Source organism: Onychomys torridus, chromosome 4 (assembly GCF_903995425.1).
Source record: "Onychomys torridus chromosome 4, mOncTor1.1, whole genome shotgun sequence".
Lineage (NCBI taxonomy): Eukaryota > Metazoa > Chordata > Mammalia > Rodentia > Cricetidae > Onychomys > Onychomys torridus.
Genome location: NC_050446.1, coordinates 60173223 through 60234170, shown reverse-complemented (window position 1 = coordinate 60234170; position 60948 = coordinate 60173223). Strand labels below are relative to the sequence as shown.

General features: G+C 40.6%; 1 protein-coding gene and 1 non-coding gene across 2 annotated transcripts; one reads left to right on the top strand and one right to left on the bottom strand.

Annotated features, from left to right (window-relative positions):
* Positions 1–23595: 23595 nt before the first annotated feature.
* Zc3h15 (zinc finger CCCH-type containing 15) lies at positions 23596–44718 on the bottom strand. Its single transcript, XM_036186304.1, has 10 exons — positions 44476–44718; positions 36026–36127; positions 31290–31401; positions 30462–30614; positions 30005–30096; positions 28160–28342; positions 26932–27078; positions 26689–26790; positions 25745–25868; positions 23596–24410 (listed from the first exon to the last, which is right to left on the bottom strand). Exons 1-10 carry the CDS (start codon positions 44548–44550, stop codon positions 24220–24222), a joined length of 1281 nt encoding a protein of 426 aa, XP_036042197.1. The 5' UTR covers positions 44551–44718; the 3' UTR covers positions 23596–24219.
* Positions 44719–53997: 9279 nt separating this feature from the next.
* Positions 53998–54104, top strand: LOC118583357. The gene has a single exon (XR_004944928.1). It is a non-coding gene; the product is annotated as a U6 spliceosomal RNA (small nuclear RNA).
* Positions 54105–60948: the final 6844 nt, after the last annotated feature.

The window sequence follows — 60948 nt, the reverse complement described above, 5'->3', positions numbered from 1 at the left end:
ATTCGGTACACAGACTGACTGAAATGGATGTGGAGATTTTATTTTGAAGCTTTATTTCTTTTAGTTTTATATATATAATTTTTTATTGAAAATGTTTTTTTGTTTGTTCGTTTGTTTTCTTAGGGGAAAGGGGAAGTATGTCTCATGTAGGACAGGATGCCCTGGCCTCAACTTATTATGTAGCCAAGAGGCTGGACTTGAACTCCTTATCTTCATGTATCTATCCCTCAAACTCTAGAATACAAGATGTACCACCATGCTCTGCTGAGTTTGCTTTTTGGGGTAGTAGAGCATGGTATCATTATGTAGCTCTATAGCCTTGAACTTTCATACCTGTCTGTTGAGTTTTGGGAATGCAGGCCTGCCTGACCTTATCTTTTAAAAATATGCCTATTGTGGGAAACAACTGTTAATTTGCACAGAACTCTTTGCTCTCTTTGGCTATGAGGATGTTTCTACTGGTAAGAACTGCTTGTTTGATTTTCTGAATCAGCCCTACCCTCGTCAATTACAGGAAGTTCCCTATAGCAGTCATTGAAAGGAGGCAGAGAGCCTCAATGGCTCAACTTTATTTCAACCCATGAGTCTCAGGCAGAAATTCCCCACATTAGTCATCCCTCAGGGCTTTCTGGGAACTAGGATTTTAACTGGATAAAGGGTGTTATTATCTTCTTGAGACTGGGTAGTAGCCTATTAACACATTAACATTCTGTTCCTTGACTAAATGGGATTGAATGTTTTCTTCCAAGTAGAGAGGGAATGTGGAGAGAATGAGACATTAGGCTGAGCAATGTGAGAAGCTCACCAGGCCTGTGTCAGTAGGGAAAATTTATGGAGGTCTCTGAGCAGTGACAAAGAAGTTTCCAGGCAAATTTTCTTTTCCAGGAAGAATGGAGAAAAGGAAATGAGAATATTATCAAACTAAATTTAAATTTTCCCCTTCCACAGTCTAGAATTTTCAGTCCTGCAGGATCTATGCTGCTTGGTATCAATATAGAAAAGTGGTTGCTTTTCACAACATTAGCTGTTACTGTGTTTCCTTTATTGAAGTACACTTAATAAGCAGTTCTACAGCTGTATCAATAGGACCTTTCAAACTTTTGTCAAAATTTGACATTTGATTGAGGGGTCACAAAGAAAGTGGCTTGTGTGAGAGAGATGCTCAGTGGTTACAAGCACATGCCATTCTTGCAGAGAACCTAGGTTTGATTCCTAGCACTCATATGATGGTTCACAACTATTCACAACGCTAGTTTCAGAAGATCCAGTGCCCTCTGCTGACCTCTGGGGGCATCTAGCACTCATGTGGTACACATAAATACTTGCAGGCAAAACACTCACACATAAGATGAACAATTTTTTTTTTTTTTTTTTTTTAAGGAGGAAGGAAGGAAGAAAAGAAGAAAGGGAGGAGATAACCAGGTTTGCCCTGCAGCTGGACATGTAGGTCAGCAGTTCAGCACTTATATAACATGTGTGACAACCTGGGTTCAGTCCCCAGTGTTACCACCACAGCAAAGACATGCTAAGTTATGAGAATTCTAACTTTGTAAGTGGTTTTAGTCTTAAAGAGAAAAGTGTTTAAAGAAAGCAGATGTTAAGGTGATAAGTGTCTCTCATCTGGAACTGATTCTACTTGTGTACAGACTTCTGGTTTGGCAGGTGGTAGGCTGAAGTCCTCAACAAAAATACTACAATTGATCTTAGCCAAAAGGCCAGAAGCAGTACAACAAAAACATTAGATGAATTTTCTTGTGTAGTCAGTTCCAAAGAGGTGGCTAAGGTGTGTAAGAACAGTTGCAGCTCTTATACCATTGCCTTACTTCCTATGATAAGTCACTATGACCAGGGATTACAGTTTCAGAGGGTGAGTTCATGGCTATCATGGTGGGAAGCACGGCAGCAGGCAGGCAAGCAGGCAGGCAGGGTGCTGGGGCAGTAGCTGATAGTTCACATCTTGAAATATAACCAAATGGCAGGAGACTGAGATTGACGTGTAAGTATTTTGAAACATCAAAGCCAACCGTGTGACATACCTCACCTAACAAGGCCACACCTCTTAACCTTCCCAAATAGTTCCACCAACCGGGGACTAAGTATTCAAGCATAAGAAGAGCCTATGGGGGACATTCTTATTCAAACCGAAAAGTCTCCAAGTGTTAAGAATGGGAACAAAGTTGGGCTTGGCTGTAGAAATGCAATCCTGGCTATTTAGGAATCAACTGCAGGAAGGTGTCACAGTGAGACTTGTTACTTGGGGCTTGCTTACAGTTCAGAGGTTCAGGCCATTATTATCATGATGAGACATGGCAGCATGCAGGAGGACATGGTGCTGGAGTAGCTGAGAGTCCTACATCTTGCAGGCAGCAGGAAGTGGTCTGTCTCACTGGGTGTGGCTTGAACATAGATGAGACCTCAAAGCCCACTTCCATAATGCCACGCCTACTCCAACAAGGCCACTCCTCTCAATAGTGCCACTCCCTTTGGGAGCCATTCTTGTTCAAACCACCACACTAGGCCAAAAAAAAAAAAAAAAAAAAAAAAGAAGTGTAAGAAGGCCAGCAGGGAAAATTTTGTAACTCATCTATTTAGCATGCAGGAGTCTCTGGCTTCAGTCCAGTCCTGGGAGAAAGCAAAGAGAATAAGGCTGCCGACATGGCTTAACAGTTAACAGCATGTACTGATCTTGCAGAGTACCTGGGTCAGGTGCTCAGTATCCGCATGGAGGTTTACAACCCCTTGTAACCCTGGGGTTAGTGGATTCTCTGCCTTCGGGCCTCCTCAAGCACCAGGATGAAGCTTCCCTACAATAAAGGACTGAAGTTGGATCTGACTTAGTCAGCCAATAAAACAAAACAAAACCTACGAAAACCCTGTAGGAATAACCAATACCTCATCTAAAAGTGGAGGTGAGAATGAATGGGTTGGGAGCTGTACCAGCATTGCAGGTAGAGAAACTGTTCCTAGTCCTGCAGGAACCTGGACGGAAGTTCCCAAGTCTGTGAGGAAGACTCAGTAATGATTTGGGTACAGGTTCTTTTCCACATTTCTTGCTGCTGTCTTTTCTCTAGTAGCACAGGGTAAATGCTGACCCAGAAACTGCACACGTTATTAATTCAGTTGTACCACCCCAAGGAATATATGGTAGAGAACATGAAATCACAATGCCACCTGAGCTATCTCTGCTGTGCTTTTTAACCCTCCCCTCACTTACCAAGTTATTATTAAGAGATTTTTTTTTTTTTTTTTTTAAAGACAGGCCCAGGGTTTCTTTAGAAGTTACTAAAAGCAAACCAAAAGGATGGGGTATGCGAATATTTTTGTCTGAGTCTCAAGTTTTGGTACTTAGGAAGATAACTATAAAAAGTGATAATCTGTGCATATGTTATTTAATTGTGATGTTTATTTTTTTTAAAGATTTATTTATTTATTCTGTGTACAGCATGTATGACTACAGGCCAGAAGAGGGCACCAGATCTCATTACAGATGGTTGTGAACCACCATGTGGTTGCTGGGAATTGAACTCAGGACTTCTGGAAGAGCAGTCAGTGCTCTTAACCTCTGGGCCATCTCTCCAGCCCCGTGATGTTTAATTTTTGTTGCGAACTTATTATATTGTGACAGGGGAGTGCCCCGGCCAGCGGGGTGTCAACGGGGCCACCGATCCTGTGGGAGAGAATGAAAGGACAGGGCGACACAAAGAGACAGCAGCAAGACAGTATTCTGATCAAGCCGCCAATCTTTATTGTTCTCCACATGGCTTATATAGCATAAGGGGGGAAGGGGCAGGAAGGAGGGAAAGGGAAAAGGGGCGTGTAGAACATGGAAGGGGTGCAAGACGTGTGAGGCAGATAATGCACCTGCGAGATATTGGCTAAGGTCACTGGTCAGGGGCAGTATATTCTGTTGCTAGGCTACCTGACCCTGGAATGCTCTTTACGTTCAGTTGTCATGGCACCTGACTGTGGGATGTTCTCTTATCTTGGAGGCCTCTGGTTACTGCTCTGGGAAGGGGCTTATGAGTTGTTCTTTGGTTTAGCTAGTACTTTCTATGGTTCATGTTTGGTTCCTGACATCTTGGTCCCTAACAGGGGAGGATAGTGCAGAGATTTGCCAACTTGTATTCTTACTGAGACTATTTCAGGTTTAACTAGAATTTGTTCTTGATGGAGAATCCCATGGAAAATTACCCAACTCTATTCTAGGAACCCAAGGTCAAGATGCCCCAGCTAACTTATCTTACCTTCTGTTAAACTGCTCGCTTGTCCAGACCTGCCCCTGAAGCTTACAGCTTATCTTGGCTTCTGTTAAACTGCTTGCTAGTGCAAATGTCCCCTGCAGCTGCTGATTAAGGTAACAGCATGTGGTTTTTGCCTTTCAAAGGCTGTTGGTCCAAATGCTCAGGGGTATACTTAGGTCTCTGAAAATCTGTGTAGTCCCAAATGACTGGATTAAAGAATTCAATTGGCTATAAACTGTGTGTGAGTAATTGGTCATCTCTGGCAGGCTGCTCATAACTGTATCAAGTATTGTTCTAACATTTTTGTTCACTATGTATCCTAATAGCCAGTCCTGTTATCTGCAAATGAGAAAACTGAGAACCCAGATCAAGGATGCCTAGCTAGCAGAAGTGAAAGGTGAGGGCTGATGATGAAGTCTGGCTCCAGAGGCCACACCCTTAATTAAGCACAAGACTTTTGCTTGCTCATTATTTGACTGGTAAATACCTTGTTACCTCATTAATGTCTCTGATGTTTCCTTATGGGGCGTTTAAAAAAAAGACCTCCACAAAAACACCATGATATACTCACTGCATCAGCAGGGAGGAGTGGAACAGATGGAACAGTGTAAAAGTAACAAGCATGGAAACTGCCATTTCTTTGACCCAAAACCCTAATGAGAATATGGGATTTGAGGTGAATGAACATGGCACATGGAAGATTCATGACAAGCTCCATGTAACTCTAGACTCCTGAAATGGGTAGTATGCAAATAGTGTGAGGTGCCTTGGAGCAGGGATTAGAGTTAGTCCTGGACCACTAAACTAGTTACAGCAGAAAATAAAGAGTACTTTCAACTAAGACTCAGAATTACTCATATTTGCATGAAGTGTTTGTCATTTTCTTGGCATGTTTCTCCTTTCATCATTGAACTACAAGAGAGATTGTTTCAGGTCTGCCTCCCAGTCATTGAGGTTAAAAAAAAAAAAAAAATTCCAGCATCCCTTTGCATGAAGGACTTTCCCTGACATCAAAAGTTTTACTCATATGTACTAAGATCTAAAGAAGTGGAATCCCAGTTCATTATTCATAGCATTCTAACCTCTCCTCACTTTTATTTATTGTTACTTATTTTTTTTTGTGTGTGAAAGGGTCTCACATAGCCCCTGCTGGCCTCAAACTTAATGTATAGCTGATGATTACTTTGAACTTCTGACTTCTACTAAACTGTTTTCATGGTGTTGGGGTCCATCCCAGAGCCTGGTGCCTGCTAGGCAAGCATTCTACCAACAGAGCTACATCATATACCTCTAGCTTTCTTAACCAACCTTCTATTTCACTCTCTCAGCAGATTAGAAATTTCTTATTTCAAGCTTTGCATGTGTCAGTCACCATTCTGTGTATGTCATACTTGTCAACCCTGCGAGACTATGACAGAATATGTGTGGGAGACCAAGCTGGAGATACATGCACCTCTTCTCTGCTTCTAATCTCTCTCAAAGGGAAAACAAGGCTGCATTATACTCACTTTACAGATAATCAGTTCTTTTAAGATCATGGAGCTACAAAGAGGCAGAACCAGAATTTGAATCAAGTCTGACTCCAGAATCTATGCTCTAGCCTTCATCCCCCCCTTATGGGAGGTACTGAGGTCCTTGTGCTTACAAATAGGCACTAGAGGAACCAGTGATGTTAAACACACAGTGTTGTCCCTTCAAAAGAAGGGATACATGACCTGTCTTCTGCCCAGGAGCCTGGGAGTAGATGTGGCTAATAGCCTGGTAAGCTTTGTGCTATCATTGTGTCTGACCACACAGGATCATCCCTTATCATGAACTGTCAATCTACACAACCCATCTTTATGAAAGGTGTCACATGTATTTTACCAGGAGTTTTGATTGTAGAGATGTCTTAAGCTTTATTATGCACATGGGTCTGAGTCACCAGGGAAGTTTTCACCAAATTGTGATGTGCTTAAATAAGTCTGAAACAAACTACTTGATGTCAGACTCCTGGAGTTTGAACTAACACCAGCGATTTAAGGTGTGTTGAACCAAACTGATCTCTTTCCTCCTGCAGATCATTACTGTGCGGGCCATAACAGGTTCTGCCCCCATCCCCCCTCACCAAACTATACTTTTCCTGGCCAGGTCTGTTGGCGCATTCCTTTAATCCCAACACACAGAGGGAGAGGCAGGCGGATATCTGTGAGTTCGAGGCCAGCCTGGTCTACACATTCAGTTCCAGGACAGTCAGGACTACACAGAGAAACCTTGTCTAGAAAAACAAAAGTACTTTTCTGCTGTGTACTTGGGCAGCTGAACACAGGTGAAGATGAGCGGCCAGGTTGTTGTTCTCAGATTCCTACCTTGCACTGGTTGAGATCCAACTCTACCTTTTCATTGTTGTTTTGGAACAGGTTCCTCTGTGGTCTCTGCCTCCTGAGTGCTGGTACTACAGGCATGCGCTACCACGCTGGGGCTCTATCTTTCCAGTCAACTCATTTGTTGATGTTCACACCTTCTTTCTCTTTAGAACTGTGCTCACGAAGTATTGCAGTTTACTCTAAGATGAAAGCTCCTTATAAGAGCCCAAAGGAGAGATGAAACAGCAGGATATTCTAAAGGCAGGGGAAACACATTCTCACCAAGCTCAGGTAGAAAACATCATAACTTCAGAAAGCCCCAGAAATCGACCAGATTCTTTAGCTCCCCTGCCCCAACTATGTAAGCAGTGAAGACTCCCGAGAGAGTCACTGTTAGATAAGCTGAGCTACCTGGAAGAAGCAGAGGTCAGCCCAGCTGCCTGGAGAAGGCTCAGATCACCTGAGCTACTTTAAGAGACCACCCTCCGGCATGCGGAGCTGTTTGCAGGGGTTACAGAGTGCCCCATGTTCCCTGCTTTTGTGAGCAGTCACCTATGCTAGGGTGGGCCTTGGTGATGTAGCTTGTGAGTCCTTTCTGCTTCTATAAGTAATCCCTTCACCCACAGTCCTGCAAATAACTCCAGTACAACACACCGGCTCACCAAGTTGGAGTTGGGTGGGATCTTTACTTTGGCCTGCCATTGACTCTGTCTGCTGAGTAAATACCTGTTTGCTCACACCTTCACTTTTCTGATGACTGACAGCGGTATGAGAGGCAAAGTGTGATGTTTGCTCCTTATCAAAAGGAACCCTTTATAACAAGACATGTTAATAAGAGAAAAAGTACTACAGATTGATCAAAATCCCACGTGTCCCAGGAGCCGTTGCAAATGGTGACTTACAAAGCCTTCCCAAGAAACATTTTTTTTGTTAGATTCATTAGAAGTGGACAAACTCACGGATGAAGAAACATGACTGTACAAAGAGGGTATGATTTAATGCCAATAAGCAGAGAGGAGAAAGACTTGCCTTACTTTTTTTTCTGAGGGCAATGCTACAATGATCATCTGGGTGGCCCAAGTCTTCAACTGAACCCATGTGGACTTTGAAAACACAGCACAAACACAAAGAATTTCTCCTTCTGGATTACCTGGGTTCCAAATTTGTCGATTATGCCAAAAACAATCAAGTGGTTGGCTTTTTCTTTTTGAGACTGTCTCACTATGTAGCCCCAACCGATCTGGAACTCATTGTGTAGGCCAATCTGGCCTCAAACTCAGGAGCTCCGCCTGCAGCTGCCTCTGGAGTGCTGAGATTCAAGTCCTCCTTTACCTCAACTGGCTCAAGGTGAGCTTCCTGAGACCAGCCAGGCGGTGGTGGCACATGCCTTTAATCCAGCACTCGGAAGGCAGAGCCAGGTGGATCTCTGAGGTCGAGGCCAGACTGGTCTACAGAGCGAGATCCAGGACAGGTACCAAAACTACACAGAGAAACCCTGTCTCAAAAAACAAAAACCAAACAAACAAACAAAAAGTCTAGATCAAACTTTGCCAAACAATGGTAGCCTGCCTACCTTTGTACTTAATGTTTCTTATAGAATCCTGAAAATTATTCAAACAACCCAGAAATCAATGATCATGAAAAGTACTTTACCCAGCCCAGTATGATGGCTCACTGGATAAAGGTGCTCGCCCCAAAGCTTGCTGATCAGTCCCTGGAACTAATATAGTAGAGCAAATTGTCTTCTGACCTCTGCATGTATGCTAACGGTCCGTGCATATAAATGCATGTGTACACATGAATACGTGCAATAAATGTAATACAAACTTAAAAATATAGCTGCTAGTATAATCACAATTTAGTATTGTTGACATTACACATGTAGATTTGTATGATTAGTATCAATAAGAATGTATTATTTGTGCATATGAAAGATGCAGAAATGTGTAACAGCTTTTTCTTCTTGAAACGTGTAACAGGAATAGAAAGACAAGAAGGCATAGCAAGCCAACACTCAGAGCTGGCTGCCTGTATGCTCAGTACTTCACATACATTTCTCCAGAGCTCCACATCCTCAGGGTGAATCTTGTTTGCTGCCTTTTACCATGGAGGGAGGTCAGGAGATTATGGTCCATCCAGCTACTAAAGAAGAGGGGAGTCAGATATGTACGCAGGCTTCGATTCTTGCCGTTTTCACTACGCTGCATTTGGACTTTAAATCTTTCTACAGTAAGTCTTGTTTACTGAGCCAGTCAGTGAAGCCAGGAACCAAGTGGGAAAAACAAAAACAAGAGTTCCTTTTAGTCTGCAAATGTCAAGGGTGATGATATGTGGCTGTATTTTCACCATCCAGCATGTCCTACAACCAGCTGGCTTTTGTGAACAATGAAGGGAATAAATTCTCCACGGCACTTCTAACAAATCAAAGAATGACAAAACGTGTCTCCATGTAGTTACAGTACTCTACCTTGTCCTTGGAACCCATCCTAGGAATCAACTGAAACAGAAAATGTATTAGCTCATCTGTTCTTGCCAGACACAATGAGGTTTTATACCGAACGCATTTAAGGATCTCTCTGAACTTGCTTATCAGTGGGCAAAGAACTGTGATAAAAGGCATACCTAAGAAATAATTCACTTTTACATGTGGTTCAAAGTATAGAGACATTTCTAAAAAAAAGATACTTTTATGATTGCTCCACTAGCAATAAATCTGAAACTATAAAAAAAACTGACATAACTTATTCAAGGCAACATAATTAAGTGCCTATTTGAATGTTGAACTGCTGGATACCACACACAAAGAAAGCATAGTGTACTCAAACTAGTGCACAGCTTTTAGAAATCCTTGAGGGACTCCTTTTGTGAGCTCCCAGGCAATGCAAAAGCTCTTTGGGATGAGCTATATCCCGGACACAAAGAAATCATTTGAGATGGCCAGCTTAATTTCTTCACAGAGTAAGGAGAACCAAAAAAGGGCAGTCTTGTTTCTAAATTCTTTGCACAAGCAACCTACATTTCATCCTCAGGCACCACCTCCATCAGCCTATCTTGCATTTTTCAATTCACGCAGAAATAATCTAATACTCTCCAGAGTTTGCAACACTTAGAAATGGCTACTGACCTTACCCAACAATTCTCCTAACACGTGTATTAAAAAATTCAGTGTTTTGTCCTTATGTTGGGATGGCTGCCCCAATTGGTTTATTGCTTATATTCTAACTCCTTCAGTTTGATAGCCACATTTTCCATTTAGATTCATTTTGCTCAGTTCTTTTGTTGTTGAGAATATTCTCTGCCTCGTTCAACATTGTGCTGTGCCAAGAGTGTGTTTTAATTTACACACTTTTTTTTGTTTTTGTCCTGCTTTCTCGGGAATCTGCTCTAACAGTCCGCTTTCCTTTGTCAAGCCAGCAGTGTTATACTTTCCTTTCACACAGCAAGTTCATGGTGTCGGATCAGACTGTTAAGTGATGTCAAGAAAAAGCTTACTGCAGTCCAAATCAGCCACACCTTTCCACACAAATGCTCGGTAGTCTGTACAAAGATGAGAAATGGACTTGGCACCCACGGCTACAACAGAGCAGGGGGAGAAATGACACCCTGCCTATGAATTTCCACCTGGAAGGTCCAAAGGGCCCCTCTGCCTGCACATTTGTGTTCTCTAGTCCTTTGGGCTTGTCAAAGTTCAGATGCAAGAAACCCTTCCCTATGTGGGCAGCCATACTTAGCCCTCGGAATTTAGGTGTAACTTTCATGTGTGTGCTCTACACAACCCACCCCAGTAGCTCAGCGCTCATGTTTTTCATCATTCTCTAAGGGGTTGTTTTAAAGCTCTTGCTACTCCCAATACCTAGAAGACAGTTTGGCGCCAAGTAGCTGTGAAAATGTTTGCTGAATGAAGCTGAAGTGCTTTACAAAGAAACAAAATGGTGATTGAGATTTCCCCCCCATATTTGACAGAATGAACCAAACACAGCTAGGACAGAACTCATGACCAGTTTCCCCACTGACCCCTCTCTAATCCACAGTGATTTCAGTGAACTACACAATGTATTCGTGAGTTTTCCATCTGAACTAAGCTTAGGTTCTCATAGTCTGGACTACGTAAAATGACAACACATTATCAGTAGGCACATTTTGATCAGTTTGGTCTACACGGTGAGTTCCAGTACTGCCAGGGCTGCACAGTGACACCGTCTCACAAAAACCTCAAAGTTATAGCTCAAAGAATTGCTGTGGGCATGTTCCAGGGATACAACCAATCAACTCTTTAGTTGGCTACCCTACTAACAATAGCATATTGATGCCACTGCACAATCCTTTTGGTCACAGAGGTCAATTCAGTCTGAATGAATCTGCTGGACCTTGCTCACGTAGATTCATCCTGCAAGCCCATTGCTTACAAATAAGTATCTGAATAGACTGTTTTCTTCTACATAAATCATACAAATTTTTATATCAGTGACCACAATACCTCCATAATACATAGTAGGAATGAAGAGCTTCTTATAGAAGCTTCTTATGGTCTTACTTTTAACCTATTATAAATTACAATGTGAATATGGTTAGTTTTCTTTATAATTTATTTTCAGTGTGTGTGAGGGGTGCATGCATAGCATGTGTGTATATATCAGAAGACTACTTGCAGAAGTCAGTTCTCAGCACTGAACTCAGGTTATCAGGCCTTTACCTACTGGTCCAGCTCACTGGCTTGTGAACAAGGCTTCTAAGATTGAGTTAAAAAACACAATGGAAAAAAAAATTGAGTAGATGAGTTAGAGTATTTGAAAATTTCACATTTTCTGTACTTCTTAAAAAATGTTTTCCCCCTTTTAAATATAGGCTTGACCTTGATTGCTATACAACCCAGGCTGGCCTTGAACTCACAATTCTCCTTCCTCAGATCCTTGAGTTTTGTGATTACAGGTGTACACCAATGTATCTGGGTTTCATTTTAAACTTTTAAAATAGTTTTAAACAGTAAGATCTTATCTTGCATATATGCTTTTTTTATATATGCATTTTTCATATTTTATTTTGCATACTCCTTGTAAGATGATATAAGCAAGAAAGAAATGCATAATATCATCAATGTAGAAGATAAAAATCAATTTATTACATCACTTTAGAGAATGCACAGAAACAGACCATGAACTCAATGCAGAAAAGCCTTTGGGAAAAATGTAATAGCCTTTAAAGATAACATGTATTCAACAAAGTAGAAACAGAAGGAAACTCAAAATGAGACCTAAGGGCCAGACTGTGGTAACAGTTTGGCGGTGAGGCCTACAGTGTGTGAAACACTACTCTGAGCATGAAGGAAAGAGCTTCACAGGTGGCCATTCCCATAGGACACCACACTGCCCAGATAACTAGACAAGGAAAAGAAAGAAAAGGCATCCAAAGGCAGAATAAAATTATCTGTTTTTTGGTAATATTACTTTACCTGTTTTTAAAAAAATTCCACAAAGATTTGCAAAGCTGAAAAATTAACACATGAAACAACACAATGCATGCACTCATGCATGCATGCACATACACAAAACAGCAGCAACAAAGAAAATTAATTTCCCATGGCATCTAAAAGGATAGAATATTATGCATTAAACTTAAACAAGGATGTGAAAAACCTGTACACAAAATACTGTAAAACATTGTTAAACACTGAAGAGAGAAGTAACTACAAAAGCATTCCTACCCACATGAACACTTCACATTGTTATTGTTAAAATGCCCAGAGTAGCAGGAACAATCCAGACTCAATGCAATCCTTACCACAATCACAGTGGCATCCTTTGAACAGATGAAAAAAGCCAGCTTAAACTTCATGGGATCTCAAAGGACCCTGAAGAAAAGAATCTTGAGAGGGATCATTGACTTTTTAGATGCAGGGTTTCTCTGTGCAGCCCTGGCTGTCCTGGAACACGCTCTGTAGACCAGGCTGGCCTCCAACTCAGAGACCAGCCAGCCTATGCCCAGGATTAAAGGTGTGCATCACCACGCCAGCCATACTTCCTGATTTTCAAACTTACTACAGAGCAACAGCTACTAAGATGAGGTGATTTGATAGAAAGGTTCTGTAGATCTGCAGAATTCTTAACAACCGGTGACTTTTATGCTTTTGGTGAGTTCACACACTGTATTTGCATCGTTTCACCCTCCTCTCCCTCACCCAATTCCTCACATACCTTCCTGAATTCATGCCATGACCCCTCTGTGATTACCGTCACACACATCTGCTGAGTCCAGTTAGTGTTGCCCTCACTGTCCCTGAAACAACTGGCCCACACTCTCTCGCAGCTACTGACTGCTTGGAGTTCTTCATCTGCAGTGGAGTCTTGTGAAACTTCTCTTCATCCATGTCTGCTCAAATGATTTCTGACAAGAATGCTAAGACTACACAATGAGGAAAGAATATTTCTTCAACAAATGGAGAAAGAATTGGATAACTATCTACAAATAAATGAATTTGGATCTTTGTACTATAAAATAATTTACTCCAAAGAAGGAAAATGAGCTGAACTAAGGAGAGTGTGAAGAACTGTGTATTGTTGTAGGGAATGTAAAATGGTGGAAATGATATGGACACTAAATGGATATTCCTTTAAAAGTGAAAACATCACCATCATCTGATCCATCAACTTCAGTTCTGAGAATACAGCAGGAAGAATTCAAACTTGAAGCTCAGAAGTATTTGTATACCCTCCTTTTAATACAGATTATTTAAAACAACCAGGAGATGGGAAATTCAAAGAAATGTTGCAATGCGACACACAGACACACAGACACACAGACACACAGACACACACACACACACACACACGAAGTACTATACAGCATTACAGAAATCCAACCACATGGTAACATGGATGAAGTCAAGCTGTATGATGTCATTCATTTGCACTGGCTAACATAAACACAGTGGGAAGATGCTTGTTCAGGGCTAAGGGAATGAGAGAATTAGTGGTTAATGAATATAAACTTAGTTTTGCAAGATGAAAAATTTTAGTGAGGTGGAATAAGGTGAATGTACTTAAATGTCATGGTCATCTTTCCATGGCAGAATATGGAATATTTGGTCAAGGCACCACAGGTCTCAGTCTTAATGTTTCAAGAGATGAATTGGATGGTAAAACATGTAATAATCAAATTGTTAAAATATTCATTACCAAAATGTGAGAGGGCACTAAAATGAATGACCAGAGTTCTTGGTTGTACACAAACAACACTGTAAGTCAAAGTGTGCACATACAGCCAGATTTGGTGGCTCATGCCTGTAAGCTCAGCACATGGGAGACTACTGAAGTGGAGAAGGGATTGGGCCTGGGTCGGCCGGCCCTACCTCACAGTGCACTGCAGTTAAGAAGCAGGAGATGCTGAAAGCAGCTGCTCTGTCTGTCTCTTCCATGTAGCCCGTCAAATGATGCTGCCCACATTTAGGGTGGATTTCCCTACATTAGTGAACTCTATCAGGAAATCCTTCACTGGCATACCCTGAAGCCTCTCCTAAGGGAGGTCCTATCAAGTTTACAACCAACACCTTCCTCCAACAAAATAACAAAATTTTCCCTCAAAGATATGTACATAGCCAGGATGGAGGTGTGGGGTTGGGGGTGGCGCATGCCTTTAATTAATCCCAGTACTTGGGAGGCAGAGCCAGGTGGATCTCTGTGAGTTCGAGGCCAGCCTGGTCTACCAAGTGAGTTCCAGGAAAGGCACAAAGCTACACAGAGAAACCCTGTCTCGAAAAACAAACAAACAAACAAAAAGATATGTACATAGAAGCAGAAAGGCACACCTGTGAATTTGGGGCCCTCTATTTTGGTGACTCAAAGGCATGAAAGAACTCCGTCTTTAGATTCTTTTTTTAAAAAAGATTTATTTATTATATAGTATTATGGGCACCAAATCTCCTTATAAATGGTTGTGAGCCACTATGTAGTTGCTGGGAATTGAACTCAGGACCTCTGGAAGAGAGCCAGTGCTCTTAACCCTCTGAGCCAACTCTTCAGCCCCCCATCTTTAGATTCTTAAAGCTATTCCTATTTGGAAATGTGGAGTATCTCAAAAATAGGAACATGCAGAATTACAAAGAGGGAGAACTCATGACTAACAGAGTTCTATTAAAAGCTAAATCTGGCAGGGCAGATTTTCCTGGGAAAGAAACAGGTTAACAATAAGTTTGGTGACTATAATCTCAGGATGAAAGGGACAGTCCCATGTATACCAGCTGTCTTAATATTTCTATTAAAAGAACTTGCTTTGGCATGACTTCACACTCTAAAATGTCCCTGGTTTGAAATATGAACTATGTGTGTCAAATTATGACAAAGGTAAGAACCTGGTAAAGACAGTGGCCACGTGGACGGAAAAGAGCAGTGCTTGCTGTAGAAGAAATTCTAGTGTGGTACAGTAACTGGTTGTTTTCAGTCCAAGTCTCTGGGTAATAAAATGCCAATAATGAGGGGGAAAAAATCTAGGTTTTGGAAAAACAATGACTTTAGTTTGGAATCTGACATACTGGCAGGAAACACATGTTGCTGTGAGCAGCTTATTGGAAATATGGGGCTAGAGATAGTCACTCATGTGGAAGTGATTACTGAAATCATGAAAGCAAGTGAGGCTGGCAGAATAAGATGGCAGAAAAGCCCAGAGCACATGGAAAGGATCTACAATTCTTCCAATTTTAGGTTTCAAAGAGAGTTACAGGCAGTTCTGTTAACTGCTTCCCTGTCAGGCCAGATGAAATTACCAACTGCCTAGGAAGAAAGCTGAATTTAGATATAGCTAGTCAGGAAACCTATGGGCAACTTCATAGCCTACTTCCTGCTTAATATTCCCATCAAGTTTATTATTGGCAAAAGTGGGAGGCTGGAACCCAAAGTAGATCAAGTTCAGAGCCAGCCTGGCCCACATAATCAGACACTGTTATCAAAACCAAAAACAGACACAGTGTACCAACTCAGCTATAATTCTCTGTGAAAGGAGGTAATGTGTTTTAGGGCCTACTCAGAAGAGAAATGCATGTATCCAGTTAAGAATGCCGAATTGTACAATGAATTCAGGCAGTTGTGGGAATCTACACTCTGCAGACTTTATTACTTACCAGGGGAACTTTTTTTGGTTGGCCGACCTCTCACCATTGTATCAGTTACTTTTCTATTGCTATGATAAAATACCATGCATGACATGGCAAATTATAAAGGAGCATCTTTGGGCATTCAGGCCCAGAGGGGTAAGACTCAATCATCATTATGGTAGACAAGCATGGCAGGCATGGCAGCAAGAATGGCTAATCCCAGGCAGGAAGCCAAAAGCTTTCATTAGAAATGGCTCTAGTTCTTAAACTAAGTGTGCGCCTCTGGTGACATACTTCCTCAAACCAAACTGCAGCTCCTCAACTTCCAACAGTGCCATCAACTGGAACTGAGTGTTCAAATGCCCAAGACTATGGGGACACCTTATTCAAACTACCACAACTGTGCTTCTAATTATGTGTGGGCCTGTGTACCATGGCACACACGTGGAGGTCAGAGGACAACTTCCAGGAGTTGGTTCTTTCCTGTCACATGGGTCCCTGGGATCAAACTCAGATCATCGGTATTGGCAACAAGCACCTTTATCCACTAAGCCATTGCACTAGCCCCCGAGACAGGGTTTCTCACTGGGATCTGAGGCTCTCTGATTAGGCTAGATTGGCAGGCCAGTGAGCCCCTGGGATTTACTGTCTCTGCCTCTCAGCACTGGAGTAACAACCTCAACAGTTTACGAGGGTGCTGGGGATCAAACTCAACTCCTCCTGTCATCCTCTGTGCACACCCAGTTTTGAGGCCAGCCTGCACTATGAGATTCCATCTCAAAAACACAAAAGTGGATTCTAACAATAAACCCCAGCACGCTGAGTTACACCAATAGCAGCCTTACACATCTTTTCACGTCTGTGTAACTCTGCTGACCCTCATCATCTAGGTTCCTATTAGTGCTCTTCATCATGTTCCCACAATGATGAAACTCATGGTGTTCTCCGAATGTGTCCAACAGGAAACAACACAGCACTATGTTTGTGCCTTTACTGAAGCAATAGACTGAACACTTGAGCTTCCATAAATTCTACAAGGCTTTAAATATATTGCCACTAATCTTTACATGAAAAGATCTCTGATAGCAAGACAATTTATTTGAGAATTTCCCTTTTTATAGAATTAAAGAATGAAAATGAATTCAAATGATGAAATAATGAAAGTATTTGCCGATCATGTAAGAGGCCATGATTTAATTCCCAGCACCAAAAAAATAAAACTACAGATTCATCAATATGCTGATTTAATTAAATCCAGAAATTAAAATACAGCATGCTGTGAAGATGATCCATTGAGTCACCATACATACTGAATGCTTTCCATTTAAGATCATAAAAAGGCAAGAATGCCTTTGTAGAACAAAAGCATGCAGACAATCCATAAACAGAAAGAAAACAACTCCTTAGACTATGGCTTACCCCCCCCCCCCCCACACACACACAAAAAGGGCCCCAAACAAAAACCAGAAGTGCTGTTTGACTGCCTGTAAAGATGCAAGATGAATTCAGTCTTTTCAACAACTGGTGTAACACCAGTTGGATTGTTCACTACATGCAAAAACTGCATTTTGGGAGCTGCAGAGGTGGCTCAGAGGTTAATAAACATGCTTACTACTCTTGCAGAGGACCCAGATTCAGGTTCCCAGTATCCACAAGGCAGCTCACAACCATTTGTAACTCAAGTTCCAGGGCATCTGATGCCTTCTTCTGGCCTCCATCATGTATAAACTCATACTAGCACATATAAAGAAATAATACATTTTGTTTTTTAGAGAAAGGGTTTCTCTGTGTAGTTCTGGAACTAGTAGACCAGGCTGGCCTCAAACTCACAGAAATCCGCCTGCCTCTGCCTCCTGAGTGCAGGGATTAAAGGTGTGTGCCACCACCACCACCACCACCACCACTCGTCTTAGAAGTAAGAAATTTAACAAAATTTTAGCCTACTTCCTTTAAAACTGACCACATCAAGGAAAGGTAGAACCTTTATAAACCAATGTTAGAGATAAAAATGGCACAACTTTAGAAAATACTCTAACATTGTCTTTAAAATTTAAAGTGTGAACCACATGTTGCTGTATTTAGTAAAGAAAAGAAAGCACTGCTCATACAAAGATCTGTACATGATTATTCAGGTGACTACTTGTAAAGACACCTAATCAGAAACAATACCAGCCAACAGGTGAATGGACAAACTGCATTATATGCATTCAGACGAATAGTACTTAGCAATTTCCAGAAATGTACCATTACTACCTGTAATTTCCAGTTATGCCGAGTGAAAGCAAATGAACAAATAAAATAACATCATTCCAATAAAATTATAAAAATGCAAACTAACCTAGAGTGATTATTACTTTCCTGGGGATGTAAATTAAGTGCTCATTTTAAGGAAAGGATTACAAAGGCGCATGAACAGTCTTGGAAAGATAAGCATACATTGACTATGTTTTCACTGGTAAATACATCGGCTGTTACATATCAGATGTTTACTGTTCCAATTTTACCTTAAAGCTGTTAAAAATTGGGTGAAGATATTTGAAAACTTTAGTTTCAAATTTATAGGGATTCCTGTAAATTACAGGAATCTTTGAGACTTGATTTACTTTATGCTTAGGTGTAAGAGTTTTGTTTTTGAGACAATTTTACTATGTAGCTTTGGCTGGTCTCAAACTTTGCTTCTAAAATGCTGGGATCAAAGGTGTGTACCACCCCAAGTGATCTAATAGTTTACAATTTAAGCTCACAGTTTAAAAAAGAAGTTTTACTTAAAATGGTGGCCCACATCTCCATGCAAAACCCAATGTAAAATACTTTTCGTAGAAAGGTCTTTGAACATTTATAGGTAATGTGCAGACTCTTATTCACTTATGCCATGAAATGAGACATACAAATCCAAGTACAAGAACAAACCTGTTAGCAGCAACGCACAAGAAGAAACCTGTCAGCTGCCTAAGTCTGTGGTCAACACCTGAAAACGCAGAGGCTCTATTTAGTTGTTCCTAAGCTTTAGCTGTTTGCCTCAGGACAAGTTCAGTCAGTTTTGCATTTTGTCTTTAACTATCTAAGGGAAAAAAAAATGAAAAAAGATTGACAATCTTTTAAAGATTGTTAATGCCATATATTTTTGTTCAGGGAAAATGAGGAATGTTACTTCACATTATGCATTTAAGAATCTTAGCTGGTAGTGGTGGCGCACGCCTTTAATCCCAGCACTCAGGAGGCAGAGCCAGGCGGATCTCTGTGAGTTCGAGGCCAGCCTGGTCTACAGAGCGAGTTCCAGGAAAGGCGCAAAAACTACACAGAGAAACCCTGCCTCGAAAACACAAAAAAAGGCCTTAAAAACATTATGAGGCCCTAGCTCACTTGTTTTCACCTTATGGATAATTCAGCTATGTTAATACCTCTATTATTTGTATTTTGTTTTTTAAATAAAAGTATCTTTCACCCTTCACAATTTTGACTTTTACAGATGCCTATAATCAGAAACTACCAAGTAATAGACCTATTACCTTTTAGTTTCCACTAATTTTGAGGTCATTACATTTATAAAATATGAACTGAGGCTCTACGTAGGAGCACATATGTATACCCATACTCATGCATTAACAATGAAACAGGGAGGCCATGACTTTGAAGGAGAGTGGAACGGTTATATGGGACGGTTTAGAGGGAGGGAAAGGAAGGCAGATGTCTTTGGCCTCCTGTACATCTAAGTGGTTCTGAGGCTGTGTTTATTTTTGAAACTTTTCAGGATAAAGTCTCGTTGTGCAGTCTAGGCTGGCCTAGAACTCAAAATCCTCCTGCCTCTCCACAGGTATGAGTCACCATGCCAAGTCCCATCAGGCTTTTCAGATAGCCTACACATTCTCCTTTCAGTTAGAAAATTACGTGGGGGGAAAGCATGACACATACACTAAAAATTGGAATAATCAGCTCAAATTAGATTACAGTTATTTTAATTTTACATCACGAAACATGCCGAAGCCAAATGATTACTTCCCTTCCCAGTAGGGGGTCGGAGGTGGGTCTCCAGTATAAAAGTTAATGGATCAATATACATTAACTATTACTATTTTCCAACTAGAATAAGAAGTTAAAAATAAATTCCCAACCCCTTCCCTCTTGTGGGTAACCAGTACAAGACATCTAGGAATACCTTATGGCTCTTAGCATACCAGGCCAAGAGAATGGTGTAATGTGTGTAATTAACACACCTGGCCCCACATATCTACCTGTTTTCTGTTTAAATGTTAAATACAAAACTACTGACCAAAACCAGATTTACCTACTCAGGTTTTCCCTTCCCCTGGTTATTAGCAGTGTCAAGATTCAAGGATGGATACTTCTAAAAAACATCTGAAGTTAGTGCATATTATCATACAATATGCCTGCAGCTTGTCAAGTTTCAGTTGCTGAAATACCCCTAATTATACATTCTCTGATACTTTTTTGTACATGGTTGTTCTGAAAACGTACAGTATTAGACATAATGGTGACTACATACAGTTTCTTAAGACATAAAAGTACAATTTAGGATTCAGACCAAATGAAACGCAGCTGCTGCACATTTGGAAGGAAACTAAAGTATAACTTACAACTGCCTTCCCCCGTACCATCCAGTGCCAGGGATTGAACCTAGGGCCTTGTACATGCTAGGCAAGCCCTGCAACACTGAGCCATATCCCCAGACTATACTGTCTTTTGAGTTAATAGTCAGTGCAAGGTTTACTAGATGGATTAAGGCACATTAGGTCCTGGTACTTGAGCTCCACAAGGGTCTGTTAGTCTTAGATACACTTGTTTGAAAATGAGATCAGCTGTCAGAGATTTTGGTCTTTGGGGCCAGGTACAAAATAACTCTTGCATGATAAATATCCACCATGTTACTTTCACGAAGGACATCTCCATTACCACCCCTCCCACTCACCCAAACAACAAATCACAAGGAAATCTAGAAAGAAACAACAAAATCGCCGAAGAGCTGATCAAGGTGGCACACTCCTGCAGCCCCAACACTCTGGAAGAGAGTTCATTCATGATTACCCTTGGCTTACAGGGCCAATTCAAGGCCTGAACTACATTAAGACCTTGATTCAAAACAAAACCAAATCAAAACAAAAAACCCCCAGAATGTCCCTGCAAAGTTTGATTACAGATTATTTGCAAAGTATCTACATTAAAAGCTAGGCCACTAGATACACCAAATAATAATATACTATCATTATTTCTGATATTCTCTTTCTAAAATATACATCCAAAACACAAAGAGGTGATATCTTAAAATAGGTTAGATAGTTCAGGTTATATATACTGCACCAAAAAAAATGTTGTCTATGTGAAAAATGTAAAATTATCTACTAACTGGATGAATAAAGTCACTTTTTCTTTCTATATTACCAAAAAATAATACAAGAGAAAATATACCATGTAAGAAAAGTAGCATTAAAAGCACCCTGTACTAATGTTTTACCCAGGTTTGTCGGTGAGAGATATAAAAAAGATACATCACCAAATTCTACTTAAAATTTAGCTTCTTTTAATCTCTACTAATTGAGAACTATTATCTTTATTCAGCAAACAGTTATCATTAGAAATATAAGCTTAAGGATTGAAAAATTCAAAACAAGACTTTGGTTGTTCATTTTTATTTATTTACTCATCCATCCATCCATCCATCCATCCATCCATCCACTCATTTATTTATAGGAAGGGTTTCTCTGTGATTCCTGGCTCGCTCATTCATTCATTCATTCATTCATTCATTCATTCACTGGCAGGGTTTTCTGTGATTCCTGGCTGTCCTGGAATTCGCTTTGTAGACCAGCCTGGCTTCAAACTCACAAAGATATGCCCGCCTCTGCCTCCCAAGTGCTAGGATAAAAGGTGTGTGCTACCACCACCCAGCTTTGGTAGTCCATTTTCAATTCTGGTACTTTTTGAAATTCACTTACTGAAATACTCACTGTTGAGTTTGTGGTATATCAACAGTGAGATAAGTACCTGCAAATATTTACTTAGCAGTATTAATATCAGAATAGTCCTATATTGAACAAATGTAATGAAGATCTACAGTCTGTGATGATAATTTTCTCTATACAAAGCTTTTATCCTGGATATGAACAAGACATTCATAATAATCTACCTACTTCTGTCCCAAATGCCCTCTGTTGACTTTATGCTTAAGTTTGGAACTGGCTATAAGGCTTTCTTAATAATCTGTATCTAAACCTGTGAACCTGCAGTTTTGTTACTATCATATTGAAAAATCATCCAATGGATGACTTAGATATATTACACAATTATACAATTTTTATTAGTTCATGTATAGTGGGGCTTAGATTATAAGAAGCCATTAGGCAAAGGTAAGATGAAATTCAGACTATTCTGAATTAGATTGTCAAACATGAGGTCACACAATGGGCTTACTGAACATAGGATAAGAATGATCTCATGAAATCCAACTTATGTAAGGAAAAAAGAGCTCATTTAATAGAGCATATGGAATAAGTGCAAACATATTTCCTCCCGTAGAAAACTTATATTTACATTCATGATTTTTCTAAACTCCAGATCTCTTAAAATGAATAAAGTTGCACACTGAAATTAGAATACAAAGATGGGTTAACAATGGGAATTATATAAGAGAAATTTGCAATAAAAACTATTTAAAATTAAGACTGGAAAAGCATACTCAATTTCATATCAACTGCATTAATGTAGACTGACATTAGTGTGAACAATACAAAAAAGACGTAAGCTCTTTGGACTATTCTGTCATTAGATAATTCATTAAGTAATCAAACTTCACAAAAAGATTAGAAGAAATACTTTGTAGATATAAAGTATAAAACAATATTTTTATATAAAAAGTAGATGGGGGGGGGGGCTGGAGAGATGGCTCAGAGGTTAAGAGCACTGACTGCTCTCCCAGAAGTCCTGAGTTCAATTCCCAGCAACCACATGGTGCTCACAACCATCTGTAATTGAGATCTGGTGCCCTCTTCTGGTCTGCAGTCATATGTACTGTATACATAATAAATAAATAAATCTAAAAAAAAAAACATTAAAAAAAAAAAGTAGATGGGAAAAAACTTGGTTAACTATACATAAGAGCTAAAAAACAAATTTCTTTATAAACTTTGAGGTTATCAATTAATAAGATATATAGTCTTTCTTTTTCTTAAGTTAGATTTTGAAAGAAGGTTTTTTGTTGTTGTTGTTTGAGACAGGGTTTCTCTGTGCAGCTTTGTACCTTTTTCCTGGAACTCACTTGGTAGCCCAGGCTGGCCTCAAAATCACAGAGATCTGCCTGGCTCTGCCTCCCGGATTAAAGGCGTGCACCACCATGGCCCACCTGGCTGAAAACAGGTTTTTTAAAAACCATTTCAGAACTAAGGTCTTCTGCACTCTTAAGTGAGCTATATCCTAGACCCACAATCTGTATTAAAATTTATAGGTAAATAAAAAAAAAATCTAAAAATCCACATTCGCAAATAACCCCATAAAAACACAAAACCACAATTAACGTTACCTAGTGCTAAGTATGCCATTAAAAATCTAATGTCTATTTAAAATATGCTATTACTTTAAATTTTCAAGGGACACCAATGGCCAAGACCCTCAGCCCCAAGTTTAGTGGTAAATTTGCTTACCTTCTTGCAAACAGAGTAACAAACTTTATGTAATGTTGGTTCCAAGGAAGTATTTAACTGTAGTAACCATTTAACTAGGTAATCTAACAATTCCGGAATTAAAGTAACAAGTACCGTACTTAAGAAATAAAAATAACTGTTGACATTGTTAGTACTCCATGGTTACATAACATGTACCAAGATGACACCCACAGCCAATATAATCAATATTTAATTAAAATACCAAGCTAGGAATGTTAAGAAACTTTTCACAGAAAAACATAAAAAGACCAAAATTGGATTTGGATGTATGATGGTTTTTATTTACAACTTTATTGGCAAAAAAAGGGGAGAACTTTAAACAGCTTTTAATACAGGGCACTGTAGCTGACCCTGTCAGGTTGACCAAGTTCATTCTCAGTCCATCTAATTGTCCACATGGACAATACTGAACCTGCATATGCAGTTTCCTTTATCAAGTACAGTGCCCACCTTTCAGGCAGTCCTTAAAATATATAAATACAAAGGAAAGGAAACCACTCATTAAAAACTGCATCAAACGGAAAGTATTTTAAGTATGATTTGTTGTTCCTGGAAATAACACATGCCCAATGAAAACCAAAAGCTGGAGAAGCAGTTACACTTCCTACAGGAGTGGACAGTTACAACAACAATCATCTTCTGTAATGACCATTTTCAACTGTTATCAACTACTCTGAACTTACTATGAGATGTAGTCAAGGTCAGAAGAGAAGACGGAGGGAGAGTATTCCTCTTTTGGAGGACAGTATCCCCCCAGAATCATCACGGGGAAATAAACATCCTGTTGATTCTAGGTGGCAAAGCAATTAACGCAGTCAGTTTCAGTTCATGTTGATCATGTGGAGCTGACCTGATTTTCTTCCTTGACTTGTTTGGTGTCATTCTTCTAGATCAAGTGTGTTTAGTTCTTCTTCTAGCTCATCCAGATCTTCCCCAGTGAACAGATTTTCATCAACAGGAACAGCATCGATGGATCCATTTTCTTGTCCCCCCATTCCGCTGTCCTCATCCAAATCACTTCTTTCACCATTTTCAGCCCGGCCTCCAGAAGCTTCACTTAATTTGTTCTCTAAAAACAAAAACAAAACAAAACTGAAATCAGTAACCCCTAGAAATAAAAGACATCATTACAGCGGCAACTGAAAGCAGACTGATGCCTGTGTTCCTTCCTCAGAATTATTTCCCTGAAATTCCTGCGCCAAGGACAGGCCGTAAATGAGAAACCAAAGACATTGCTTCTTCTTGGTTAATGACAACACTAACACAAAGACAATTTAACAGCCTTGTTTCAATTTTAGTTCATTTAAACATTTCTGATCATCAGAACTTCAGATACCGTCACTAAATACCCACTTAGAAAGAGGAAATCAGTCTCCGCATTGCTATCAATCTCAGAGTTCAGGAGGGTAAACCTCTTGTTTAAGTTAGAATTTGCATACTTTCATAATAAAATTCAGGTTTATTAGTCTTCTGTATTCCAGCCTTTGTATTAATTAGTATTCCTCGTGCTTTTCTCTCATAGCATGCATCCTTAGTCTTCAAACCTCCTACTCAAGGTACAATGAGATGTAATCGCCATCTTTATGTCCACACAGTCCCTAGGAAGCCTTCCCTCCATTCTCACTGCAAACTGTTACTGAGACCCCAGGACTTATTTCCTCCCTTCCTCCCTAGCAGAGCCTTTCCCCTTGTCTGACACATATATTCATACTTCTCATATCTAAAGCCCCTCCTGTGCCCACACTGCTTCTGCCGCTTGGCCTGTACTCATTTGTCCTCTTCTCCCTAGCTCTCCACATCTCACACAACAGGCACCTTCCCCAGCATCCCTTTCCCTAACTGTATGTAACTAATAACCCCAGCTCTCCACATCTCACACAACAGGCACCTTCCCCAGCATCCCTTTCCCTAACTGTATGTAACTAATAAATTACAGTGATTCTACTATCCCCTGAAACTTGAGTCTCTGAATGTTTTCACTCAAGTGCTGTGTGTTTTGTCAGCACTTCCCTTTTGTCTGTCCGTAACACTGGTGTGTGTAGTATGTTCGAAATTGTTAAGCTATGCACTCTGACTAACTGAGCTCATTCATTCCGACACCAGTGCAGATGACTTTCAGTCTGTTTTTGTCTGTAAATGGTTACACAGAACTTTAGAGAATACTAAAAAGCTACATCTCTAAACTCGTTTTCAGTTTCCTTCTAAGAAGTTTATTTAGTCCATGGTTTCAATATCCACTACGCCACTCTTTTCTACAGTTCCCACTATCTTTATCATTTAGCCAAATGTTCACATTTCCAGTCTAGAGCCTGCATACACCTACCTGCATTTGCCCAGGACAGTTTAGCTTCCTCTAAATAGTTTACTAGTTCTTTGGAACTCTGAAAAGGGCAGCATACTTACCATCTTTATCTGAAGCATATGTGCTGAATCTTTCAAGACTGGCTACAGTGATTCCTGTCTCTTCTACATCTCTCGGTATGTACAGGCTTACATCTATGTCATTGACACCCATAGAATCATCAACCTTAACAACAGAGAGAAAACCAAGTTATTACAAATAAGTTTCCTCAACTCACTTTTAATCTTGACACATTATCTTCTGGAAACAAAATTATTACTACTAACAAGAGAAAACAAATGATCAACTACTACTTGAAAACTCATTTTTCCCCCTTAAACTTTTAGGAGGAAAAAAAAAAAAGTAGTAATACTGCATCTGAAGTGTCCTTCTCTGGAATCATGGTTTTGGAGTTTGACGTTCTTCAATTTGGAATTCCATGACAATGACACAAAAAACCCTGTATGACGTATTAGCGGAACTGCTATTCTTGCATGCTCTTTACTATTTATGTGGTGACTTTAATCCCTGTTTTAGCAGAACAAATTTTTAAGGGATAGAAAACTTGCATCAAGCACTGTACTAAAGTCTTTTTAGTTTGTTTTTTCTTTTCAAGACAGGGTTTCTCTGTGTAACAGCCATGGCTGTCCTGGAACTCGCCTTGTAGGCCAGGTTGGCCTTGAACTCAGAGGTCTACCTGCCTCTGTGTTCCAAGTGCTGGGATCAAAAATGTGCACCGCCACCACTCAGCATATATTAAATTTTCTATAAAGAAAGCAACCCTAAAAATAAACATCAATGAACTCATTCATTCTCAAAGCAGCCTGGGTTAGGAATTACTTACCTGCAGTGCAGGTAAGAGTGGAGGTCTCAAGAAAGTTCCTTATAGATGGAAATTGCACCTGAACTCCAAGTCTGCCCAGTGTTGGTGCTTTTAACCACGTTTCTGTTCTCTCTACCATTCCCCCCAATAGGACCAACATGTGAGGTCAAAGCTTGGTCTTACCTCATCACCGCCTGTTCCCTGAATGTAACGGGTATCATCTGCTTCTTCATCATCATCATTGACCAGTTCAGGACGAAATTCAAATACCTCACGACCACTGATCTATTCAGACACACAAAAATATCAGGGGAAGTTACCATTAGTTTTAGACACACTGCCTAGACTAAAGACAGACAGAGTCCTGCATTTTAAAAACCGTGAGACAGAAGAATGAAGGGCCATCGGTGTGAATCTGGGACATACCACCAGTGCTTTCCCTGCTTTGAAGTCTGCTTTCCGCTTCTCCATATCTTGTTCAAGCTTATCAATCTTTTCTTGTCTTTTCCTTTTCTTCCATGCAAGGAAAGACTCTAGAGTGATTTTGGTAACATTTGGACCTAAGGCAGAACGCTGCAGGGAAGAGATTTAAAGTCACTTATAGCTGTTTAACAGCATTTTTCTGTCAATGTTGGTAATCGTTTCCCTGTAACTTCCCTAAAACAGTAAATAGACTAAATCACGGTACTTTTACTTTGCATGGCAATGAGTGAAACAACTACCCCCTGCCCCCCAAACCCAGCTAGCACTTTGAGGTAAATATCTTAACTTGAGCAGGAAAGTTTGACATGAAGAACTCTTGGTAAAACTCATAGATTTATCACCTGCACTTCTCAGGGGTATAAGTAATAAATGGGTAGAAAAATAAGTATCTGCTGGACATCCACTGTTGAAAGTTCTCTATACTATACCACGTTGATCTCTACAAATATGCAGAGGGTGGCAGGGCATTCACGAATCATGAACAGTTAGGAAGTGGTGGAACTAGGGTAAAACAATCTCCAGCACACTTGACTCTAATACCCCACTCCATTATTTCATCCTGTGTGACACACACAACACAGCCACTTACGGAGTGTATACAATAGTCACTCACACGCACAATGAAGCAAACAATCCTAGTTTCCCCAATAATCTCAACCTCATCCTATCCTCAATGCCCTCCAACTCACACAATCATCTCCTTCACCGAGCCAGAGAACAGCAGCTGGAGAAGCTCTTCACTCAGACTACTTCTCTATCCAGATAGGTGAAACATATAACCAGAACCTGGAGGAGTGGTTTCCTTCCACACTCATGTGTTACAAAGAGAAAAGGACACCAAGCAAAGAACCTAAAAGTCCCATCAACATGAGGCATGAAAAAAGCATTTAAAATAACCCCATGGTATGAAAACAGCAGTAGCTAGTACTTTAAAAACAAAACCCTTACTACAAACATAATTACAAACAAGAAACAAAACATAATTACAGCATGTTTGGTAATGTAAATGGTAAACCTGACAATTAAGATACTCAAGAGTAGTTAAAGTACAGTAACTTTAGGAAAAGGGCATATTATTTTTCTTTTCTTAACATGCTATTGCCCCCAAGTGGTTAATATTAGTATTTACAAAAATAATTAAAAATAGCTTTTAAGAGAAAAGATTTGTTACCTCTCTCTCAATTAGATCTTCTAATGAAATCTCATCTTCTTTCTCTTCTTTCTTTTTGTCTTTCTTCAGCACAAACCCAGGAGGAAGTGCATGGCGATACATGCAATTGTCGCCACCTCCAGGACACACCCAAAACCAGCCATACTTGTTATTTTCAATAGCTTCAAGGAAATGTCTGCACACCTATAGAAACAGTATTATTCAGAAGTGGTGGTGCAGTGTAAATCTATCTCACTCTGAGGTGCTTACGTATATGGAACAAATAACAACACTCACATCCTAAGGCTAACTTATGTACAAAGCACACTTACACACAAAAATGTTTGAAGGCTGGGCAGTGGTGGCACACGCCTTTAATCCCAGCACTTGGGAGGCAGTTAGGCAGAACTCTGTGAGTTTGAGGCCAGCCTGGGCTACCAAGTGAGTTCCAGGAAAGGCTCAAAGCTACACAGAGAAACCCTGTCTCGAAAAAACAAAACAAAACAAAACAAAATGTTTGAAAATACGTCTAATACAATGCCAGGCCTGGTGGCTAACTCCTTTGTAATTCCAGCCCTCAGGAAGCCAAGGCAAGAACTGTTTTAAGAGTTCAAAGCCAGCCTGGGCTACAGAGACCCAGTTCTCAAAAATCAAGCCAGAGGCTAGAGAGATGGCTCAGTGGTTAATGTAGGAAGGCTTAAAACTGTCTCTATCTCGGGCTCTAGAGGATCTGACTATGCTTCTACAGGCACTTGTACTCAAGTGTGCATACCACATACACACACTAAAGTTACACATAATTAATTAAAACCAAACCATGCAGTATACTGGAGAAATCTAAAGCCTCTATTCTGGATGTGTTTCAGTTAGCCTTTGTGATTATAATTCCCAAGAGTATGATTTTTAAAAATAAATCCAGTCCAAGATCTGACTCTTAGCACTGCACGGCACAATAAAAAAAATGAAACAAAACAAAAACAAATCCTAGTTATAATGACATAAGCCCTATTGAGATTACTTGACTAAACAGTAACTCTGTCCATGAGTCATAGAGGTACAAGGTTCAAAAGGAACATAATAGCGATCTACAAACACAAATGGGTACAAAGTGCAACTGTGCTAAAATGTCAGGCAACAGCCTTCACAAATAAAAATCACCAACATCCATTCCCCAAAAGGCAAGGAGTGTACATGAGCCAACATTTATTTAAGTTTTCTAGCAGAGCAGAATCTTGCTTGACATGTACTCAGGATACAGATATATGGAGTGAGTACAGAGGAAGAGGAATAATCTGAATTTTTAAAGGCAGATTTCCCAGAACTCTAGAGCTATTACCTATCAAAAAACATTTTGGAATTCATATGTAAAAAAATATTTTTGACCTAGCAATTTAAAAAAACTTCCAAAATATTAAAATCAAATAATTAATGACAAGCCTACTTCCATCACTACTCACAAGATAGAAGATTCTTATCTAAGTATGTATTGTATCCATGCTATTTTTTTGAGACAGTCTATTTATGTAGCCTGGTCCCGCATGGAATGTGTAATCTACCTATTGGAATTACAGGTATATGTTACGATGTCCAGCTATGCTAACCCATAGTTAAGGAAGTAAAATCACTTCAGAAAATTGCATTTAGGAGATTTTAGTTACTCAGCTTTTAGACCAATTTTGTTGAAACATTCTAATTAAAAAACAAAAAATTTGTAAATTCCAAAAATAAAACTTGATGTATTATAGTTATGTTGGTGAAATGCAATTTTCTAATACTCAACGGAGCAGTAGAAAACATCAATACCTTGCCATAAAATTCTCCCTACTAAACAATGCCACAGCAACTCAAGTCAAGAAAAGGACATACTATTTGAGTTTTTGGTTTTTTCTTTTCCGCCTCACCGTGCTTCTTGTTTACTACTTCTTCCAGTTTTTTCTCATCCCAATTATCCATAGTATCTGAAGAAAGACACAACAAGCGCTTTTCATCTCCTGCACCACAGTCCAGGCCTCTCAACAGACAGCTAATATTCAGAACCTCAGTTTTTTCTGAAGCAGCAAAAACAGCATCCACACATTGCAAATTATCTACCTAAGCTCCTTAATCAGTTTAGACAAATGAGACGTTAGCACAGAGAGGAAGTAAAATGGCCAAATCCAAATTACATCACTGTATCCTAAGCATCATTTGTTTAAAATTTATGCAAAAACCCAACTGTTCTGAACAATGGTAGTTAATACCCTACTATTACTAAGTAGTAAGAAACAACAACAACAACAAAAAAGAATTTATTTTCAAACTTTAAGAGAAAGTTAAGAAATACCTTTTTCAAGTTCTTCATCTCTTGCATCAATGTAAACACTTCGTTTTTCACATTTTCTCTCCAAAGTGAGGTCATGAGAGAACTTACATTTATCTCCTTTAGTACACTGTCCTTGTTTGAAGAATGCACACACCACAGATTTGGGATCTGCGCCTGTATCAAATGGGAAGTAACATCTATATTATAGGCAGGCAACCCACTTCCAGGACCTCTTCCTGCTGCAGGGTGTTGGCTGTTCCTTGTTTGTCCTCCCCCCCCCCCCAACACTAGGTTATTCTAGAGTTCCTTCCCTGTTGAGTCAGTGAGGCAGGAGGCAAAAGAAAACAAGAATGGAAGAATACTGCCCCAAATATGTATGCGATTTACAATTTATGAAACCACAGCTTTGTCTCGGCTCCTAAAGACTGCCCCCATCCAAACTCAAAGAACAAAACTCCAGAAAACAATCAAGTTGTTTTTATCTTTTTTAAGACAAGGTCTTGCTGTTTTTTAGTTTTGGCTGGCCTTGAACTCATACTGATCTGCCTGCCCCTACCTCCCAAGAGCTGGGACTAAAAGTACTTATAATTTTCTTAAAAATTTATTTTATGTGTGAGTGCTGGCCTGCATGCGGGTACGTGTACCACATATGTACGTGGTGCCTGAGGTGGCCAGGCGTCGGATACCCTGGAGCTGGAGTTATGAATGACTGTGAGCCACCTGCTGCTGTGGGTGCTGGGAATTGAGACCAGGCCCTCCAAGAGCAAGAGCCATCATGACAGCCCCCACAAGTCAAGTTTGGAACACAAATTACATCTGATAAAAATCGCCTTCTGACACTGATGTTACCTTTACTTATTTTTTGCGCAGCAACTACAGGTTTGAACAGCTCATTTAGCTCTTGTAGCTCCTTCTTCTTGTCATCTTTCTTCAATTTCTTTTCAGCTTCACTTTGTGCCACCTACATTTCCAAGTCAAAAATGTCAATCTGATTGCTTACAAAACTGTTCTTCCTATACAGTAATGACTAATATAACAAAATATTTGCTTGTTTATATGTATGTAGTCTTTACATTAAGTGGATTACATATTAGGTATTTGTGGTATTTGTTTGTTTACAAACAAATTATTTTTAGTCCTATAATTAGGCATCACACCGAATTAAAACACATTCAAAGCTCATGGTTAAAAAAAGTTCATGGCAACAAGCAAGTATTAAACACTTAACCCTGGCATTTAACAAATAGATCTCAATTGAAGTATTTTTTTCCAACGAAAACAACCTATACTCTAGAAATATGAGTGCTTTTTGACATGAGATGAAAATACCCTGACATGTTCAGTGATACAATAATGGTCAGTAACCACCACAAACTATAATGCCCTTACTGAAAAATACTAATTTCAGGAGATAATAGAAGACACAATACATCCACAGTTCTAGTATATGTTTTATATACTTAATATGGTTAGTGTATTCATCTAAAACATTTATACATTAGCACCTATATTAGAAGACAAAATACAAGATGCTTATTTAAGGAAGCTCAGAGTATATAATAGAATAACACAATATACACAGTACTCTGAAAACAAAGAATGTCTGTATGCTTAGAAAATTAGATTGTGCTGGTATCTTATAGAGGAGTTCTTCTGAAGAACAAGAAAGAAATGTAGAACGAACCTGCACTGTGAAGACAAAGGACCAGAAAACACCAAGATACAAGAAACGTCAATGACAAGCTGGATTTTATCTATACATGAGAGTCTATAACTTAGTGGGTTAAAGTAACCAGATCAGGTTTCATTTTACAAAGACAGGGTGGTGACTTGGAGGACAGACAACTAGTAATCCAAGAATAAAGGCAAGGGGTCTCCTACAATTGTAGGTAGGAAGGCACTAATGTTTCAAATAGGTATTAGTACAAGAATGAGGAGAAAACAGAGCATTTTAGGAAGCAGAACTAAAAGACTCTGGCCATAACACAGAGGAGAAAGAGGAGTTGGAGATTAGCATATACACAATAAACGCTACTAAAAAAGACAGGGAATACAGGAGGAACAGGTTTCAGGGCAGGAGGTGGAGATGAGCTCAGTTTTGAACACAGGAGCATGAAATGCTTACAAGCATCTGGGCAACAGTTTAAAGGCAGCTGCACTGGCCACGATACTGACTTCACTGCAACTAGACAGGGTCCAACCTGAGATAAAATAGAACCTAATCTGTTCAAGAGACTCAAGAAACAGCAGGAAGAAAAAAAAAAAATCAATGAGAAAAAAATGTGTTCAAAAAGGAGAAACAAAACAAACCTGGGAGAAGAATGAACCAGTGCTACAAGTTCTGACTTCAACTAACAGTGGAAATGTTTAAACACCAACAAAAACATTCTGCTTTCTTTTAAATAAAAGTAGTCTTTGCTGGCTAGGCTCATCTTGTATGTAGTATCTAGAAGAATAGACTAGAGGCCCATAAACCGCTTGAAATATTTATAGTTAGAAATCAATTGGGACCTGAGGCAGGGAGACAAACATTAATGTGCTTGTCTTCCAGTTGACAAACATCTTCTGGCCTATGATGTTCAACTACTCGAAACCACGCAGGCTCCTTTCTACAGAACAGAGCTGCTGAACAAGGCTTAGCAGTTGCAGTGCAGCCAGTGCCCATTTATGCGTCATCTTCTGACTGATCCCCAGGCTCACAGTGTCTGTCTGTGAATGTGTTAGAGGGCACAAAGTAAGGAGGAAATGGTATAGTAGAGGCTCTGCCGTGTCCTTAGGCTGCTTCCCTTAGGCTCTTAGGTAAACTGGCCGCACAACATATTCTCCCTGCAGATAGGAACAAGGAAGGGGCCTTCACATGCCCTGACAGCATTTTTTGGTGAACACCCCCGGGAGAGACGTTTGAGAAATAGCTAAGAGCAGGGCCATCTTCCACAGCACACAAGCCAGGGCAGAACCTCAGGCCTGGGTCTACAAACAGGACAGCCAGCCGCTCAGCTTCCAAGTAATATGTGGTAATTAGGTGCTCTATATTCAATGCTAGACCCAAGAAAGTATCAAAAATATCTAATACTGAATGCAGTGACACACTTAAGTGGCACATGAATTTTATAACATTTCTAGGTCTATTAAGTCTGAAACAACTACTCAAACTAGTAGGAAGATGTCAGAGGAAGAGGAAATAGTACGGGACAGGAGCCTTCTTTAACCACCAGGGGAATCCCACAAGGGACACCTGCCCTTCCACCGCACAATACAAACTAGTATTTGTGAACAACTTTAACTCATGTACTAAAAAGATTGAGTCCAAGCTACCTGTCTCCAAGACTTAGCATATAGCATCCTTTAGTATCACTCTGAGCAGTGATTCCAGGACTCTTCCAGATGCCCAAACCCATGGTAGCTCAAGACGCTTGAGTACCACTTATAGTATCTAATACAATGCAGGCTAAGTCTAAATCACCACACTGTACTGCTTGGGGACAATAGTTTTCACAACTCTGTACCTAGTCAGGACAAATACGACCATTCTTTTAGATCTAAAGACACCAGCAATGATGTACCTTTTCTTTAAAAAAGAAAACAAAACATTTTTGAACTTTAGTTGTTTCAGTCTGAAGACATTCTTACTAAACAGGTAAAGTTAGCACTTTGAAAGAATATTATCTTTTGGCTCTAGAATAAAGTTGTGATTTGAGAGGGAAAGAGAGAATGATTTGGAGACAGCATGAAGAGAAATGGGTTTTAGACAGAGATTAGTAATCTAATGGATATATTATGCTGATACTCTCAGACTTAAATGTTGTAGTTAAAAACATAACTTGAGAATTTCTTTTCTGTGTCCAAAGAGTATTGCTAAGAATTAAGGAAAAGAGACATTAAAAAAGGAAATAGGAAAAAAAAAAAGATATTTGTAAAACCTTATGGGATGAAAGGTCTAATGAATCTGAAGAAAAAGAGGCTAAAGTTTTTGAGCAAGTTACCAATTCTTATATAAGAACAACTGTTTCAGAAGTACAAGAATAAAAAGGAGACACATTTTAGCTAACTGCACATATGTCTAGGTCACTCACTATAATAAAAATCAACATGGTAATGACACAGACAATAAATAAGCAGAACAGAAGAGAGAATCCAGAAACAGATCCTAATATATCAGGAGTTATATTCTAATTCAGTGGTGAAATGCTGCTGGACCAAGTAGCTATTCAACTTTAAAGACAATCTTACAGATACATAAAATACAGGACAAAGTACAGACTGTAAAAATGGAAGCAACCAGAAAATAAATAAATAAAACAAGACCTAAGAAACTAAGAAAATTATGCATGACAAGCCACAGAAAGTGAGAAAAATCACTGTACAGCAAAAGAGATGAGACAAATTATCTGCAATGTTAACAAGGTATTTCTTACAGTTTGTCTGCAATGTTAACAAAGGCATTTCTTACAGTTTATCTGCAATGTTAACAAAGGCATTTCTTACAGTTTATCTGCAATGTTAACAAAGGCGTTTCTTACAGTTTATCTGCAATGTTAACAAAGGTATTTCTTACAATTTGTAAGAAAAAGGCAGCCAGTATTTTTGAGTAGTTGAGTAGGACTGATGAGTCACAGATGTGTAAAATAACAAGCATATGAGAAGACTCACTCTACCACTGAGGAACACAATGAAATGTTACTTTAAACTTATTATTGGGGAAAACACCAAGAAACCTTTGCATCTAGTACATACAGGAAATGAAAATGTGAAATGTTAGTTCACAGAATCTGTTCAGACAAACTTATTAAAATTAGAAGTTCAGGGTCAGAGAGACAGCTGAGTGAGTAAAGGCATTTGCTGCCAGTTCTGAAAAAGTCAGTTACTAGAATCTACATAGTGGAAAGAGAGAACTAATTCTCACAAGTTGCCCACTGACCTACAGACAAGCATTGTGGCATGTGCACTCACATACACAAAATAGAATAAATAAAATGTAAAAAGTATTATAACTTCATTTTCTTTGATCTAGAAACAGAAAGTCTGTTTACAGATAATTTATACAAGGTAAATAAAAGCTTAAGCACATTTAAAGAAACCTATGTACAAGAATATTTCTTGTGGAAGTATTCTAAGTGTCAAAAAGATGGAAACAAAGGGATCACTTCTGAACAATGAAATAAAATACTACTATTGCTAATAATAAAATAATGTACTGTAGAATAGTATGCAATTAGCATTAGAAAAAAATGAGTCATATAAAAATAGTTGGGAGCAATGTTCAAGAGGTACTGCTGTGGAAGATGTAAGAAAGATTAAAATAAGCCGGGCGGCAGTAGTGCACGCCTTTAATCCCAGCACTCGGGAGGCAGAGCCAGGTGGATCTCTGTGAGTTTAAGGCCAGCCTGGTCTACATACCAGATCCAGGACAGGCACCAAAACTACACAGAGAAACTCTGTCTAGAAAACATCAAAAAAGATTAAAATCAAAGAAGTTTAGAGAGTAGGATATTACTTCACAATGTAATTACAATACCAAGTAACCTGAGATAGATGGTATATTGTATTACACCCATCAGAAAAATATAGCAACTTAAATTATTTACCTGACGTGGATTCTGTTGACCAAACTTCACTTGATGAGTGACAGCCTTAATAAACTTCTGTTGCTTTGCTCCTTTCTTATTCTTTAGACCAAAAGTTTTGTCCTAAATGAGAAAGAATGTAAAAATATCTTGGTAAATTGTTATTACTATCTTTTTAATGTTGTGTAAAAACCACTTATTTACTGACAGGAAGAACAAGTCTTTTTTAAAAAATAAGATTTATTTTTATTTTATGTGTATATGTGTTTTGCCTGCATGAAAGTCTGTGCGCCACATGTGTATAGTGCCCATGGAGTCCAGAAAAGGGCGTTGGATGCCCTGGAACTGGAGTGTAAGTGATTGTGAGCTGCCATGTGGGTGCTGGGAATTGAACCTAGATCATCTGGAAGTGCATCCAGTGCTCTTTAAATGCTAAACCACTTTTCTAGCCCCAGAAAATGTATTTCCTATGCCACAAAAATAGATAAAACATTACAACATCAGGCAATATGTCACTATTTTAGCTAAGGGTTTCTATTACTGTAATAAAACACTATGACCAAAAGTAACTTGGGGAGCAAAGGATTTACTCTACAGCTTGTAGTCCATTATCCTGGGGTAGGGGGCAGGAACTGATGCAGAGGCCATGGAGGAGTGCTGCCTACTGGGCTGTTCCTCATAGCTTGTTCAACCTGCTTCCTTATAGCACTCAGGAGCACTAGCCTAGGGGTGACACTGCCCACAGTGAGCTGGACCCTCCCTCAATCATCAATCAAGAAAATAAGGCTGTTGGGCGGCGGTGCACTTGGGAGACAGAGGCAGGTGGATCTCTGTGAGTTCGAGGCCAGCCCGGTCTCCAATGTGAGTTCTAGGAAAGGTGCAAAGCTATACAGAGAAACCCTGTCTCGTAAAACCAAAAAAAAAAAAAGAAAGAAAGAAAGGCCAATCTTGTGAGAGCACTTTCTCAATTGAGGTTTTCCAAAATAACTCTGGCCTGTGTCAAGCTGACATAAAAACTAGCCAGTATAATGAGTATGAAGTATGAACACATTTATCGCTCAAAATATCAACTAGACTATTCATAATTTAATACCAATCTAAAATGGTCACTGTTAATTAAATCTTACTATGCTGTTTTCTTCCTCAGTGTGATTCAGATATCAGTCCTTGGGACTTATGGAGCTGTTTTACTGGTAACAAGTAGTCCCACGCTCAAACAAGTTAAGGAAAGTGCTAGGTGAAGAGTGTTCTTAACTCCTGTTCATTTCCAGTGCTGGTAGCACAACCCAGGGCAATGGGCATATGATGTAATCCCTCTATTACCGAGCAGAACACCAAATCCTAGATTCTTAATTATTCTTCTTCTTCTTCTTCTTCTTCTTCTTCTTCTTCTTCTTCTTCTTCTTCTTCTTCTTCTTCTTCTTCTTCTTCTTTTGTTTTTAGAGACAGGGTTTCTCTGTAGCTTTGGAGCCTGTTCTGGACTAGCTCTGTAGACCGGGCTGGCCTTGAACTCACAGAGATCCGCCTGCCTCTGCCTCCCGAGTGCTGGGATTACAGGTGTGCGCCACAACTGCCCGGCCTTAAATCTTAAATTACAATGTATTTTAGCATCCCCTTTTAGCAGAGGGGATAAAAACAGTACTTTCAAAACTCAGTTGATCTCAGGATGCACTTTTGTAAGCATATACTGAATGAGATATTGATGAATTTATTTTGGGAATGCTGTACAAGAATGGATATATAAACTTCTGGACTAGTTTCTAGGACAATAACAAATTTAATTGGAAAGCAGTATTTTAGTTAAGTTTGGGATTTTATTAGCTCATTGGAAGCTTCCCATTATGAAGGTTCTCATTTTATGGTCAGCACTTACGGTGATCCTTGACTTTCTACCTCAATTTAATAAGTATGCTGTAAAATCCTTTAGAAAGGATTTCAGACAGGTTTGTTTCGTCTTTTGTTTTATGGAGACAGGGTTTCTCTGAATAACAGCCCTGGCTGTCCTGGAACTTGCCTTGAAGGCAAGGCTGACCTCCAAAACTCAGAGATCCGCCTGCCTCTGCCTCCTGAGGGCTGGGATTAAAGGCACACACAAGTGCTAGGCTGGGATTTCAGATATATAAGGATGTGTGCACATGGTTTTAGGGGCTGTAATAAGATGAATGGTATCCCTTGAAGACTTTAAAACCTTGTGTCTACCACACTTTAAATGTGTCCTTATTTGGAAACTTACCCTGAGAGACGGCCAAGTGAAGACAGCAGAGATTAACACAAACACTAACTAAGGAACACCAAAGATTGCTGGATAACATCAGAAACTAGGAAGAAGTCAAGAAGAATTTTTCCCTGCGGCCTTCAGAAAGGGGATGTGACTGTGCTGACACTCGGATTTCAGACTTTTCCCAACCAGAATGGTGAGGAAACAAGCTGTCTGGTAATAGTTTTGGGTAATTTGTTACAGCAGCCCAAAGAAACACCACAGTGAGATCTTCCCTGACATGAATGGGTGGCACTGCCATCTGAACTGTTTCACTGATGTCATTTCATTTCTCTGCAAGGATCTGGCTAGGAGAGAGGTAAGTCTGTCTATAGTGCAGTGAAAGAGAACAGGTGGGGGACAGTTATCTTTTAGTTTACTGCACAGATCCTGGACATTCTCAGGCCCATGGGGGAGGGCAGGTCTTACTATGTAGCCCAGGATAGCCCTGACACAATTCTCTTGCCTCAGTTTCATGAGTGTTTATAGATTATAAACATGTACTACCATACCTGGCTTCAGGTGTTAACCACTTTCCCCATTGCCTCTGTGCCCAGTGTTTGAAGAGTACACCACTCTCCACCCTCTCAGGGATATACACCTGTTTGCTGTAGTTGGTATTAACTATAGCTATTCCAACAGCTTTAATCCAGTTTTCAGCCTCTCACTTTCTGCATTATAGTTTCTCCTAACGTTGAGTTTTCCAGAACACTTCTTCACAACATTGAGCACTCAGTCGTGCCTGCTGTTATACGCTGCCAACCTTCACATGCAGAGCACTTTATAGATGGCTCCAAATCTCAAATCAGAATTTGTGTTTTTCCTTCTCTTGTTTATGAGTGCTTTCACAGAAGGCCAAAAAGTATTTTAAATGGAACTCAAAATTCTCTGAAAAGCCTTCAGACTGAAAGAACAATCTGAAACCATGCAACACAACATACTCGTTACAGCATCTTAAACTCAATACAGTCTTTCAATGTTTTTAACAGTTAAGAGCTCAAAGGTGCTTTGATTCTAAAAGGTTACTTCTCACTGGCAAATACTTCTTTATTCATTATCATGTACTTAAACTTTGCTTTACTTTTACTTATGTAAATGTCTGCCTCGTGTTTTAATATCCTAGCATATTACAAGTTTACATATATAGTCCATAGCTTATGAATATGAAAAAGGGAACACAAGCTGAAATTGTCTCTTATCAAGCTTTTTATAAATAGTATCCTCAGTTTTTGTACAAAGCTTAATATTTTCTAGCCAATTCCAGGTAAGGCCAAGGGTCATATGACATGGGAGTGGTTAATAGAGGACTGTAACCAAGCATGCAATGCCCAGTCTTCTTTGTACAGTAATGAGCTATCATGAGTTGGAAAGGAAACTCTAGGTAAAACATCAGGACCAAAGTGTGTCAGCATCTATAAACACTCTGCTCAATATGCAAGTACAGAGAAGCAACAAACCATGAATAAATAAAACTGGACAGTAAAGCACATACTGACATAGAAATGTTTAAGCAAGAAAATAAGAGGGGGAAAAAAGGCCCCACAGGGACCTGGCAGCTTGAGAACAACATACTGCCAATAGTAGTTTCCAGGAAGGTATATAATTCCAGACCTGAAAAGTTAAAACAACAAAATACAAGCAAACAAACCCCCAGCAAGCTTCCAGGTTTAATTAACTGTACTGCTTTAGCCCTTATCAACTAGTTTGAATACCTTGGAAGGCTCTAGTTTATTTTTGGACAGGAATTTTTTTTTCTAGAGAAAGGGCATACATTTACTATGTATATTCCTGAATACATACATACAGACAGATACATATACAGTCTACTGATTCTTCTTCACAGACCCAAGACATCTCTTTCTACAAGCGTACAAACTTTGTCATATTCCCAAGTTCTGTTTAAGAATATAATCTAGAGTCAAACTGAGCCAGGTAACTGTGCCATAGGACAATGGGTCTAACCTTAGCTTTCTGAATTAAAGATTTACAATAGTGAGGCACTATAGAAAGTAGCTGACAGCAAGGACTCAAGGGCCTGACTTTCTGGGTTTAAATCCTGGCTTCCTGCCTGCCAGTTCTGTGTGCCTTGGTCAAGTTATTTAACCTTTGTGCTTGTTATATCTCAACTGTATAATGGGTACTAATAATTATCTGAGACAAATAAAGGAACTATGTATCACTTGCACATGGCTTTTCCCTTGCCTTCAAAATATTGAGAACCCATGTCTAGCTCAATACCTGTCAACTATTATGTATTTGATCTAAGCCCTTATTCCTTCCACCACCAAAACCTATGTTCTTCAGAGTCCTGGTTAAGTTAGAGGCGAGAATGGTTTACCAAAAGTACCTCTGCTCCCCCACACCGCACAAAAAGCCTAGGCAAGCCTTAAACTGGATATATAGCTGAGTACAACCTTGAACTTCAGATCTACTTGCTAGAATTACAGAAATATACCACCATGCCCAGTTTCTGTGGTACTAGAGAGTAACCAAGGGCTTCATGTGTACTAGGTAAGCACTGGACCTGCACTATAGTCCCAGTTACAAACAGCACATCCTGGAATAACACTGGTACACCTGAAAACTAGGCTGGTTTACAACCCCAACTATTTCAATAAAGCCTTTGCTTGAGCTCTGAACAAGCTCTTACCAAGTTGGGATGGATTTGGCAGTGGAAAAATATTAAGTAGGAAATGATTTCAGTGACTCTACAAAATAAAACTAGAATACTGTATATATAAGGTTTCAAAAGTCAGGTATAAGGAAAGAAAGGTATTGAAGTTTCAGTGGGTGAATTCAGAAGCAGAATGAAAAGGAGTCAGAAAAGAGGCTATAAGCAAAGGACTGCTTCCTGAGTCTCCACACACTCAGTTCCAGACTTCACTTACAACTCTGACCTCTTTTCTCTTCTGACCCTTAAGCAATCCCGTTCCCTTTATAGGCCAGCTTCCGCTCCTTAAAGATGTCAACGTTGACAGCGTTCCAAGGTAAGTGGGTTCTGGATTCTATTACTTGGGGCCCTAGGGTAGGCAGAGGCTTACACTGACTGTATTAACTCAGTGGTTTTGTCTCCAAATACACAACCTAATGTATTTTGTTGTCTATTTATGAAACAGACACTTTGCAACTGATTAATTTAGCTACTAGTAACCAACAGCTTCTCCATCCTTCTTACAAGCCTGGGTCCTGTCTGAATAGGTCTCGATGACAACTATTCTTCAATGCTACATGTCCTGATTTGGGGGGGGAGGGCGCACATGACATGCCAAACATTCCTTATCTGCTTGCCCTAAACCCAAGCCAACAATTATAATTATTTCTCTTGTCCTTTTTTTTTTTTTAAATAAAGATTATTTTTATGTGCCTGCATGCATATCTGTATGAAGGCACCATACCCTCTGGAACTGGAGTTACAGACAGTTGTGAGCTGCTATGTGGGTGCTGGAAATTGAAACTGAGTCCTCTGGAAGAGCAGCCAGTGCTCCTAAATACTGAGCCATCTGTCCAGCTCCTTCCTTTTATTCTTTAAGACAGGTTTTATATGGTAGCCAAGGCTGTCCTCAAACTTGAAATCCTTATCCCTTAGCTGGGATTCCAGGCTCTGCCTAGTCTATGATCAGACATTTTGTTGCTCAAAGCTGATCTCAATGTACTATTTTTGCTATAAGAAAACAAATCTTGGGGGTGGAGATATGGCTCAGAGGTTAAGAGTACCGACTGCTCTTCCAGAGGTCCTGAGTTCAATTCCCAGCACCCACATGGTGGCTCACAACCATCTATAATGAGATCTGGCACCCTCTTCTGTGTACATAATAAATAAATAAATAAATCTTTAAAAAAAATCTTATATACTGTTTGGGGACAATATGTGAATGGAGAATAAAACTTGAACTGCTGTGTAATATATTCATTAAAACAAAACGAAACAAAACACATATTCACATAAGTGAATTCATGATATCCAGGACAGTTTAAAAGAGGAAGAGGGATAAAAATGCAGACAATTTTCTTTTCTTATGAAAATCAATACAGAGCTGTTTTCCATGAAATTTGACTAAGGAGCCTAAATATAAGCTTATTCCACCACTGCATAGCTCCTTATGGAAGTCATCAAGACATGCTAGGGTTTCAGAGAAAATACAAACCAAACCAGGCTTAATTCTGTTACCCTATTAGGATACTTTTAATCAGTTAAAAGATGCAGTTATCTTTTTTTAGAAAATGCATCTATCTTCAAAGATGTCTTCACTAATGGAAACTAAAGTCTATTTCTCTTTACTTCAAAAACAAAACCAAACCCACCCACAAACAAAACCTTCTCTCTAGACTGTAGCTCAGTGGTAGAGTACAACCCTAGGCTGTGCAATGTCCTGGGTACACCACCCAGAAAAATAACAAAATCTTACAGGACGAAAGAAGCCAAAAGATACCTATGATTTTTAGGCTAGGCAAAATTCTATAAATAACTTTGGCTTTTTGTTTTGTTCCTTTCAAGACAGGGTTTCACTGTCCAGCCCTGGCTGTCCCAGAACTCACTCTGTAGACCAGGCTGTCTTCCCACTCAGAAAGACCTGCACCACTACTTTAAAAAAAACAAAAATCAAAAATCAAAACCTTTAGTCTTATTAATTAAAAGTGGTGGGTTGGGGATTTAGCTCAGTGGTAGAGCATTTGCCTAGCAAGCGCAAGGCCCTGGATTCGATCCTCAGCTCAAAAAAAAAAAAAAAATATTGTTTGAAGTGTGTATTCTAACTTGTTACGTTACATTTACTTTTGTATGCAAGTTTCACTGTTTTGTGGTTTATGTTTGTTCAATCTCAGCAGTTTTTAAGCAAAATAGTATGTCCGAATGTCATTTGCTGGCACAGCACTGAACCGCCATCAGATTATTATTCCCAGAGGTTTGTCTCCCAAACCATGATTTTTTTTTTCAGATGTAAAATGGCAATTATTTTGCTTTCCTTCTTTTCTTTTTTTTCAAGACAGGATTTCTCTGTGTAGCCCCAGTTGTCTTGGAACTTGCTCTGTAGCCCAGGCTGGCCTCGAACTCACAGGGATCTGCCTCCTGAGTGCTGGGATTAAAGGCGTGTGCCACCACCTCCTGGCAATTATTTTGCTTTCAAATGTTTTGCTTATGGCAGTTCTAGTGGAGCTACAACAGCCCTGATTATTGGATGTCTTCACATTAATTTTATTTAAATTAAATCAGCCAACTTAGTTCTCATTAGACTTGTAGAAAGGAACCCTGGGGATTCTCACCGCTATCCCATCAAATGTTGAAAAACAACAACAAGCAAACATCTCATTCAAAACACCAAAACATTCATTCTGGTATTTTAATAAGAACGAACCTATAAAAGGCCATTTTTATTCAGATGTTATGCTGTAAAACGGTCACTGCTTTCCCCCAATTACACCCCAAAGCTATGGGGTACCTTTTATTTTCAAGTATGAGGAGCATTAGTAAGGCAGATCTCACAAAGAGATACATGATGTTTACCGAATGTCAAATATGGCTAACTACCTTAAGGAAACTCACGTATACAATCGTTGTAAACACGCGGAGGACCATTTAAGAACATCAACCCTTCGCCTCGCTCATTGAAGGCCTACAGGTTCAATGCACTGAAGGTCGCTCGAGTGTTTGTGTGTGTAGGTAAACTGGGAGCATCGTATTCAACACTGGCAGTGACACAGCCCGCACACTTAATTCAGACTCTGAATTAAATACTATGTCCAAGGCTGTTGGGCTACCCTTTGCTTGACCCGAAAGTTTCCAGATGGACCGAAAGGAAAAAACAAACAAAAAAACCCACCAAGTAAATATGTTGGCGCTTGAAAATTAACAGTGCTACGTCTCGCTGTCTGATAAAGGAAAGTAAAAAAAAAAAAAAAAAATACAAGGCCTGTCGGAAGAGGCCTTCCAGAACGACGCTCAGCCTGTTTCTTCAGGCACAGCCCTGGGAACGGCTGCAACTCGTGAGCAGAGGAAGGCCGGCCGGGCCGGGGGTCACCGGGCGGCCGAGTGGGCGCGGCGGGCGCGTGGGTGGAGACGGGGCGAGCGCGGGGGCGCAGCGGCCTCAGTCCAGCGATGAGGGGCGGCGAGCGCCACCCGGGCCGGGGCCCACCCGGCGGGGCGCCGACACGTGGCCCCGGGAGCGGCGCCCCGCAGCCCGCCGAGCCCCAGCCCCGCGCGGAGGGGGAGGGTACGCACCTCGATGATCTTCTCCTTCTTCTTCTGCTCCGCCTTCTTGCTGCCCCCGGCCTGAGCCTGTTTCTTGGGGGGCATCGCGGAGGCGGGGGCACCGGGCCGACCGCGGCGCAGATGGCTACCGTCGGGGCGTCCGGCAGCACGGCGGGAGCAGGAAGACCCAGCCGCCGCCGCAGCGCCCGGAAAGCGACTCGCTCATTCGCCGCCCGGATGCGGCCTTTGCGACAGGACGGCGCCGCACGGCATTGTGGGGTGTGAGGAAAGGAGCCCGGAAGTGGAGCTGCGCGTGCGCTCCGGCTGCGGCGGGCCAGGAGGGGGCGTGGATGAGTCGTGGGAACGGGAAAAGGCGGGCCACGTGATACCGGGGTTAGTTAGTGGGGCTTGCTTGCCAGGCTCCCTCCTGCGGTGGCGCTGCGAGTGTTAACGGAGTCAGTCGTGGACCCTTGAACTAGACAGTTCTCGGTCTGGTTAGTACTAGCCAGTACCATCCTGGGTGGTCACGGAGCGTCTGCAGCAATTCTGACCCGCTTTCTTGACCCCTGGAGGGGCAGGGTTGGAATGCTGCACCTTCAAATATGAAACAGTGTGTGAAGAAATAAAGTTTCGTTTGGAGATCGTCAGAAGTGGAGTCCTAGTGGATGGAGCCTTTGCTGTCTTCTGAAGTCCTGTGTTAATTTTAGGTTCTAAGGGAACGCCTTAACGATTCCTGAAAGTCACCATTTTACTATGCGAAAGTCGGAGTGTGGACTAAGCCCAGTTTAAGCTTAGTTTAAGTGCTTGGTGAATTCCGTAACGACTTGGCACACGATTTCACCCATTAACAGCTACATTGAGGTTAATTATTGAATGGTTAATTATTAGCACTTCCTTAGGTGAAACACGGAAGGGAAGCTGGCTAAATTTAAGGTAAGGTCCGAGACAAGGATTTCAGCCCTGACAGTCTTGCTTCAGGGCCTATACTTCTGTTGTAGTCTTGTTCTTGATATGTAAACGAGTCTGTTAGTATTTGCACAATCAAAATACATACTTAAAAAATACACTATGAGGCCAGGCGGCGTTGGCACATGCCTTTAATCCCAAAAAAATACACTATGAGGCCAGGCGGCGTTGGCACATGCCTTTAATCCCAGCACTCGGAAGGCAGAGCCAGGCGGATCTCTGTGTGAGTTCAAGGCCAGCCTGAGCTACGAAGCCAGATCCAGGATAGGCACCAAAATTACACAGAGAAACCCTGTCTGGAAAAAACAAAACAAAACAAAACACAATGAACGGCTGTTCTTTTGCATACTGTTTTACTTGCCTTGATTAGGGGAAGAATCATCCTCCCAGAGAAGAGAGTTACTAACTTTTCAATTTTTTTTTTTTTTTTTTAATAAGGAGAAAACTGCTATCATGGGCAGGTGGTGGCACAATCCCAGAACCACCATGGGGGAGTGGATAGTGGAGGCTTGTTCACTTGGTGGTAACGGAGGCAAAGAGAGACACTTGGGGGCTGGAATTCCAATATTCCTTTTAAAGGCTCACCAAGGACCTGACTTCCCTTCACCCTTTATGTGTTCCACTTCCCCAGGAGTGCCACTTAAGCCAGCATGGGCTTTTGTGGGACATGTGACAGTTTAATTTCTGTATTATGTATTTCTTCAGAAGTTGATTACTTTTAAGACTTCCTGTAAGGATAGAATATAATGATCTTAATTTCTTCCTTTTTAGTGATTCATTTAATGCCTTTGATTTTTGAGGATTTTTATTGGCAATCATTACAGTATACATAGGGGAGTCTAGAACAATCTAGACTCACAGTCGCAGCTAAAGAATCAAGTTCATTATTGGCCTCTTGCTGCTGTTGGTTCCTTTGTGCATTTTTGTTTGTTTGCTTTTCAAGACAGGGTTTCTTTGTGTATCCCTGGTTGTCCTGGAACTTGCTCTGTAGAAGGTTGTCTTCAAACTCAGAGATCCATCTGCCTCTGTCTTCTGAGTGCTGAGGTTAAAGCCATGTGCCACCACAACCCTGCAAAGCCAACCCAAATACTGCAGCATTCCATGGAGAAAGTTGAGACTGTTCTTTTTGTTGTTGTTTGTTTGTTTATTTTGTTTTTGTTTTTGGAGACAGTGTTTCTCTGTGTAGCACTGGCTGTCTTGGAACTTGCTCTGTAGACGGGCTGGCCTCAAACTCAGAGAGATCTACAAGCCTCTGCCTGCCTCTGCATCCCTAGTTCTGGGATTAAAGGCCTGTGCCACCACTGCCTGGCTGTTCGTTGCTCTTGGCTTCTAACTAAGCCATGCTAATTCTAGACTCTGTGGCCAATATTCCCAATACATTCCTCTTATATGGAAATTAGAGTTGGTTTTAGTAGTTTGTAACCCAAAACTGTTAGGGACTGAATTGTGTTCCCAAAATTCAAAATTCCCACAACTAGTTCAGAATGTGACTATATTTGGAGATGGAGTATTATAAAGGAAGTAGTTAAGATGCAATGAGGTTTTCAGTATAGACCCTAATCCAATCTAAATGGAGTCTGAAGTCCTTATTTAAAAAAGAAAGCCGGGCGGTGGTGGCGCACGCCTGTAATCCCAGAACTAGGGATGCAGAGGCAGGCAGAGGCTTGTAGATCTCTCTGAGTTTGAGGCCAGCCTGGTCTACAAATCGAGTTTCAGGACAGCCTCCAAAGCTACAGAGAAACCCTGTCTCGAAAAACAAAAAAAAAAAAAAAAAAAAAAAAAGAAAAGAAAATAAAATGTAAGTTTATAAATTAATTTTGAGACAGGGTCCCACCAAGTAGCTCACGTTGGCCTTGAACTCTCCAGCCTGGGCTGGCTTTGAATTTGCCACCCTCCCATCTGAGCTTCCCAAGTAGCTGGAATTACATATTTGTGTCTCCAGGCCTGGTGTAAGAGAGTATCTCTGTGTAAAGAAGCAAGAAAGACAGAGCAGGAAGGGGCTTTCTGAGCCAAAAAGAGGCCTTAGAACAGTGGTTCTCAACCTGTAGATTGTGACCTATTTTGGGGTCTAATGACCCTTTCTCAGGGGTCTCATATCAGATATTTACATTACAATTCATAACCATAACAAAATTACAGTTATGAAGTAGCAATGAAGATAATTTTATGGTTGAGGTCACCGTAACATGAAGAACTGTGGCAGCTTTTCGTAAGATTGAGAACCACTGCCTTAGAAGAAACCAAACACAGAGATGTTGCTGTAGCTCAGCTGATAGGGATTGTCTAGCATGCCCAAAGCTTTGGGGTCAGTCTCCATTATCACAGGAGTGAGGCATGGTGGTCCATGCCTGTAATCCCAGCATTTGGAAGATGAGACAAAAGAATTTAAGGTCATCTTTGGCTCCATTGTGTTCAAGGCCAGTCTGGGGTACATGATACCTTGTTCTTTATCTTCTACAGCCTCCATTTTGTTTAAGTACAAACCTATAGTACTGTGTAATGGAAACCCTATCAAAGTAACTCTGATAAGGGATAGGACTATAGATAATGCTGTTGTGTGAGCAGAGGCTATTTTGTTCACATTCTTTAAGATAAGACTAATATAACCAACCATGTAAATTGCTGAATCATGAGTTGAGATGGTGCCTACTAGGAAATGTTTTTATTTAAATATTTAGTGCTTCAAAATACTCTGACATTCAGGCAGTCTCCTTTAAGACATTTTCCCCTCCAAAATAAACTATGACAAAAGACTTGTCAGTGTTTCAGTAGAGCATGTAAAATCTCTTTTCACTTGTCAGTTTGAGTTTCTGTACTGTAACCCTTCACTGCAACCTATACTGACATATAAAATTTTCTTAAGTGGATGACTTATCTGTTTCTATTTGAAATACTTCTGGATACCATTATAATAGCTATTATAGCATTTGTCAAGAAATCGAGATGTACAATTTCCAAATATTTTTTTTTGCTTCACTGAAGCTTAAACCATTTTTCCTGATCCCCATCAATCATGTCACTTCCCTAGTAATAGCTTTCTGATGGTTTCCCATGTCCTCTTGAATCCAATGCAAAGAGTCTGCACTTTCCTTAGCACAGTAGTGAATGATTTTCAGCTTCTGCTACTTAATTGATATTCCGAATTTGAGTTCAACTTTTCCTATTTTCTACCTTCACACACCACCCATTACTGTCTCATGCCTTACATATATGACCAAGAAAGGGAGAGAGAGAGAGAGAGAGAGAGAGAGAGAGAGAGAGAAATAAGAAGTAGTTAGCGTTTTCCTGCCTGGCCCAGTCAGGACAAAGCTCTCTCACCCGCCAGGCCCATAGACGCTCAGACCCAACCAAGTAAACACACAGAAACTTACATTGTTTACAAACTGTATGGCCGTGACAGGCTTCTTGTTATCTACTTTTTCTATCTTAAATTAACCCATTTCTATTAACCTATACTTTGCCACATGGCTTGTGGCTTACCGGTGTCTTTACAAGTTGCTTGTCATGGCGGCAGCTGGCAGTGTCTCTCCCCAGCCTTCTACTTCCCAGAATTCTCTTCTCTCTTGTCCCTGCCTATACTTCCTGCCTAGCCACTGGCCAAACAGCATTTTATTTGTACAGAGCGATATCCACAGCAAGAAGGAGAAGGAGAAGAAGACGACGACGTGTACATCACTAGAATCTTTTTGTTTGTTTTGTTTTGTTTTGTTTGTTTGTTTTTCAAAACAGGGTTTTCTCTTGTGTAGCTTTGGAGCCTGTCCTAGACCTCGCTCTGTAGACCAGGCTGACCTCGAACTCACAGAGATCTGAGTGCTGGGATCTTTAATGAACTGTTTTATTCTTCAGCCTCGGAACCCAGTCAATTCATAGCTATCCCAATCAATTCTCTGTAGAATTTGAGGCCTTACACTATTGATTTATTGTGAGTCACAAGCCTCTCTTCAGTGAGACTCAGAGGTCTGCTTCCAGCTCACAGTCTTATTTAAGGGCTGCGTCTCTCGCTTGGACTCATGATGGCTCTTTCTTTCTATAGCTTGTTCAGTTTTCTTCCCAGTTACTCCTCTCAAAGTAAGAGCTATGATATGACTTAGATGGTGGCACTCTGTTACTTAAACTTCCTTCTTAACTGTGCTTTCATCACAGGTTTTTATTTTACCAATAAACCAGAAATTTGTAATACGTTGATGATCATTCTATAGTTAGTGGTGTCAATTTTTCCTCTAACAGGTATCAATGTTTTTCTTTTTCATTTCTTCCTTTTTTAAAAAAAATATTTATTTATTATATATACAGTATTCTGTCTGCATGTGTTCCTGCAGGCCAGAAGAGGGCACCAGATCTCATTACAGGTAGTTGTGAGCCACTATATGGTTGCTGGGAATTGAACTCAGGATCTCTGGAAGAATAGTCAGTGCTCTTAACCGCTGAGCTATCTCTGCAGCCCCCCTCCTCAATGTTTTTCATACAGTTACTGTTTTAGAAGCTAAATCTAAACCCTATAAAGATTTTCATCCTTTTCTGGGGTTTATGAGTGGCCTAGGATTAGTGATTATTTGTGGCCAGACATGGTAGTGCACACCTTTCATCTCAGTCCTTGAGGGCAGAGGCAGGAGACTGTCTGTGAGTTTAAAGCCAGTCTGGTCTACATAGCAAGGTCCAGGACAATGCAGAGAAACCCCGCAGTGAGAACAACAACAATAGCAGCAACAATACCTACAAAAACCAAAGCAAACCAAGCAGACAGTAGTAACAACAAAATGAATGACGCCAGGCCAGAGAGAGGGCTCAGCTAGTGAAACCCAGGCTCACAAATAGAACATCAAAAATGAATGGTGCCTGAGTGCTGAGAATTCCTTCTTCACTTGCTGTGTAGTGGTACATCTAATTTTATGTTTAGTTGTGTTATTGGAGATGGATTTGAGAAAAGCGTCTGTGCCGAGATGGCATGAGCACCCAGACTCATGTGGAGAGTGTTCTGATAATCACACCTGATTGTCACGCAGTGCCTCAAGTTCACAACAAAGTCATGCAATAGAGGATACCGCTGAGGATGAAGGTCTCCATGTTGATGTATACATTTGTAGGCTCCTTTCCCCCAGTTTTCCTGATTACAGCTTAAAATGAAATGTAGATTTGTAATAATGTTTTGTGAATTGTGGAAAATGGGAAATGGTCAATATGGAAAAGGTATTAATGTTACCAAGCTCTAAGTTTGAAATGACACTTACTCCCCCATAATGATACTGGTTGCCCCCATTCCCCTCATCAAAAGATTAGGGAAAAAAAAATCTCTCAGCTCAATCTTGGCCTCCTGGAGGTCAATGGTGTTACTGGCACTTGTATTTTCTGAATTAAAAGTAGAAAATATGGCCTGATGTGATGGTTTGAAAGAAATGTCTCCCAAGGGAGGGGCACTATTGGGAGGTGTGGCCTTGTTGTAGGAAGTGTATCACTGTGGGGGCGGGCTTTCAGGTCTGTTTTGCTCAAGCTTCCCTCAGTGTGTCTTTCCGATGACTTCCTGCTGCCTGCAAGATTAGCACTCTCAGCTCCAGCACCACATCTGCCTGCATGCCACCATGCTCCTCATCATGATGATAATGGACTGAACCTCTGAAACTGAGTCCTCTCTATTAAATGTTTTCATTTATAAGAGTTGCTGCTGGGTGTTGGTGTTGCACGCCTTTAATCCCAGCACTCGGGAGGCAGAGCCAGGGGGATCTCTGAGTTCAAGGCCAGGCTGGTCTACAGAGTGAGATCTAGGACAGGCACCAAAACTACACAGAGAAACCCTGTCTCCAAAAAAACAAACAAAAAAGAGTTGCCGTGGTCATGGTGTCTCTTCACAGCAATAAAAACCTAAGACACCTGACAAATTTATATTCTGTTTTATTATTTATGTGTGTGTGTGTGTGTGTGTGTGTGTGTGTGTGTGTGTGTGTGTGCCTGCAGTAATCAGAAGAGGACTTTGCATCCCCTGGCTAGAGCTATAGGTAGCTGTGAACTACCCTACGTGATACTGGGAACCACACTCTGGTATTCTGGAAAAGCAACAGTGTTGTTGGATTTTCTTTTACTCTAGCTCCAGGTTGGGTGCCAAAATGTTGTTGGTTGTTTTTTTACTCTTTTTACTCTTTGCTCTTTTGGGGGCCTGCCACTCAGCTCCCAAATAATGGAGAGACTTGTTATTACTTATAAATGCTCATAGACTGGCTTGTGTCTTGCCAGCTTTTCTTAACTTTAAATTATCCCATCTACCCTTTGCCTCTGGGCTTTTTCCTTTTCTTACTTCTGTATATCTTACTTTCACTCTTATTCCATGGCTGGCTGGTGGCTGGCTGGTGGCTGGTGGCTGGCTGGTGGCTGATGGCTGGTGGCTGGTGGCTGGTGGCTGGTGGCTGGGTGGCTGTCCCCTAGTATCCTCCTCTCCTTCTTCTCTTACTCTTACGTTTCCTCCCAGAGTTTTCTCCTTCTGTTTGTTCTCTCTGCCTGCTAGCCCAACCTATCCTTTCTCCTCCCATGCTGTTGGCTATTCAGCTCTTTATTAGGCCATCAGGTGTTTTAGACAGGCACAGTAACACAGCTTTACAGAGTTAAACAAATGCAACATAAAAAAAAATGCAACACATCTTTGCATCATTAAGCAAATGTTTCATAGCATTAACAAATGTAACACATCTTAAAATAATATTCTACAACACAATGGGCATGTAACCACAAAGCTGTAACTCCATATCTCCACCCTCATTTTTCATCTTATGAGAAGGCTAAGATAGAAAATTTGAAATTGAAACATTCCTAAAAGCATTCACAACATACAGGTGTCAGACAAATACTATCAGTGTATGAAAAATATTGTGGGGTACAGAAAGTGAAATGACTTTTCACCCAGGGAAGTTAGCTTTTTAGAAAAGGGCCTTTGCAAACCATGGAAACAATTCCTAAGCAGAGCAGAGAGTGTTGGGTCCTCAGGCAGAGGAAATAGTATGTGCGTATGTCTATGTAAAAGTACATGACATTTTCAGGTAATGACTGGTTTGCTAAAGAAATGTTGAGACAGTGATAGGAGATGCAGCTAGAACATTAGGATAGATTTTATTTTAGAGTCTTATATATGACCTTAAAGAGCTTGAGCTTTAAAATGAAATTATTAGTGAGCCATTCAAGGCTTTTATAGAGATATATATGAGCTCAGATCCATATTTTAACCAAGATAAACCTGACAAAAGATAAATTAGAATGGTGAGAGACTAGACAGTGAAATCAATTTTTATGTTACTGCTGCAGAGTAGGAGATGAATGACAGCCTGTACAGATGGTAATGATTGAGATAAGGGACTCAATTGAGTTATTTAGGACTTATAAATAATCAGGGTAAATCTGTGTCAAAGCCTATGAGAGGTAAGAAGGACAGGTGGGAATTGAGGAGAATGAGTTTGGGTTTGGATAACAGGGCTGAAGATTTAGAGCAAGGAGCGCAATGGAGACATGGGGAGAGGAACACAGTGAGTTTTGGATAGGCTGTGATGGCTAAAATTTAAATATGGGTGCACAGAGAGAGGCCAGGGTAAAGATAATTTTGGATCCATTTATTACGAAGGTGTCAGTAGAACTCCTGGGAGTAGTTGAGATCACTCAGGGTGGGAGGTTGAATATTCAAGGTCAAATGAGAGAGCCAAGAAAGGGCTCCTGAGCTATGGCACTGTACAGGATAGACTATGGAACAATGTTGGGAGCACGAAGGTCCCGGGAACCAGGAATGTTCAGCACGCAGAATTGTCCTTTCAAAGGAAAGGAAAGGACATATAAGCTATTTTTATGAAAGGCTGGGAATTAGAGGTGATTAATAGCCTTGGTGATCTTCGATATGTGTCGGGTCAGGCCTTATCAAGCTCTTACAACCAGGACAGAGGTGCTGGTGATCTAAGTGACCCTTATATCATTTGAACAGCCAGGAGCTCCCCAAGCTTCCCCAACCAGGATGGGAAATACCTAATGGTCTAAATAAATGATCATTACATTATCTATATAGCCAGGAGCTCCTCCAAGCTTCCACATTCAGGATCAGGCTAATAGCCAAATGACCTCTACACTATTTGCATGACCAAGACCAGGGCAGATCCTTCCCTAGGCCCTTAAGCTAGTATAGGTAGCCTATCCTAGAACCCATCTTCTTAGAAGAAATGACATATACTTTGATTTACATTTTGAAATAATTATTACTTCCTTGTGCAATTGTACACTGGGAATTGTATTACACCAGGAAACTTTTTCCAAATTATATTGTGTTTAAATATGCCGGCAGTAAACTTCCTGGCATCAGATTTTCTAGAAGTTTGATTCAGCCTGGTAGACTAAGTTGGGTTGAACCTAGTTTTCATTCTTACCTCTTTAAGAATCATTTCCCGCCGGGCGGTGGTGGTGCACGCCTTTAATCCCAGCACTTGGGAGGCAGAGCTAGGTGGATCTCTGTGAGTTCGAGGCCAGCCTGGGCTACAAGTGAGAGCCAGGAAAAAGGTATAAAGCTACACAGAGAAATCCTGTCTCAAAAAAACAAAAAAACAAACAAACAAAAAAGAATCATTTCCCATGCTCACTTCAGCAGCACATATACTAAAATTGGAACAACACAGAGAAGATTAGCATGGCCCCTGAGCAAGGATGACACACAAATTTGTGAAGCGTTCCAAATTAAAAAAAAAAAAAATCATTTCCCTGCCTGCTGTGACACTTGGATGCATTAGCATAAAACATGCCCATACATTCATTGATGCCTTCAAGATGGGGAGCTTAGCTTTCTTTCTCTTGAGTACTGGACTGGACTAATTGGTTTGTATCCAATAGATTTCCAGAAACAGAACCAACAACAAAATATTACAGCCTAGGACAGTAGTTCTCAACCTTCCTAATGCTGCAACCCTTTAATACATACAGTTCCTCATGTTGTGGTGACCCCAACCATTAAATTATTTTCATTGCTACTTCATAACTGTAACTTTGCTACTGTTAGGAATCATAATGTAAATATCTGATATGACACCCTTGTGAAAGGGTCGTTTGACCTTCAAAGGGGTCAGGACCTACAGGTTGAGAACTGCTGGCCTAGGATATAAAATACTTCTTTCTCTCCCTCTACCTACCTCATAGCTCCCTCCTCCCCCTTTACATCTTTTTCTTTCTTATTTGGTTATGAGGAGCAGAGTGGCTAGGCAGACAACTTAGAAACTCGCTTTATACTCAGTCTTTCCTTGATTTATCATCACATCATCTATCTTTTGTGTCCTGTTGAACTATTGTCTAGTACTGCTAACACAATCATGTCAGTTGGGGTGTCGAGATGGCTCAGCGGGGAAAGGTGCTTCCTTGAGCCTGATGATGTGCATTTCAGGCCTGGGAACCGAAATACTGAAAGGAGAGACCAGTCTCTCTCTACACCCACACATGCACTAAAATAAATAAGAAAAGTGAAAAAAAGTATACTTGTTATATTAATCCTTGTAGTAGGAATCTTAAAAGTTCTTATTAATGAAATCAAACCCGAGGCCAGCTATTGGGGTGAATGCTGGAAGATCAGAGAAGCAGAACAAGCCACAGCTATCTCACCTTGCTAGTTCCTCAGGTGATCCTGTTTCCTCAGGCTGCAAGCTTCTGAGTCCTCCTCCACATGAATCTCAGCTGAACTGTGTTGCTCCAAAGCTTAACTAACTACATGCTTTTTCCTCTTTAGTTACTGGTCCTCACGCCTTATATACCTTTTTCTTTCTGCCCCCACTCCCTGGGATTAAAGGCGTGGGTCACCATGCTTGGCAGTTTCTAAAGTGGCCTTGAACTCAGAGATCTGGCTAGCTCTGTCTCCCAAGTGCTGGGATTAAAGGTGAGCACCACCACCGCCCAACTTCTGCTATAGCTTACTCTTCCCATTTTCTAGCCACCATTTTTGGCTTTGTTCTAGTGGCTGTCTGTTCTCTGACCCCAGATATGTTTATTTCAGGGAACACACAATATTTTGGGGAACACAATACCACCACAAATCCTTATGTTTTCTGCATGAAGGACTATTTATTTTCCCATTTATTTATTTATTTATTTATTTATTTAGTGTTTTTTTGTTTGTTTGTTTTTTGTTTTTTGTTTTTTTGAGACAGAGTTTCTCGATAGCTTTGGAGCCTGTCCTGGACTAGCTCTGTAGACCATGCTAGTCTCAAACTCACAGAGATCCAGCTGCATCCTAAGTGCTGGGATTACAGGCGTGTGGTACCACTGCCTGGCTAGTTAGTTTTTTCAAGACAGGGTTTCTCTGTGGATCTCTGGCTGTCCTGGACTTGATCTGTATAGATCAAGCTGACCTCTGCCTCCCAAGTACTGGGATTAAAAGTATTTGACACCACTGCCTGGCTCCTTTTCTTTCTTTCTGTTTTAGGGAATATGTTACCTAACATTTTTTATTAGTGGAAGAAAATTTCCATTGCTTCACTGAGGCCTGCAGAGAGACGAGGGAAGAAGCAGGTTGGTTCAGCATTGAGTGCGGTGTGAATGCCAGAGCCTAACTGTGCAGCCTTTGAACTCCTATTTATTACTGAAGACTAATGGCCTATTGAACCAGTTTATTATTGGACTTCCTACAAATCGTTTTCCAACTACAATACATTTACAAGTAAATTGTAAGAAGAGTTGGGATATAATTAATTTAAATGTCAAATGTGAGACTCCAAAATACATACAACAAATGATATTCTTCAATAAATGCTTATCTTTTCACACTCGGAGGCAAAGGTAGCACACACAGATATAAAAACCTTCATGGCAAAGAAGATAAATGTAAAACGGATTTTACAGCATCAATCAAGTTATTTCCTATAGAAATGAAACAGAGCCTTCAAACACAGTAAAACAAGGAAAGTTTCTCTAACATTTATGTGTGAATATAATGTATAATTCACATAACATTGCCGCATGTCAAGGCTGAAAAACAGCAGACACTTTTGACAGTTGAATAGAAAAAAAAAATTAAACTGCTGTAGTCTGAAAAGCAGTTTTAGTGAGCACATTAAGAAAGCCTTTCTTGGATGGCTCCAACCATGCTATAGTTGCTTGAATGGTTCTCCTAATATGAGCTTACAAAATGCATGGTTTTGAAGAAACACTTACATTACAAAAACCTGTGAAGATCTTCATTATTCAAAAATAAAACTGCAATTTACATTCATTGTGCAGAGTTATCTGTTAGAAGAGGCAAGACTCACTTCTTGCTTCTAATCGAAGGTGTTTAAGCCATCAAGTAACACATCTCATTGGTGGTAGGGTTTAATTTCATCAAGTGTTTATGAAGTTTCTTCCTGGGAGTGTGCTTTTATTTGTGCAAGTGAAACTTTTAACTTTTATTTATTCATAAATAATTTAAGAGAGAGAGTCCCCTAGACTGGCCTTGCATTGGCTATCTACTCCAAAATGACCTTGAACTTTGATCCTTCTCCTTCTCTCCAAGAATTTGTCCAAATTATGCAGTGCTGGGGATCGAACCCAAGGCTTAATGCATACTAAACATTTTAGGAACTGACCTACATCTCTAACCCCTTCCTTAATTATTTAATTATTACTGTGTGTTCGTAAGTGTGTATGATGCATATGTTCATATGTGTATATGTATATGATGTATGTATGTGTGGGGAGGCTCATGTATGCCACAGCATAGATATGGAGGTAGAGGACAACTTTGTGAATTCTGGAGATCAGATGCAGGTCACCAAGAAAATACAACGTGCCTTTACCTGCATCTGATCCCCAGAACTCATGTGAAAGTAGGAGAGAATTGGTACACACACATGAAGCACAAACAATAAGTAGGCTAAAAAAAATGAAGAGACATTCTTTCTTTTATTTTTTACTTTTTTTTTGTTTTTTAAGAGAAGGTTTTTAATTTATTTTTATTTTACATCCTGACCAAACCTTCCCCTCCTGCCTCTTCCCATTCCCTACCCCACCTCCTCTCTGTCCCCTCCCCAATCCACCCCTCCTCTGTCTCTGTTCAGAAAGGGGTAGGCCTCCCATGGGTGTCAACAAAGCATGGTATATCAAGTTGAGGTAGGATGAAGTTCCTCTTCTTGTATTAAGGCTGGGCAAGGCAACCTAGCATTAGGAATAGGTAACCAAAAGCCAGCCAAAGTGTTAGGGACAAGTATCCCTCTCTTTGCCAGGAGTCTCACAAGTAGACAAAGCCACACAATTGTCACATGTATGCAGAGGGTCTAGACTGGTCCTATGCAGGCTCCCTAGCCATGGGTCCATAGGCTGTGAGCTCCCATGAGCAGGCCAGTTGCTTCTGTGGGTTCCCCTGTAATGACCCTGAACTCCCTGGGGTTGGTACAATCCTTCCCCCATCTCCTCAACAGGATTCCCCAGGCTCGGACCAGTGCTTAGCTGTGGGTCCCTGTATCTGTTTCCATCAGTTACTGGATGAAGGCTCTCTGATAACAATTGGGATAGTAACCAATATGATCACAGGAGATGGTCAGTTTAAGACTACCTATCCTCTATTGCTAGGAGTGTTAGCTGGGATCATCTTGCAGATTTATAGGGGTTTTCTTGTATAATATTAGAGGGACCAGCCTTAATATTATACACACCAGGGGCTCAGGAGAGAGAACTACTAACGGCAAGGACTATTTTCAGGAAATAGAATCTCAGCACACCGAGCTCCATAGTCCACTTGCTTTAATTCCTCTGGCATAACATCCTATATACACAGCTCCTTTCTTGCCTGATTTCTCTCTATACTTATCTATTGCTCCCTCTAAATTCTATCTTAATTCTCTCGTCTTAATTCTGCCTCACCTAGGGCCTTTTCAGCTTGTTCTTACCCAGCTAGTACTTCCCCATCTGCCTCTTCCTCATCTTCCATCTCATTCCTCTAGTACTCTCTTCTAGTTCTTCCCCACCTCAGTTTGTTCCTCTCAAGTTCTTACCCATCTAGTTCCTCCATTCTCTTTTCTCTTCTCCGTCTCGTGCTCTTGAAGTCCCAGTATAAAAAAAGGGAGGGCCCCTGCTAAATTGTGTAAAGCTATTACTTAATGTCCATCTGACCTAGGCGGTGTCCCATTGTGGAATTTAAGTCAGGAGACTTGTATGTGGGCTGCTATCACTGTTGGTCCTTGAAAGTTGGGCGCCCACCTGGGCATTGTCCCCTTGTGGAATTTATGTTAAGTCAGGAGACTTGCACGTGGGCATGGGCTGTTATCATTGTTAGTCCTCGGAAATTGGGCACCCACCTGGGTGGTGCTTTCTGTAGTCCTTGAAAGTGGCTAAGGGAGATATCTGATTCCAGAGAAAGCCTTTCCTGAGGCTGTTCTCCAAATTCCTGGAATGTGTGTGTCCAGAGAGTGATCAGTCCACACTGTTAGCCCTTAGGGAAAAGTCTATTGGGAAAACTATGAAGGCACACATGATTTTCATAACAGAATACAGCTGATATATAACAAGCCAAGTAACACCAAAAACTCCTTGGGATTTGGCTTCCTCTGGAGGAATTCCCTGATCCCTCCAGTAGTGACTTTGCCATACTGAGTTCTTAGGATATATTCCTGTGGCCCACAGCAGGGTTTCCCTTGCATCAGGTTTCTACTTGTCCCCAAAAGCCCTCCCCCATCAAATCATCTCTTTCATTATTCTCCTCCTCCATCCACCCTCAACCCAATCAATCCCTCAAGTTCTCATCCCCCACCTGCCCCCAGTCTACCCAGGAGATTAAAGAGACCTTCTTACAAGATGAAGTACAAATAGTGAATACACATATGAAATCATGTTCCACATTCTTAGCCACCAGGAAAATTAAAATTTAAACTACTTTGAGATTCCTATTTATCCCAGTCAGAAAGGCCACCATTAAGAAGACTGATAATGGGCTGAAGAGATGTCTCAGCCATTGATGTCTAAGCTTACAACCAGAAATGGAAGAAGATTAATCATAAAAGTGCTAGGGGAGACAGAATGGGGAGGAAGGAACCCTGCTGGTGGCAATGAAAATTGGTTTGGTCATTGTGGAAATCAAAGCGAGGGGGCCTCCAAAAACTGAAAAGAGAACTGCCGTACGGTCCAGCCATACCACCCCTGGTCCACCCGCCCCCGCCCAGGAGTCTAGGCCAGCACTCTACAAAGATACCTGTGCATCTATGCTATGGCATCACGAGTCACTGTAGAGATGAAGCCAGCCTAGGTGTCCATTAATAAAGAGAGGCATAAAGAAATTTGTAGGGTTTTTTTTTTTAAAAGATTTATTTATTAATTATGTATACAGTGAGTATTCAGCCTGCAGGCCAGAAGAGGGCGCCATATCTCATTGTAGATGGTTGTGAGCCACCATGTGGTTGCTGGGAATTGAACTCAGGACCTCTGAAAGAACAGCCAGTGCTCTTAACCTCTGAGCCATCTCTCCAGTCCAAAATTTGTAGTTTTTAAACACGTCTAAAAAGTCTAAAGACAAAAGTGCTTAAAAAAGTGAAAACACAGGAAAGTGAGTCCATTGTTTTCTCTTCCTTCAGTGATGATTCTCCTCCTTGGACTGGAGGAATATTTTTGTCTGTCTCTTCCATATTTCCCTAAAGCTAAGGCATACTGACATTTCCAATACTTCTGAAATTGGTTGATGTGTTTCCTCTCTGCTGCCACTTTTACTACTCTAGCGTCTCCCCCCCTCCCTCCCCTCCCTTCTCCCCCTCCCCCTCCCCCTCCCCCCCCCATCTCTCTGAGATAAGAGGTTATTGTGGAATTCAGGGTGACCTAGAACTCAAGGCAGTCCTCTTCCCTCAGTCTGCTGGGTGCTGGGATTACGAAGGTGCCACCATGTGCAGCTTATAGCTCACCTTCTTGTTACATTGTTATTGAAGGATCTCCAGCGGGTTTTCCTCTTTTAATCTGTTTTGCACAGACTTGAACTTCGCTTCCTCTTCTTCATTCTGGAGGATTCTTTTTTAAGGTTGGAATTTTTACATAAAGAGGTAGCTGTTCAGTGGTCAGTTTTGTCTATTTCTGCCACGGATGAGAGTTAAAACACAAACTCCTATATCCCAGCATCCACATGTTATATCAACAGTTCTCAAAAAGAGACACATAGATGTAGTTGGAGACCGTCTCTCCAGCCCCCACCAAGCCCTATTAGTCCAACAACCCACTTAAAAAATAAACACACAGACACTTATATTATTTAAACTGCTTGGCTATTAGCTCAGGCCTACCATTGTCTAGCTCTTACTCTTATATTTAGCCCATTTCTATTAATCTATAATTTGCCACATGGCTCGTGGCTTACCAGTACCTTACATCTTTCTTGTCATGGCGGCGGCGGCTGGCAGTGTCTCCCCTCAGCCTTCCTGTTGCCAGCATTCTCTTTTCTGTTTGTCCTGCCTGTACTTCCTGCCTGGCTACTGGCCAATCAGCATTTTATTTACACAGAGCAATATCCAGAGCACATAGACATGGGAAGGTCGTCTGAAACTTTCTAAGGAGTTGAGATGAAAACCATTTTCATAATAAATTGCAACATTATTG

What these genes read in the sequence shown, in the direction of transcription:
- Zc3h15 (XM_036186304.1), bottom strand. Translation starts at nt 44,550, where the DNA reads ATGCCCCCCAAGAAACAGGCTCAGGCCGGGGGCAGCAAGAAGGCGGAG. An exon ending in GTCAACAGAATCCACGTCAG is followed by an intron (nt 31,402 to 36,025) that starts GTAAATAATTTA and finishes TTGGAAATGTAG; the next exon opens with GTGGCACAAAGTGAAGCTGA. An exon ending in TGCGCAAAAAATAAGTAAAG is followed by an intron (nt 30,615 to 31,289) that starts GTAACATCAGTG and finishes CATTTGATACAG; the next exon opens with GCGCAGATCCCAAATCTGTG.